At 41.3% G+C, this 72,089-nt stretch overlaps 1 protein-coding gene across 1 annotated transcript; it reads left to right on the top strand.

The window, feature by feature from the left end:
* The first annotated feature begins 28,267 nt into the window (after positions 1–28,267).
* LOC145403063 (solute carrier family 35 member G1-like) lies at positions 28,268–59,851 on the top strand. The gene is made up of 5 exons (XM_080274903.1): positions 28,268–28,381; positions 54,283–54,609; positions 56,086–56,271; positions 58,737–58,844; positions 58,997–59,851. The coding sequence occupies exons 1-5, from the start codon at positions 28,268–28,270 to the stop codon at positions 59,849–59,851; spliced, it is 1,590 nt and encodes a 529-aa protein (XP_080131029.1).
* The last annotated feature ends 12,238 nt before the right edge of the window (positions 59,852–72,089 follow it).

Genomic DNA, 72,089 nt, shown 5'->3' with positions numbered 1-72,089 from the left:
ATCGCCACACCAGATCGTAGAAAGAGCAAGCAACTATGTCACATCAACATGCTAAAGTTATATCACAGGCGGGACGAAAATAATCCAGTCTGCACTGTAGCTGTTCCACCCGAGTCTGCAAGTGAAGCTCTCCCATGCAGTATGAGCCTGAGTGATAGTTTGGGGAAGAATCCTGATATCATGAATGATCTCCAGACTAAGCTTTCTCATCTACCACCCAAGGAAAGGCAGGAGTTTTCGGCATTACTGCAGGAGTACCCGCAAGTGTTCCGTGCCACTCCAGGAAGAACCACTGTGTTGATGCATGATGTCGATGTTGGAGACGCAAAGCCAATTAAATTGCCTCCTTACCGTGTGAACCCAGTGAAAGTTCCTCTCATCCAGAAGGAGCTTGGCTACCTGTTGGACCACAAGATGATTGAGCCCTGTCAGAGCGAGTGGAGTTCTCCTGTCACTCTAGTCCCTAAGCCAGACCTACTGAAAAAGGGAGTTGAATTTGTCTGGACCGATAACTGTGAATCCTCTTTCAACAAACTTAGAGCTGTTCTATTGAGTCAGCCAGTGCTCGCTACTCCAAATTTTGCTAAGCCTTTTAAGATGGCTGTTGATGCAAGTGATACAGGAGCTGGGGCTGTTTTGCTGCAAGAGGATGATCAGGGTATTGAACATCCTGTATCTTATTACAGTAAGAAGTTCACTCCACCTCAAAAGAACTACTCCACTATTGAGAAAGAGCTTTTGGCCTTGATTTTGGGTTTACAGCAGTTTTCATTTTATTTGTGTTCTGGTTTTGACCCCATAGTCATTTATACCGATCACAACCCACTGAAATTCCTTAGTAAGTTTAAAGATAAAAATCAGAGATTGACAAGATGGAGTCTACTTCTTCAGGAGTATTCATTAGACATACAACATGTCAAGGGGAAAGAAAATGTTATTGCAGATTGCTTATCTAGACTTTAGACAGATTGTTTTAGAGTAATAAGAAATTTCCTTTGTAAATTTCTTTTTTCTTTGTGGGGAGGTGTTACATAGCCTATGATTTCATCATCCTTTGTGTAATTTTAACGCACAGTTGCTGCATGTTTGATCACGAGCGTGTTCTGCCTCAGTCCCCCCCTTCTACCGTTATAGTAGAGTAAGTCGTCCTTTCTGTTATTCAGTGCGGGATTGTCGACCGTTTGTCCCCATCGCTTCATTTGCGCGTCCTTATTACAAGTTGTATCAGGCTCTGCTGGCCCCTATATAATGAGCTCAATCTCTGCATCATGGCCACTTAGATCTGCTCCTCATTTTGTTCACATCTCTGTCCTCCCCTGTACAGATATTATTATTGTGAGTGCTCAAGAAGTCTCCAACCATCTAGCAGCTGTGTGTAATTTGAGTATAACTGTTGCATTTATTTCTTGTACTGTATAGCATAAGTTTAATTTGTAGGCTTAGTGAAGTTTTTGTAATTCATGTATGGATCTTTATGTCAGTCATTTTTGATAATAGTTTGTATCTGTAATTATTTATCTGGCATTCACTGAGTATTATCTGGTATCTCATTTTATCAGGGCTGACTTAGATAAATTTACTCTTGCTAATTTCGTGTTAATAGAGGCTATTGCAGTTAACCATATATTTAACCTGTTTTTGCCATTACATTATCCTTATGAGTCCTGAATGTTTTGTTGTTAATTTAAGCATTAAACTTTAACTTGTAATTTTACCTAACTCTTTTGTTTTGAACCTGGAACTTTACGGGACAGTAGTGACTCTTCGTATTCTCACTTAAAGTGTACATTATCTTTCTCTGTTTCGTAACAATATATATATATATGTATATATATATTGAACGTGTAAGACAGTGGTTACTATAAGACAGTGAGGAGTGGGGAATAAGAACTCACAGAAAAGCTCAGTGAGCGATACTCATGAAAATTCAAAATTATACCGCCTGACAGTAATGACATCTGTAATAATGTTCTCTCTCTCTCTAAAGTGCAGCCAGTTAACTGCCTCTCGTAGTTATTGCGAATATGACTGGAGTGTAATAATAATAATAATAATAATAATAATAATAATAATAATAATAATAACAATAATTATAAAGTTACAAAGAACACTGAACACATTAGGCCTGGTGTATGCCTCTGCCACCCACCAAACGATTTTGCGAAACACTTGCATACTCGTAGATGATAGTAACACAGGAAGGCAGTGGGTAATTTCTTCCATTAACACATTTCAGAATATAATGCCCAGTATACCATCCCTCAATCACTGCAAACTTGACATAATGTAAATAGTGTGTTAGAATGTCCTCAGAAATCACCTCCCGTGGTTACAACGTGAGGTCGCGGGACTCCCTGTGTGTAATTCACCGGGTCGGTCATGATCACCTGATGGTCGTGATCGTCAGCTTTTCCCTCCCGGAAGGGAGCTGAGAGCTCATATAGTCCGATCTAAGGGCAAGGCTGTGACCTTCACACACGCACATACACGTCCCCTTGCTCAAGGGGGACAGTAACCACCCACTTCGTCAGTGGAACTTTTTCGCAACCTGAGCGAGGCGCGAACTCTCGTCCACCAGTTGGCAAGCGAGAGCGTTACCACTGCACCAGCGAGCGGTGTGTGTGTGTGTGTGTGTGTGTGTGTGTGTGTGTGTGTGTGTATTAATTTCGTTTAGGTCAGGTTATTATAAAGCAGGCAGTGGCCAAGAACTCATTAAGCATTTTTCGTGATATGGTGAAATTTTTCCCCGGAACGAAATTTAAATTTTCTTGCGCTCAATGAACTAATTTGTTACTTGAACTTGTCATCTGTACTTCAGTAAGCTACTACTCTAATGCAGGCTAACTTGGTAGCACAATAGGCTGAGCTATCCATTGAAAGTTGCTGATTTATCAATCTACCTGTTAGAATTATCTCAATCTCTGACGTATTATACTTTTAATCAATCTCACGTACATAAGTTCTCTACATCTGATGCCTTATCAGCTATTGCTATAGCTTGGTCGTATCTTTCAGATCGTGTATGGTTCAGTGTAATGCAGAAAATAAATTTCCTCGTTAATACGCGTGAACCAATCACATACTCTGACAAAGTCTGTTTCTCACCTGTCCCCCTGTTAAGCCTGCAGTACAAACAGGGACAGATGTAACATCCCTTATCTTGGTGCAGAGAATCTCTCTCTCTCTCTCTCTCTCTCTCTCTCTCTCAGCATAATGTCAACTTTAAGTAACCGTAGTAGTTTACATCGTGGAACAGACCTTGTGTATGTATGTACAGTATTTATATATATATATATATATATATATATATATATATATATATAGATAGATAGATAGATAGATAGATAGATAGATAGATAGATACATACATACATACACACACACACACACACACACACACACACACACACACACACACACACACACACACACACACACACACACACACACACACAAGCTTCCACACAAACAAACGCGGGCGAGCAAGTTTTATGGTAATTTTACCCCCCTCCCCCAAAAAAACAATGTGCTCTATCACTTGTCTTTTGTTAATGTACATTCTACTTGACACTTATTGGTTCGGCTCAGGAGTATGCCGCGAATTTTCGAGAAAAACTACTTAGTATACGAATATACTTTTCCGTAATCATTCCGATGGTGTGTCTTGGCCCTGTGTAGCTCTAAGTTTCCGTGATAACACAGCTGTGTTTCGATTAGACTTTTTTTCTCCTCTTTCCAGCAACGTGCTGGTGAATTTTGGGAGAAAACGACGCATCGAGGAAACATATATTTTTTCATACACTTTCCAACGAGATTCACAGATCCGCAGCAGCTTTCACAGGCTCGGGAATAATCCAGTTTGGTGCTGTGGTCTACTACTACACTTCACTAGAGGGCGCCGTCCATAATGTGTAGACTGTTTCTAACCGGTTGCTGACCACTAACCACCCCACTACATCTGTTATAGTGTTCTCTCTCCAAACCACTACTTACTCCACATAAGACTCCGTAATAAGTTAGCATCATAGTTCTTTTATTTTTATAGCATCATAGTTCTTTTATTTTTATTTTTTTTCTCGTATTCCTTTACAGTAACAGTTACTCTAGTTTGCTTCTAAAGTGTATAATAATTGCATGAGTGAAGACAGATATACTTACTTTATTATACGCAGAGAGTTTAGTTATAAGACTACTGTGGCTGCTACGCCATAATTGGGGTCAAGCTCCTTTAACTTGGCTAACCGGTTCTACTTTGCATCATATCTCAATTTTTATGTTCTTTACCTGGTTCATACAACACACACACACACACACACACACACACACACACACACTCTAGACCTGTGCATGAAAGCAAAAAGAAAAGGAGGGGAGGAAAGTTTGGTAAGTTCACAATCAGTCGGAATGATTTGGCTGTAGAATAAAACATAGCGAAAAAAGAACCTAAGAAGGTATGCATTATTATCTGACCCACATAGAAAAGAGAAGAATATGCCCCTCAGTAACATGCACGCGTATCAGCAAAATAAAGTCTTTCCTACCGACTGTATTATTAAAGCCGAATGCGCGACGGGGTATGCAAGAATCCATGGTCGTATTCTCGTCGAAGCTCCCTAACACCTCTTCCTTTGCGATTTTTATTGGATGTGTTGGTTAATATCCTCTTGTACGTTATTTATGCAGGGTATGTCGATATTGGAAGGATTTATATAACGTGGAAGAGGAGAGTAAGGTTTAATAAAGAAAATAAATCGCTTAGGAAGAGATGTTAGGTGACTCAGCCAACGAGAACAAGGGCCCCAGTGTCTGACGGTTATTTCACCTTAACTTGGCACAGATTTTTGTCCTTTTGCAGTCTAGTTCATGCAGGTCAGTGGCAGAAAGAGACAATACTGCAGCTCTGCATCCTTTCCATGCCATTACTTCGTCTCTATCCTCATAGCATCATATGCTAACATCAATCTATTGTATCAACGCAGCATTTTAGATGGTGATACAGTAATTTTAGGTTAAGTTAGGGAGGGTATAGTAGAACCCATGATGAGAGCAATGTGTCTCTGGCTTTTTACCTCGCTGCTAAATTTGCTGTGTAACGTAGGGTGTTTATGAGCCACACCAAATGCTCACAAGTGTTCCGACAACCACAGTTAGTAGCTGGGGGCTTGCATACGCATTTCGTACTCTCATAAAGTTTTAATAATACGACCATAAGTTGCAAATCTTCGCACGTATGTATATTCTGCTCGTGGACCAGTTGGTGGGCTAGTCTTGTTACTTAATTTTCATTTGGTATCGCCTTTTACAACAAAAAGTATGCATAATGAGGTCGTTATTGGAGAGGTGTTATGGTTCTTCCACCTTAACTTTGCAGTGATTTTTTTTCCTTTTGTAGTTTGTTTTCAGTACCGCAGTGGCAATACGAAAAACTGTTAGGGACCTACCCGGTACGTCTTTTCAATAACTTCTTGACTAGCACCAAATTCTAATGTTGAGATCTTCTCTTGTTGAAGAGCCGCATTTAATATGAGGCGATGGCAATTTTAGGACAAGTTGAGGTGCGTGTACTATGGGCATCCTGTCGTAAGTTCCCCGGGGTACAAATGAATCTTCTCTTGGTGATGGTTAAAATAATGCCGAAGTCGACTAGTGAAAGTGCGAGAATGCTGTCTGGTGATCTCAAGGCAGAACTGCAGTGTGTATGAAGTCTACAGCTCCAGGAAACATGATTTAGGCACTTGCCCAGTTGAGAACATTTGTCCTTTGCTCATTGAACTAATGTACGTAGCTGAGAACAACAACCCTTTATGGGACACAGATGAAATCCATGTTTCCTGCATTGTTGATGTGCCTAGCTAACGTTCCTGCTTGATTCCTTTTCCCCTCTGCTCCCTACAAGACTGATCTCTGGTTGTCCTGTGCTTTCGGCCTTCCCTCAGCACCAAACATGGGTACACAAAGCAAGCGTGGTTTTTGTCTACATCCTGGTAACACACTTCATTTATGTAACGGAAACTTGTCCATTGAAGCATCAACATATTCATTTGCACCCAAAAATCTTTGTCCGCACATCCACATTCACTTAAACATCCACAAATGTAAAATATCGACATCCGACCCATCCCTAAACTTCATACACCACATTTCAAAATATTCTTCCTCCCATCTTTCATTACCAGATTGCATAGGCTATATCTCCGCAACGTTTGTTTGGGCCTCATTTAGAAGACTACAATTAAGGAATCTACATTATTTCTATCAGTCTATCTATTGGCAGACGCCTCAATCCCATAAGGGGTGGCCACAAACAAATCCCCTCCATGTCGCCCTGTCCAACACCATTTCAACCCTCCTCTCTCATATACCCCTCCACTCCATCCCTCCATCTCACACGCTCCCTTTTCCCCTCACTCACATATATTTACCTCGTTAGTGTCTCGCCCTCCATCCTCTCCACATGGCCAAACCACCTCAGTATATTAATTTTCTCCTAACGATTTCTATCACATCCACATCCACATCACAACGCTCCTTCACTTCCTCATTTGTCAGTCTGTCTTTCCATGTAACTCCACATGCTCCTCTAAAATAACTCATTTCCACTGCTCTCACTCTTGATTTGCGTCCTTCCAGCTAGGTCCAAGCTTCACTTCCCTACGTTAGGGTTGGTATCAAAATACTGTCATACAGCGACTTTTTTACTTTCATACTCACTTCCCTGTTCCGTATCACTGCTTTCAAAGAACCAGCAACCTTTCTTCCCTGTTGTACCCTTTCAAGAATTCACCCCCTAAACTTCCATTCTTACTTATCACACTACCCTAGTACTTAAACGCACTCTTCTTCCCTGTTGTACCCTTTCAAGCACATCACCCTCTAAACTTCCATTCTTACTTATCACACTACCCTAGTACTTAAACGCACTCACATTTTCCATTTCCTCCTCATCCAGTCTCATTGTACATTCAGTGGCTTCATTTCTCTCGAAGACCATAACTTTACTCTTCTCTATATTCACCCTTAGATTCCGTTTCTTACACACTCTCCCAAACACATTCATCAAGCCTTGCAGCTCCCCTTCGTCTTCACCTAACAATACATTACCATCCGCAAACAACAGAACAGGAAGTTTTCAGACACTGCCCTCTCTCAATAGGGTCGCTCATACATCCACTGCCCTACATTGTACCTCTTTTATAATCCCACCCATATACAGATTGAACACTATCATTTCATCATGCTAAATTTTCCAAGATACAGGCATGCATTTACTAACATGCAACTTTTTTAGTAGGCGCTAACATCGCATTGGCTAGATTGAGTTAGTTGACTCCAGTACGGCATTAGGGTCAAGTAGTTTGATTGAAATTCTAGTTAATACTACTTCCTTTTACTTAGTTTACATCTGAGGTTGCCCAACATGGGAGCAGTAGTAGCCAAGTGATCTTAAGATGAAAGTTTTATCCTTGAATACAATGGAAACATCTTACATTCTAATTCAGCTAAAGCCCTCTTAACTGACCTTTCACAAGCGCAATTACAACGTCTTAAAATCATCACAGCTAACGCCATCATACTAATTTTGCATGAGGTAGACCACCTAGCATGCCTCATTGTACTCGGTGTTGTTTTTTTTATATCCAAGTGATAAATTGTGGGGATATGTGGCGCTGTTCGTAGGTGCATAAAAAGCACTGGTTTTGATAAATTGTAGTGCGTAGTATCTGTTCAGAGTTATATACTCGTAGATGAAAGGAAACTAGTTCTGCTTCAGTAATATTCACTGTGTTGTACAAAATTTTGCTGTCTTATATACATGAGCTAAAACTGGCTTAACAAATAGCTGACTGTAAATGATCAGTTAGTGGATGAAACTTCTCAACTATACGCTGTCATGTTTTCTTTACCTCATGGCGTCTGTGTCCGGTGCTTTTTACCATCTTTTGCTTCGTAGCTGTGCATTTTATATTGCGTCCCTTTATAATTTGTGCCTTTCTCTCCATATTAAGGGACACTCCTACCTCATGTGTTTGTGGAATATAGGGTTATGATGGTAATGATGATGTTGATGGCTATTATTATCTGCAAAATCATAACTGTAACTATGTATTGGAGACCATGGAACCTGGTAACTACAGACCCAGAAATATGGAAGCAAAACATTGATGTATGTTGATGAAATTTTTAACCTCCTCTGTCAAATGACGTATTATATATGTTCTTGCTATCGACGTATTTTCGTTCAGTTAAGGATATATATATATATATGTATATATATATATATATATACAGCATTCATTAACTTCCATCAAACTAGAAATCCTTTCGAAAGTTAATGGAAGCTGTACATCGGTAGCAAGATTCACTTTGAAAGTACAATACGTTATCAGATTCAAGCGATGAACGATTTTTATGCATGAATATTTTCGGGGGAAAAAAAAAAAAGGAAACAGTGTCGAAGTTACAAAAATAAATCAATAAAATCATGGCTTCCCACCCATATAGTCGAACAAAAGCTTAACTGAACCACACTTTTCCCCTTGTCAGTTGCCTAACTAAAGCGTCATCTAACTGGAAAGGCTACCTAACGGAATGGTATTCTAACTGACGGGTCCCTCAAATGCAGTGTTACCAGAATGGAGAGTTATCCAACTCGAGGATTGCCTATCTTGAGGGCTATGTAACTGGGGGGTTACCTGTGAAGGGTTACCTTACTGGAGGTTTATCTAACGGGAGTGTTAATTATAAGGAGGATCACTTAACGGTGGATGAATTAAATGGGAGCTTATCTAACCAGAGGGTAACCTTTGGAAGGTTACTTTATTAAAAGGTTACCTAACAGATGGATTACCTGTAATGAGGGTCAACCACTTTTTTTTTTTTTTCATTGAAATATATGGTTAACTCTCCTGAAACCGAGTTTTTTTTTTTTTTTTTTTTTTTTTTGGTGGCGGTGGGAGTTCAAATATAACGTATTTATTTCTACATTTTTCAGTTCCATCCATACGAAATCAGATATGTGTCTGCATATCATCATTCAAATTCTTCACTATTATCCCAAAGAGGGTTTGGTTTAACAGGTAATTTTTTAGAAGGAAGCTACTCGTAATGGTATTGTTTAAAACTGCTAAAGCGGCGCCCTCGGGAAAGGGTGTGTGTGTGTTTGTCTGTCCCAAAATATATACTTTTTCTGTCTGACGAAAGAAAACTCCATCAGTATAAGGACGAGGAAAGAATTGATGTTGTGGCAGTAATGAGCGAACAAGGTGTTGGAATGTCTTTGAGTTCAGGAAAGAGTTCATGAAACCTATTTGATACCTAACAAGGAATGCCATGCTGCCCCTATACAAAAATAAAGTTAAGGTCATGTTGGAAACTCAGTCTTATTATGAGTAAGCTTCTGTATTATCTTTCAGCCGAAGAAAGTCCTCTGCCGCTGACTGGAGTATAGAGTACTGGAACTTATCCCATCGCCACACCGTTGGAAAGTACCCCTGCATAATACGCCTAATGTTAGCTGGAACAAGTGCCTCGCTCTCGAATCTCAGTTATTTGCAGCTACACGGGTTCGGTATCAATCATCTAGTAACTACAAGAGAATGTCAGAATGAATGGGGAATCTGTTTACACAACCGAATGCACAACATAGCATCGGTGCCAACAGTGCCAAATTATATTCTTGCATCTCAGTATCAAGTCGTAATTGTGTGTTGATGATGACCAATATTCAGAGATTCATGTTCTCACCACTCGCCAGGTGTAGTTTTATTATTATTTTTTTTTTATGTGTCCGACTCTGGGCATAGGCTTCACAGCCTGCTCTCAAAGCCCAGTAGTCCTCCTACATACCATACACCTCTACATGTCACCACTTCGGCGCTAACACCCACCGTCCTTACTGAATACATGCTAGGGCTGTCTCATATAGGACTGGTGTATTGGTATTAGCGGGGGTATTTTTACGACATGTCGGCGGGTCTTCTGGTAGATCAGTAATGTCTGATTTCATGAAATTCAAATCCTTAAACTGTTCCCTGCCCCAGCGGGGATTTGAACCTGGGTCCGCTAGGACTGCAGGCTGCCTCTCTACCGAGTCTAATTTTTTAATCCAGTTAGTTCACTATGAAGTTAGAATTTTTATTTTTGTTTGTACTGTACGATGTCTGATGGTGTAACTCATAATATATTTATCTTCCACAGTCAGTGCCATGTGAAAGTCAGTCATGCATTGTATTAAAAAAAAAAAAATCTTTAGTAAAATTCTTACAACTAACAACTCATTTGTGGAATATCACATTTGTGCAGTTTTTGAATACCATTACTGGGAAAACATACGAACTGCAAGCAAGTTCTTGCCACTGTGAGGCAACACGGAACCTGTGGGGCACGGGACACGGATAGGCTGGAACACAACTGTAACTCTCTGTAGAAGGTGCTGATACGCAAATGACTCAGTGCATCACAGTTCCTTTACACTTAGCCACCTAGTCATAAAGTTTGACATCTAGACTCAACACAGAGCAGCAGTCTCCATAAATCAAGACTTACCAGAGATCACTGAATGGGGAAAAAATAACACTGTCCCATTTAATGCTACGAAAACCAATATTCTGTATATTCAGTAGACAGATATCATCTGATTTCTATATTTGCTTCAATGCAGCCAACTTCCTATCCCAAAATGTATTAAAATTCTTGAAGTTTCACTTAACAATAACCTCAGTTACACCTCTCACGTCAGATCACTTGCAAAAACCACCTCAAAAAGCTTAGTGTATTGTACAGGATCTGAAATGTCGTCATCGACGAGCAGTAAGCCATTATTCACAAGAATCATATGCGCCTTCACCTCGAATATTGCTCACTCTTGTGGAGTAGATGTGGAGAGGTTGCACTGAAACAACTGTACAAATTCAGAACAAAGCCTTAAGAATAATTAATATCTTAGCAATTACAAATGGACTACCTCCCCTATAGGAAAGACGAAATGTTACATCCCTTGTAGTATTTTACAAATACTTTCATGGTAAATGCTCAGTCGAAGTTGCATCCATTGTGCCACCTCTCCACGCCTTCCCCCATGCCACACGGACATCTGGTAGCGCTCATTACCTGACTTACACATCCATACTGCAGAAATTCTGCCTATCAGAATTCCTTTGTTCCACGAACTGCATCACTTGGAACTCGCTTCCTCTGATTAGTAATCCCCAAACTTCAAACTACAGCAGGTCAAATCCAACTGCAATAGATTTTTTTATACGAATGAGGGACACCTGTAATCTCGTGTATTGAATTTCTGAACTTATTTTGTTTTCCATTCTCTGTTGATCATCTGTAAAAAAAAAAAAAAAGACAGTAAACAGATGCATAAAGTAAAAATATTCAGAAGTGATATTCATTACTAAACACCAGCAAAAACACTTATAATCAACTAAGCTCCCAGTATATGAAATAATAACAAGACATCAGAATAAGTATTGTCGGTGATGCTCCAGCCTGGTAATACATAGTGGTGACTTCTCACTGACTTCCCTGGTTCCCAGCCGTCATTGGCTTGGGCTGGTATGACTGACATCTACTCCATACTTGGTTCAGTTCTTTATCAGCGAGGACCAGCACTGCTGATTCCGGCTTGACACCTTTCTACCAGTTCTCCACAACCCCCTAGTTATAATGGCCGCTACTTCCACTTGACTGGATCTGTATATGTTGAATGTATAATCCAGTGTTTTATCCAGCCCTATAACAGCTGCAACACTCAGAGTATTCATTTCAGGGACAGAACAGCGACTAAGGCTGGTCAGTCGGGCCTCTCAGCACTTCACCTGCAATGAGAAACGCCAGACAAAACAGCTGTGTCTAACTACAACGGAGATATGAGAGTGATGACGCCTAGCAATAGTCCCGAACCCACGTCTTAGAGAAGAAACATTTCCATATTCAGGCGTAATGCAAAAGCATGATCAGGCTCTCTCTCTCTCTCTCTCTCTCCCTCTCTCTCTTTCTTTCTCGCTCTCTGTTTGTTCTGTAAAGAAAACAATAACTGTTGTTAATTTCCCTTTGCTAAATAAGATCTTTTTGGAGGAAGAACAAGAGACATGGAAAATGGTCTTGATTCTCCTTGTCCATCCCACAAAAGCAATTAAGACTACAGTATAACGGTAAATAATGGCCTACTTATTCCACGCTAGAGATAAAAAAAAAAATAAAACAAAACTTGGGCAACGCTATGCTATTGCAACCCTCCATCTGATCAAGCACATACCCCCCCACCTCCCAGCTCACCTAACCAATCGCATAACGGCCCTCACCCCCACCCCCACCCCCTCTGTATAACAGAGACATTAAAACTTAAGAATTTCAGCAGTTTATCCATGGTAATATTGAACTTATTAAAAGATTTAGTGAAATTATGACTCTTGCTTTTTTTTCATTTAGGCAGACATTTTTTTATTATTACATAATAGGTAGTCATGAAACTTCATGCATAGTTAGATGTTCACATAATGAGGAAGTATTAACCCACTGAGTCCGATTACTTTTGTTTTTCTTGTTTTTCTTACTTTCAGATTTTTTTTTTTTTTTTTTTTTGTCAAAGAAACCATTTGTTTTGACGAAGTTAGAAACTATCTCTACGAACCCCTTCACAATCTCGATTTTTCTCCATATTTTGAGTTTATTTATATGATAGCAACAAAAATAAAGACTAAAACAGGCCATCGTATTAGGAGGCACTGCATATGGCGAGTTTGAAGGAAAGATTTATAAAAGCATGAGGGATGAGTACAAACTATAATTGCTTAGAAAAATATTGCAGGCTGAAACAAAACATCAGAGCACTCTACCGCCTATTTTAATTTGTCCTAAAATTGCCTCATCATCATCTTGAATGCTGAGATTTAACAGAAGATACTAGAATACAATGTTAGTCACAAAGAGGTTCTATGGAAAAGATGTAGAGTTGTCTATCTATCTATCTATTGCCAGACGCCTCAATCCCGTTTGGGGTGGCCACAAACAAATCGCCTCCAAGTCGCCTGTCCCCCGCCATTTCACTGCCCTGCTCCCAACTCACACACCCCTCTCTCATATACCTCTCCACCCCATCCCTCCATCTCATCCTCGGCCTCCCCCTCCCTCTTCCCCCCTCCACCTCACTCACATACACTCTCTTCGTCAGTCTTTCACCCTCCATCCTCTCCACATGGCCAAACCACCTCAGTGTGTTCCTCATAACGCTTCCTGTCACATCCACATCCACACCGCATGGCCAAACCACCTCAGTGTGTTCCTCATAACGCTTCCTGTCACATCCACATCCACACCGCAACGCTCCTTTATATCCACATTCGTCAGCCTGTCTCTCCATGTGACTCCACAGGCTCCTCTTAAATAACTCATTTCCACTGCTCTCACTCTTGACTTGTGTCCTTCCAACAACGTCCAAGCTTCACTTCCATACGTTAGAGTTGGTATCACAATACTGTCATGTAGTAACTTTTTCACTTCCATGTTCACTTCCCTGTTTCTTATCACTGCTTTCAAAGAACCAGCAACCTTTCTTCCCTGCTGTACGCTTTCAAGCACTTCACCCTCCAAACCTCCATCCTTACTCATCACACTACCCAAGTACTTAAACGTACTCACATTTTCCAATTCCTCACCATCCAACCTCGCTGTACATTCACTGACTTCACCTCTCTCAAAGACCATCACTTTACTCTTCCCTACATTCACCTTTAGATTCAGTTTCTTACACACTCTCCCAAACTCATCCACCAAGCCTTGCAGCTCCCCCTCGTCTTCACTCAACAACACAGTATCATCTGCAAACAACAGTACAGGGAGTTTCCAAACACTAGCCTCTCTCACCAGAGCCACTCCAACATCCACTACCCTACCTTGTACCTCTTTTATTACCCCATCCATGTACAGATTGAACAACCACGGAGACTTGACACATCCCTGTTTCAACTCAACTTTCAGAGAAAAAAATTCACTTAGTTCACCGTCCACACGCACTGCAGCCTTCGCACCATCGTCCATACTCTTCACAGCATTCAACAACTTCCCATCTACTCCATATATTCTTAACACTTTCCACAATCCTTGTCTGTCTACCCTGTCATGTGCTTTCTCCAAATCCATGAAAGCCGCATACAACTTCTTTCCCTTCTCTAGAAACTTTTCCACTAAAGATCTAAGAATGAATATCTGATCTACACAACCTCTTCCCTTCCTAAAGCCTCCCTGTTCTTCTCCAACTAATTTCTCTATTCTTTCTCTAACTCTGTCAGTAAGTATCCTACCATACACTTTTCCTATTATACTAAGAAGACAAATGCCCCTGTGATTACCACACACTTCTTTTTCCCCTTTTCCTTTGTACAAGGGAATAATTATACCTGACTTCCAATCTTCCGGGACTCTACCTTCCTCCCAGGCCAATCTGCACATCATCCACATCAATTTTACTACTATCTTCCCCCATGCTTCAGCATTTCACCACACACACCATCAATTCCTGGGGCTTTCCCCGATTTAACTTTCTTCATTGCTTCCACAACTTCTATCCTACTGATTTCTTCCTGTCTTCTCACCTCCCTCCTTCTCCCAGCCATTCCCCAGCCACTTATACTCGCATTACTTCCATCCTCTATGTTCAACAATTCCTTAAAGTGTTCTCTCCATCTGCTCACTTTTTCTCCCTTCTCCACTAGTAATCTACCATTTTTATCTTTCACTCCCCTGCTAACTTCACTTCCACCCTGTCTTACTCTTTTCACCTCTTTCCAGAACATTTTCTTACAGTCCCTCCACTTTACACTCAAATTCCTTCCAAATTCCTCATCCACTCTCTTCTTACTCTCTCTTACTAATCTTTTCACCTCCCTCTTTCTTTCTACATGTAACTCTCTCTTCCGCCTCTCAACTTCTTCCACGCCCCTATTTCTCATCTATTCATTGTGTGCTTTCTTCTTTTGTGCCACAGCCTGTCTCACCTCTTCAGTCCACCACGCTGTTCCTTGCACCCCCCTCCGTCTTCTCTTCCTTCCACACACCACATCACACGCTGCACATATTTCTTCTGTAAATATCCTACACACACCTTCCACGTCTCCCATCTGCTCCATTTCATATTTGCCCAATCGTTCCTCCACTTCTCTCTTATACTCTGCCTTTTTCTCATCCTCTTGTAACCTTTCCATTCTCCTTGCAACTACTCCTTCCACTCGTCTTTCCGTTCTTCTATTCCTCCATCTTGAATTCTAATTCTGGCCACCACCAAGTAGTGGTCAGAAAGTCCACTCCCCCAACCTCTATAAGCTCTTGCATCCATTACACATCTTCGCATCCTTTCATCCACACACACATAATCAATCATTGCCTTCCTTTCATTCAGTTCACGACCCACCCTTCTCATCACCCGCCATGTATACCTGTGGATCATTTTATGCCTGAAGAGGGTATTGGCTATCACCAACCCCCTCCCAGCACAAATGTCCACTAACACACTCCCATTCTCATCTATCCCAGCAGGCACACCCCACTCACCAACTATTCCATCCACCTTCACATTCCCAACTTTACCATTCATATCACCGATCAAAAACAGTCATTCCTTCCAAACTTTTCCATGCACACCTCTACATTTGTCCAGAACTCTTCTCTCACTCTTCTAGCACGATCTTGCGTTGGCGCATACACACACACAATCGCCCACATTTGTATTCCAACTTTCAACTTTACCCACACAATCCTTGACCCAACTGATCCATACTGTCTTATGCTCTTCTCCCATCTTTTACTCACAACTATACATACTCCTTGCTTTGCCCTCTCTTTCTCACCTACTCCTGCACATATACCCCATCCATACTCCCATTCTCTCACACTTTCTCCTCTCCATTTTGTTTCAGTTATTCCACATACATCCACTTTCGCACCCTCAAGCACCTGGACAATCTCTCTCTCTTTCACCTCATCATTCGCTCCCCTTACATTCCACGTTCCGATAACCATGTCCTTTGTCCGGTACTTGGTCGTCATCGTTTGGTCAGTCCTTGTCCGAGGCTTATTGTTTGTTTTTTTAGTTAGTTGTTTTCCGGGGAGGGGCACTAACCCTCCGCCAACCCTTTTAGTCGCCTTTTACGACAAGCAGGGATACTGGGGGAGTATTCTTGAAAAACTCCCCTACCCCCAGGGTAGGAGTTACTATATTCTGCTTCTCCGCTATGATGGGACTAACACTAGAATACAGTGCTCGTCACGAAGAAGTGAAGTGTGATGTAAAGGATGTAGAGCCGTAGTATGGCTGTGGTTTACTATTGAATATATACTGCACAAACATGCTGCAAAAGGAAGAAATCTTCGTCAAGTTAAGGTGGACGAACTCTAATTTTGGCCACGAATAGTGGATAAAAACGTTATTATTATTATTATTATTATTATTAGTAGTAGTAGTAGTAGTAGTAGTAGTAGTAGTAGTAGTAGTAGGAGTAGTGGTGGTTGTGGTGGCGGTGGTGGTGGTGGCAGTGGTGGCGACGGTGGTGGTGGTGATGGTACTGATATTAAAAGAAGTAGTAGCAGTAGCAGTAGTAGTAGTAGTGGTAGTGGTAATGGTGGCGGTGGTGACGGTGGTGGTGTATGAGAAAAAATGGGTATGCAGATGAAAAACAAAAGCCCAAGTGCGACGATTAGTGGCTATGTGGAGACGGGAAAAAAAAAAGTTACTGTTGTGAGAGTAAGTAGGCCAAGAGAGAAGGGACCTAACAAAACTGGACAGCTAGAGGAAAAGTGCAAGCGAATGTTGATCATGCAAAAAGTCAGTGTTACCTTTTGACTAGTTGTAAAGATTAACCTTAAAGGGTCGCGACAGCTCTAGTGTTCTACTGTAGCCAACACCAGACACTTGTATTCAGCTGAGAGGGAGTTCTGGGAAACGTACAGTATTTATTCTGGGATCATTAATCCTCACGTGGACAAAATAACTCTATTTTCCTAGTCCAGACATCGACATAATTATGATTAAGCTGATGGTGAGCCTGGGAGGGTTAATTTTGATACCGTTATCTCACACATGGTTGGTATAATTGAAGTATTATAATCTGCGAACGCCAGAAGTTTACATTCAGCCAAGAGTGTCGTAGATGCATGAATGAGTTAATACTGGTATAAAGCTTCTTACAGTTCCAACAGCCTCAGTAGTTTACTCCAGTTAATGTCCTATTATTATTTTAGCTAAGAGAGTGTTAGCGGCATGAAAGAAATGTCACACTTAACCCCCTCATAATTGCAAGAAATATGCAGTGGTGTTCTCTTCTACATAACGCCAGACGAATATACTCTGGTGAGAGCGTGTCACTGGAGCCTGAAAAGGTTTATAGCATCATTAACCCTTCCAAGATCGGTAGAACTCTAGTGTTCTGTTTCACTTAACGCCAGACGAATATATAACTGAGAATGAGTCACTACAGCCAGTGGATCAAGACAAAAATATTTCTAGGATACAGTTTCATTAAAAAGTTTTGGATGACGTACCGGGTAGTGCTTATGCGAACAGCTTACCATCACCAGCGACTCAGTCTTGGGGCCTTATTCTAAGTGGTGGTGGAGGCTTAGTGGTAAATTCTCCTAATATCTATCTATCTATCTATCTATCTATCTATATCTATGTAGATATAGATATCGATATAGATATATATTATTGCACCTTAACTTTCATGTTATTGATATCGTTATAATGTCAGCATGTTTACATGAATAATACACAACACGAATGTGAGGTGTAATGCGCAGAATAATCGCTAAGGAACAAGTGAACTAAAATCTCCAAAGCCACATGCATTACAATCCTAAGGCATACTTACGGGTTTTGTTCTTGCTATTAGCAGATGATATTCAACGAGATATGGACGTACAGTAATGGTGGTGAAAATAAAGGCTTCAACTCTGAAAATAGCTCCAGAGTTGAAATGAATGAGCTAATCGTGGCAGTGCCTATTCACCTATCCGTCTGTCTTGACTGTCTGTCTGTCTTCTATGATTCGGAAGCTGAATGAAATCGGCTGGCTTTAGTCAGGATAATATACACGTGTGGGACATTGAGTCTTTTTGTGATTATAGGAATTATAATTTATTTCTGTATGTTAATTATATATTGCCCCCCTATACCTAGGCAATTTTGTTGAGCTTGTAAAACAGCTTTAGAACTGTAGAAGGTAAATATAAGACACGATGAACCCCATTATTGCCAGAGGTCTAAAGTAAGGCAGAATCTGGAGAGCTTTAAAGCTTTATAAATGGAGAAGGTAAAAATAAGTCATGATTAACTCCATTGCTGCCACTGGTCTAATGTAAGTCCGAATTAATTCATTTGAAGATAGAACATAGTGAAAATTACGACCTCGAACTGAAGGGATTAATGGAGAATAAGAAAAGGATATTAAAACTCAAACGAATACAAAGAACCTGAATGGGTTAATGCAGAATAAAGGAAAATACAGCTCAAACGAAAACAAGACACCAGTACTCCTGAGACTGCAACCAGCTCAGAAACCAGTGCATAGTAAATAATATCAGGAAGGAAAAACCATGCCAACCTGAACGCTGTCACACTCAACCTGAACGCGGCCACAACGATAGAGGCATTGCATAAAGCCTCATACCCCGTCTTAACTACAAATAAGTCTCCCTTACTCACGTCAAATACAACTGTTTGACTTCTAGCCTAACCCTCAAGCCTTCAACCAGGTTTGTTTAAATCAGGATCAGTATTGTTTGACTTATCTTGTTAAGTACATGCATGGGTCACAGTTTGGCCTTGTCCTCTGACCTTGACTTCTGACTGATTGATCTGAAAACTGAGTCACTTACTTCTGCTTCTCATAAACTTTTTCTCTTTTGTTATAAACTGACTAAAACTGATTCTGCTTGGTCAGTGTTAGACCTACCCATGTGACCTTGACCTTTGTCCTTTTGTTAAATATATACAAGGTATATATATATATATATATATATATATATATATATATATATATATATATATATATATATATATATATAGCTCGACGCCCTAATCCCGCAAAGGGTTGCCGCAGACAAAACGCCTCCAAGTCCCTCTGTCACCCACCATTTGACTACCCTCCCCCCAGCTCACTCCCCCCTCCCTCATATACCTCTCAACTCCATCCCTCCACCTCATCCTCGGTCTACCTCTCCCTCTTCCTCCCTCCACCTCACCTACATACACCCTCTTAGTCAGTCTTTCATTCTCCATTCTCTTCACATGTCCAAACCACCTCAGTGTATTTCTCCTAATCTTCTCAACCACATCCACATCCATCCCACAGCGTTCCTTCACTTCTTCATTCGTCAACCTGTCCCTCCACGTCACTCCACATGCTCCTCTCAAGTAACTCATTTCCACTGCTCTCTCTTGACTTGTTCCCCTCTTGCAAGGTCCATGCCTCGCTTCCATACGTCAGGGTAGGGATCACAATACTATCATACAGTGACTTCTTAACTTCCATACTCACCTCCCTATTTCTCATCACTGCTTTCAGTGTACCAACAACCTTCCTTCCCTGCTGTACCCTTTCACGCACTTCATCCACCAAAGTTCCATCCTTACTCATCACACTACCCAAGTGCTTGAATGCACTCACATTCTCCACATCCTCACCATCCAACCTCACTGCACACTCTGTGACTTCATATATATATATATATATATATATATATATATATATATATATATATATATATATATATATATATATATATATATACACTGTATGATTATACACTTACTAGCTTGCCCATAACTTTTCCACCAAATCTGGTTGTCGGAAATGCCTCAGTTATTTTGTTCACACACACACACACACACACACACACACACACACACACACACACACACACACACACACACACACACCGCTCAATACATAATATCCGCTATTGCTTCGCGAGTCACGGGAGGAAAAAAATATGACATCGGGAGAGGAGATTAATTTTTGCTGCCTCATGATGATTTTAAGCTTAGGAGAGTCTTTCGATCAGATTTTTTTTTTTTAATCACTGTCCCCTTCAAGGAATTAGGTTTTCCCTAATATGACTAAATTCGCCTTGAGGTAGCAAGAATAAATTAAGTGTCACTGGATGCAGGTGGTGAAGCCTTGAAGTGTTTATAAGTCCGAGGAGGTCGTTATAGTGCGTAATAATGCTTCATGAACTCTTTAATGAACCATGCATTCAGTGGACGTATAGAAACAGACACGATAAGCGATGAAATGAGGTATGGTAAGTAGAAAATGATGCAGGATAGACGAGCTGATACTGTGTAAAATGAAAATATGTATGGACAGTAAGGTATGATGCAAGGTAGACGCAGGGAATGCCGTATAGAATCAGACACGATAAAAGATGAAAAGAGGTATGTGAAGTAGATAATGATGCAGGGTAGACAAGCTGATACGGTATAAAATGAAAAGATATGTGGACAGTAAAGTACGATGCACGGTAGCTACAGGTAATGATGACACAGCCGCCTCTGCAACACGCGAGAGCTAAGATGCATAACATAATGGCCATCCTGTACTTGCCAAGGCCAGGCGACGATGGCTGAGTGAGAGGTGACAGGCCGGCTGATCACAGAGACAAGTTTTTATATGACTTCACACCCGTCCTCACCCTCCATACGCAGGTTTCGTTTGAGAATGAGATCATTTGGGTTCAGGTTCTGGGTATGTTGTTTTGGACATGAGTGAGAACGGTGTGAAATGGAGGGAGGATTGCCTGATAGAGGAAGACAGAGCTAAATGGAGGCATTTTATCTGTGGCAACACCCTCTGGAATTAAGGAGTCTGTCTATAGCTTGATGGGACACAGAAAGACAGAGTTTATCTACCTCAGTTTACAAGGGTTCAAATACAGAAAACTGTGTAAAACAGCAAATATATACATCCCTTAACAATTTAGGATCATAATCTGTAGTCCATAAAATTAACATTTATAAAACATGCATCAGCAGGAAATACTAAAACTTAAACCAACAGAACAAAATAGAGTGAATTTTACATCTATAATTTAAGAATATCTTATCAAAGTTCGAATACAGAGAACAATATGAAACAACAAAAATACGTCTCTTAACATTTCAAGATCTCTCTCTCTCTCTCTCTCTCTCTCTCTCTCTCTCTCTCTCTCTCTCTCTCTCTCTCCTTGTGTGTGTGTGTGTGTGTGTGTGTGTGTGTGTGTGTGTGTGTGTGTGTGTGTGCAATCACATTTCAGAATGTTTCTATGTATATGATGTATCTTCAAGCCTATCAACGTGCATCTCCAATCCAGTCCTGAATTGTCCTTACACTGCTTCATTAATTTTGGGTACCGTTATGTGTCATTTTTAAATTTTCGTTTTTGTTCTTATTTTCAGTGTTCAGCAGCGTTGTTGATACATGCTAATCACTCCTTATGCCTTTTTATTTTATTTATGCAAGCTGGTGCTGTAAATTACATAGTGTTTTCTCGCAGTTTAACGTTTTGGTCTCGAGATGTTCGTAGCTGCGAGTAAAGCTGTTTGTCAATACTATAATAAAATAGGTAAATACAGGAGTCAGCTGATGTGTATGATTTATGTGTGAGGAGTGCTAACATTATAATTTGAGAGGGTATCCCAGTGACAAGTGAAACTGCCTGGCATTAGCTGAAATAAAATGGATATATCGTCCCCCTAGGGGTAAAGGTTAACTTAAATCCACAAATGGGTTAGTCTGTAATTTTCAGTGGCCTTTTGCATGTGTAGCAGTGCTTCTTCTGTCATGTATTTATGATTCATTTTGTTTTCAACTTAGCCAGTTGACCAACAGTGGCCTTCCATAGTTACATATACTTGTCTGGAATTATCTTGATGAAAAATCCAAGCTCAGTCGTGGCAGTTAAGGAGTTTGCGTCAGTGTTAGCATCAGCAGTGCACAAGCGGGAAATTAGGTAACTGAGCGAGTTATAGTCCAGCAAGCGATATGCAAACTAATCACCGGGCATGTTCCCTCCAGTGCAACATGATCTAATTAGCAAGTGTCGAGACTAATTGTGCTTAGGATGGTTATGGTTCTGCAATCCTAATTTTACCCAGAGTTTTCGACCCATGCAGTTTGTTTCATGTAGCTTAGTGTCAGAAATAAGTGCAATTCTGAGGCTTTGCATCCTTTCCGTAGCACTCCTTCGTGACCAGCATCATACTGTAGTTTTATTTAGCCCAAGTTAAAATGAAAAGAGTTTAGTCATGGTATTAAATTGTCCACGATGGGGATAGTGGTTGACGGTAGAGTAACTGCAGGTCCCGAGTTCGATTCCCAGGGCAGCCATGAAACCTCTGAGCAGGGTCTCTTTCTCCCAGTCTGTTTGAACCTAAAACTGAAGTAGGGACCTGGGCTGTAAATTGGATGGTTACGTGTCATAGTCGAGGGGAATGTTTGTGTGGCTTCTTTGTTAATCACGCTGTGGGAACGAATCACTCCACTAGGAAGAAATACACCTCGCCACGGTGATGGAGGTCAGGTGGGTAATGGGTCTGTGATCGTACAGGAAATGAGTAAAATATTCAAGTTCATAATGCCCGCCAAAAACTCGAACACTGAAGTTATGATCTTTAGATGGGAGATTTGCCATGCTACCACACACACACACACACACACACACACACACACACACACACACACACACACACACACACACACACACACACACACACAATATCTCCCCACCATCAACCTTCTACTGTCTCTAGCACCATTTCTTATCATCATATAATTTTTTACCACCTACCTGTTCTCTTACCTTGTGTTCTATTTCAACTTTCAACATTCTTCGCAGAACTGCAATTGCTCCGTTCTTCATCTTCTGTTATTATTATTATTATTATTATTATTATTATTATATTTTTTCATTTACAAGCAGTCTTTTTCCATTTACTCCTCTTTGTTTTTCTTTTTCCTTATACAACTTTTCCTCCTGCCCCAAACCGCGTCTCTCTCTCTCTCTCTCTCTCTCTCTCTCTCTCTCTCTCTCTCTCTCTCTCTCTCTCTCTCTCTCTCTCTCTCCTGCTTTACGTCAATTTGTCTATATTCGTTTTGGTTTTCCTTTTCTTTTCCTCCCCTCCACTCCTCTGTCTCCTACTTTTTCTGTTTCCTTAAATATTCTCTCATCTCTACCAATTCTCCTTCTTTCTCTGCTTCTACTGCTTCCCTTCCTACAAACATTTTCATTTCCTAATTCAGTACAGTTACTGTGATGTGATTCTTTGATAAATATAATCATCTGGCGTAAGTTGGACTAGAATTCGCGAGTTTTCCTGAGCATGAGAGGGCTAAATCTCGCATCTTCACATTTTACATCTCTATGCATACGTTGTCCTGTCCATTTGGATGTCGTCGTAATCATTATCATCATCATCATCATTATCATCCTGAGTCAGACCCATTCATCTTTTTTTCACTCTGACCTGTTGGCTGTTAACCTGTTCTGTTTTATCTCCGCAATTATCCGAATATAACAAAAACGAGACAGACCTATTAACTACTGTAATATTAATTTGCATATAGTGATACTGTAAGATGCTGTTTTTTTATCATTGGCAAGAGTTATTCGAATGACAGAAGTAACTTATGTTCTTACAATCATATTGTAGTTTTTATAGACCTTCGACAATTTGGGCCCTACTGCTCAAAAATGATGAAAGGATGATTTTGAAACCTTCTTACAGTACACACAGTTCATTACTGTGCATATAGTTTTTTTCAAAATGATGCAGTTTTCCTGCATCATTAACCACCTCTTAGTTGGGACAACTCTATTGTGACACTGTATTTTAATCAGTACCCTCATTTTTTTTTTTTTTCTGAGGGTGGGTCACATGAGTCAGTGTTTACTGCATCCTGTGAGAGTTGTGTGTATCATATCTTGACATTAAATGGTTATTAATGTTACTAAAATTGAACGTTCATGTGTGATAGTTAGTTCGTATTTAACTGGATAATAAAAAAAATAGCTTAGAAACATATCTGTGCAATCTAACTGGAGTACAAACCTGGTGCGCCGAACTGGTTGTGGAGGTGGTTGCAGGGGCGACAGCGGAGAAAAAGTTGCTCATATTTTAACGTAGTGGAGTGGACGAAGGAGATCATGCTTGTAGTATGTAGCTGATAAAGTCTTTCATAGCTGCGTTTTCTGAAATATTTCATTTCACTTAGCACCACATTCTTTCTTTAACTAAAGCTGAATCATAGGAGCTAGAATATTAAGTCTATAAGCATCACTCTTTCATGGTCGGGATAGCATTTTATTCGCACTAACCCCAGACGATTCTGATCAGTCGAGAGTAAATCATAAGAGCTTGATTGTTAAGTGTTTAGTATGAAAATGAGCAGGAAAGAGTATTTTTTTTTTTTAATGTGACGAAGAAGGAACAACAGGCCACGAGCCCGCAATAACTGTTCCCTCCAAGAGAAAAGCAAAATATAAGAGAGAGCCAAATTCAAGATCCGATCATTTCGAGATGCCTGGACACACTGCGTTTGAAAGACTGGAGATCATAGGAAGCAGGAAATACAGACAAAAGGAGACAGTTCCAGAGTTGACCTGTTGCATAAATGAAGGACTGGGAGTAACGGTTAACTCTTGCATTAGAGAGTTGGACAGAAAAGGTATGAGAGTTTCCTGCTAGACGGGTGCTATGCACCCGTCGTAGAGGTAGAGGAATGCATGCAGACAGTTCAGAGGAGAAGTGACCATTGAAGTAGCGATAGAAAAGAGATAAAGATGCAACAGTGCGGCAAAGAGACAGAGGTTGAAGGGAGTCAGTGAGAGGAGGAGAGTTAATGAGACGAAAAGCTTTTGACTCCACTCTGTTGAGAAGAGCTGTATTTGGGGAGCCTCCCCACACATGAGAGTTGTACTCCACACAAGGGCGGATAAAACCCCTGTATAGAGTCAACAACTGTGCAGGGGTAAAGAAAGAATGGAGTCGGCTTAGCACACCTAATCTCTTAGAAGCAGATTTTACATGAGATGTAATATGATCTTTCCAAGTTAAGTCCCGAGTAAATGAAACCTCAAGCATGTTCAAGGATGATGCAGGATTAAGCTGAATATTATTAAACATTAGTGTGTGTGAGAGATTTGTTAATAACATGTGTGAGAGAGTTGTTAATATTTCCAAGACAAATAAAAATAGTCCCATACTCTTCTTTATCTCTCCTGTCATTGCATGACAAATGGGAACCAAGATTATCAACCTACAAACAACTCAAGTATAACAACCGCTCGTCCACAAGTCTAATATATATAACTTCTCTACAAGTAACTACAAAGTCTTTTTCATGACAGGTACAGCTGTGGAAGATTCTGTCGGGTTGATAGGTGTAAGAACTGAGTCTTTGGTGCATTAAAAACAAGATTATTTTTACCCCAGTCAGAGATACGAGCCAAGTCAGACATTAGGTGTGCCATAGCCTCATCCTTTGTTTGTTGAAGTAACTGCTGAGATGGACGTTGCGGGAACCGAATGGAAAGGTGAAGGGTGGAGTCATCAGCATATGAGTGGATAGGGTTAGATGTACGGCTTAGAAGGTCACTGATGAGTAAAAGGAAGAGAGTTGGTGATAGGACAGAGCCCTGAGGAACAACACTGTTAATCGATCTAGGAGAAGAACGATGGCCGTCTACAACAGCGGCTAGAGAACGACCAGAAAGGAAGCTATTGATGAATGCACAGATAGAAGGAGAGAAACCGTAAGAGGGCAGTTTTGAAATCAAAGATTTATGCCAGACTAGATCGAAAGCCTTTGAGATATGAAGTGCAATGGCAAAGCTTTCGCCAAAGTCCCGAAAGGAGGATGACCAGGAGTCTGAAAGGTAGGTGAGAAGATCGCCAGTGGAGCGTCCCTGACGGAACCCGTACTGACGATCAGAAAGAAGGTTGTAATAGGAAAGATGCTTTAAAATTTTTCAATTAAGAATTGTCTCGAAAACTTTTGAGATACAGGATGTTAAAGCAACTGGACGATAGTTAGAGGGTTGGCAACGGTCACCCTTCTTTGAGACTGGCTGAATGAGGGCTGACTTCCAGCAAGAAGGAAAGGTATAAGTTGATAAACAAAGACAAAAGAGTTTGTCAAGGCAGGGTGTAAGCACAGAAGCACAGATCCTGAGAACAACAGGAGGGACTCCATCAGACCCATATGCCTTATTAGTACTGAGGCCAGTGATGGCAGAAAATACATCAGTTGAAGACATTTTAATGTCAGCCATGAGGAAGTCTGGAGGGGGGAAGTGATGGAGGAACAGCACTGGAATCGTGTAAGGTGGAATTGGAGGAGAAAGTCTGAGTGAAGAGATCTGCTTTATCAGTAGAAGAAATAGCTACAGAGCCATAAGAATAGAAAGGAGGGAAGGATGATGAGGTAAAGTTGTTAGAAAGGTTTTTGGCAAGGTGCCAGAAGGAGCGGGAAGAATTCGAGTTTGAGAATTGAGAACAATTAGTACGGATGAAATTATTTTTAGTAGAGCGAAGAACAGACTTAGCACGATTCCGGGCAGAGATGTAAAAAAGATGTGATTCAGGGGTGGGTTGGCTCCTGTACCTTTTATAGGCCCTCTCCTTGTTGTGGACACCATTAGAACAAGCGTGATTAAACTAAGGCTTTCTTGCATTAGTCAGAGGATATGAGAAAGGAATGTATGTTTCCATGCCCGAGAGAATAACCTCCGTAATGCACAAGGCACACTCAGATGGCTCCCGGCCATGGAAGCAATAATCACTTCATGGAAAATAAAAGAAGTACTGCCTGAGGGCCTCCAAGTCCGCAGCTGCAAAGTGCCACAGACAATGTTTCTTTGGAGGGTCCACAGGCCATACCAGAGAGATAGGACAGGTTAAGATGATAAGGTTGTGATCGGAGGAGCCCAACGGAGAGAAAAGATTAACAGTGTAAGCAGAAGGATTAGTTGTTAGGAAGAGGTCAAATATGTTGGAGCTCTCTCCAAGGCGGTCAGGGATACGGGTAGGTTTCTGTACAAGCTGCTCTAGGTCATTAAGGATAGAAAAGATGTAGGCTTTTTCACCAGGTGGATCAGTGAAAGGAGAGGAGAGCCAAAGGGTGGTGAACATTGAAATCTCCTAGAATGGAGATTTCAGAGAAGGGAGAAATGAATAGAATGTGTTCCATCGTAGAAGTAAGATAATCGAAGAATTTTTGATGGTGGAATTAATGGATAAGTAAACAGCGCAGATATATTTAGTTAGACAGCGACAGGACAGCCGAAGCCAGAGAGTAGGGAATTCAGAAGAATCAAGTTCAGGAACACGAGAGCAAGATTAATCGTTACGTACATATACACAATATCCACCTTTGGCTTTGAAATGAGTATAGAAAAAGTAGGAGGAAACAGAAAAGGGTTTGCTGTCAGTTGCCTCAGACAGCTGAGTCTCTGTCAAGAAGAGAAGGTGAGGTTTAGTGGAGGAGAGGTGGTGTTCAACAGAGTGAATGTTAGAGGAAAGGCCGCGAATGTTGCAGAAATGAAGAAGAAGTGAGTCAGACAGTGGTTCCAGGCATCTCTCTGAGTCGTCACCGGGAGAGGGGCTGAAGTTGGTGATATCAGCCTTATTTTTTAGTTACCATGAGGGTGGTTTCGGTAAAAAAAAAAAGAAAAAGAAAAAAAAAAAACATGGGCTAGATGCCTATTAAGATTTAACAGTATCATTGTTTACTGACACCGATATTTTCGAATATAGTTATATATTTATAATCCACGTAATAACAATAAACAAAAGATATTTGAGCATTGTATTGGAAACCCAGTAACGAGATATTGGCAACTTTACAAACTTTTGAGAACAGTATGTAAAAGTATCTTAATTATTTACATATAAACTGAAGCTATACTTTTATCCCGGGGGCATCATCCACAAGTGTAAGCTTGTAACAAATAACCAGCAAATTGACATAGTGTGTGCTAGTTACAGACATTGAGAGTACGTGTACTTTACAAGTCCAAGTGTTCAGAAGGTCGATGATTGAGAATCGATACCTAAACCGCTGCTTATTCAGCACACGTGGACACTTGTGCGCTCACCAGCACTCATCACTGTCAGTAATGAGAGTGTGCACCCTAGTAATGGGGGAGATATATGAAGAATATTACGTTGCGTGGAGATGTGAGGCTGTAGTGGCGGGGCAGTAGGAGAGTGAGAGCACGTAACGGCATGATGCCTCACATCCACCTCCACCCTAACACACCCACACAATCTGAGGTAGAGCTGGAACCTTTAATGGACTCCACACGGTTCCCTTTACCAGGACCATTCTCTTCAGACTCTCAGGTCAGTACTCGGTAAACGGTGATACGGCTAAAACTGCGGATAATTTGTCCTGATATCACAGAGCTGTGAACTGACCACAAGGAAAAAGTTATACCTACAGTACATATGGAAGAGCTGTTTATTAAGGAGATATTATTAGCTTAAGTTACAATTGATTATATACGAGTGTACACCCACGTTTCATCACCTGTTGTGACATTTCTCAGAAGGTAAATTTTTCCAAATTTGAAACTGAATTTCACGCAAACACGTTGCTTTTCGACATATTATATTGATCAACTTGCAACAATTTACCATGTTTACTAAACACATGTTCATTCAAGAGAGGCTTCACCAAATCTCTTTCAGCGTTCAGCCACCAGGTGGTCTAGCGTTGCCCAGCCTCGATTAAATATTTTTGCTGGGTTTTAAAGACCTGTGAAGTTGTACCTAATACCAAATTTATAATAATACTGCTATTTATAGGAATATTTTTTTCTATTCAATCAAGCGCATATATATATACCTGTAAAGAAAGAATAACCAGGCTTTCAAAGAATCTTAGCTTGGGGACTAAAATAGTGTGCTGTCTATTTACGTATACTTGAATAAATCGTATGCATTTAGTAAAGGAGATTACCTTCAGGACTTCTAATGTGCGTGTCTTAGCATGCTTTAAAGTAGTAAGCAGTTCCACTGAAAATAATGTACTGAACGATTGCTTAGTTGGTGAGTCAGCCATATTAATCCAAACAAGCGGCAGTGCGGAACGACACTATAATTATAAAACAGTACGAGGAGTTGAAGTTTAAATTTACTAAACTGTGCAGTGGAGCCAGGGAAACATTTAAAAGAATTATTTGTGTTAGACTTTGGTTACTAAGATGATCAAGACATCCAAAAGGTCCGTATTGTTAGGAAAAGTCATACATCAGGCAGGGCGGCATATCGAAAGGTGTTGCTAAAGATGCGGCTACACATCTATTTTCTTTCGTGGATACTAACGAATGACAATTATTTTAATCACTGTTATCTTGCTTTATGGATGGTTCTAGTAAAATTGCCTAGGTTTTGTCTCTGTGTTATGCTTACAGAGATAAGTAAAGTAACAAAAGCGGAGTTTACAAAATGACATAATACATTATATATAATCAAAGGGCTCCCATATTGTAATTTCTTTGTAGCATATCATGCCATCTCGGTAATTTGATGAGTAAAATATGTTTTGAGGTGTTTTACTTTGTGTCAAAATTAAAAAGAAATTAAGCACTGGCTACTTTTTCAATGCCTACCCCGCATCACAGTTGGGCGACTGAAGCGAACCTAGTGGCAGATTTCTGAAACAGGATCTGGTGAAGTCTCTAATTACGGAGTGACATGGCGTGATGTGGCTACTTTAGACTACACTATAGCTCAAAGCCACCGTTACACAGTGCTCCCGTCGCGATCGTGCCACGGCGGCTAGCTGGTGCAGTTTAAAAAATTCAGTTTATTTTTGGACAGACTCACTATATATATATATATAGATTGATTGATAGATAGATAGATATATTAAGTACAAGGTGTTCAGTAAATACGTACCGTAAATCAGGGACTGTATTCTTGAGACACAATTGAATATAAATTACTAAATAACCATATTACCAAAGCTCAGTAGTTCAGGAGTTACAGCACTTGACAGGCCTGCTAGTAATGTGTTGGATTCAGGGGATTATAAATGAAACGTCTGCCATTAACAGTGACAGTTATTGACAAAGTGCAACATGATTTTTACTGGCATGACATTAACATTTACGGTATATGTTCGAAATTCGACCTCCTTGTTCAATGCACACTACAGCCAGTCGCAGAAGTGACTGTCGCACACGTTCCAAAACCCGGGAGTTTGATCCACATGGTCAGTTTTAACCTCTGTTGTACAGGTGTAGGGGAGTAAGAGAGCATCCACTTTTTACTAGCGTCCTACATCACCTTGGTATGTTGTTCTCCCTCAACCTTCCCTCCCTCATACAACCATTCCTTATTCAACCACCTAACAACGTCCCTGTCGTTTATGGCATCTTACCTTGTGAAAGGTGATATGATTATCTGATACTACATACATAACCTTATCGTTACCATTGTTATGTAACATTACCAACTTATGCACAGTGTGTTTCAGTCTGTCACATACACTCCGCAACTTTCAGCACTGAAGTGCTGTAATTCCTGAACTAATGAGTTTTGGCAATATGGTCATTTAGTAATTTACATTCAACTGTGTCTTAGGAAGGAAAGAAGGATGGAGGAGAGGAAAGGGCAGACACCCGAGAGCAGCCCTACATCGAGTGAATGGATATATATATATATATATATATATATATATATATATATATATATATATATATATATATATATATATATATATATATATCATCACCCGTTGAGATCCACTGCAGGACTGGCCTATCCCTACCGAAGCTGGGACGATGCAGCCAATATATCTCTACCAAGTGGCTTAGGCTGTCTGGTAGAGACTGTATGTAGGGTGAGAAGTGCTTGTAAGTGTAATTGTAGTGGTGGAGTGGCTTTGGATGAGTATGTAGTCTGTGAACCAAGTGTAATCGGCCCGCCTTAAGCCAATTGGGTGCATGCATACTAGTATACGAAACTGGTTCAACCACAGCACCCCTTGTGTCCGCCAAAGTAGCAAGTGGTTCGGTGAACGATTCCCAAAGTTTTTACAACTCTGACGGGAAGCTAACCCGCGCTCACCAGCGTGCGAAACACACACTGTACCACTGTACTACAGAGGCTCTCTCTCTCTCTCTCTCTCTCTCTCTCTCTCTCTCTCTCTCTCTATATATATATATATATATATATATATATATATATATATATATATATATATATATATATATCCCATCGGAGGCCAGTGTCCCCGGTATTGGACAGAACTGGGAATTTTTAAATCTTAATAAAGTAGGGAACCCCCGGGTAGGGACCTATTAGCTTCTCGACCATGTGCCGATAGGCGGAGGGCAGTACGCTTAGGACCCTCCCGGAACGGTGCCTCGCCCAGCAACTCCGGGATCCAATGGGATATATATATATATATATATATATCTATATATATATATATATATATATATATATATATATATATATATATATATATATATATATATATATAGATAGATATATAAGATAGATAGATAGATAGATAGATAATCCTAGTTTCGCAATTGTCTGTCTGTAATGCTAAATTTGTGCGGAACATCAAGCACAGTCGTTAAGAACTAAAAAAAAAAAAAAAAAGTTGTAAGGAGGCTTTAGAGTGTGGTACAGGAAAAATATGTATCCCGCAAATGTTACCCGCGTACCTCTGTCGTGTAAGAATACCGATTGCACAGAGCTTCATGCGCAGTCGGTAAGAGAAATCAGTTAACTCCGGAAGGAAAAGTTGCTAAGGACCCGTTGCAGTATCCTTTAGGAAAAAAAAAAAATGTCGACAGAGTACCTACGTCGTGCTAGAATGGCCGGTGATATGACACTGAGGTGCAGGGCAATACATTATATACATCAGCACATACTTTAATGTAAATGTATAATTCCTAGTTCGTGCCTGTTTGTTTGTCTGTCTGTCTGCAGTGCTAACATTTGCGCAAAGCAAGAGTTGTTAAGTAGTTCCCAAGCATTTGGAGTTTGCCTTAGCCTCCCTCCCAAAAGAAAAAAAAAAAGTATAAGAAGGAAAAAAGAAAAAAAAAAGAAGAAAAAAAAAAGGAATATCAGAAAACTCGACCGCATACTTGCACTGTTCCAGAATATCCATAAATATGGCACAGAGGAGCTGGGTAAAGTATTACATACACCCCTACTCGTATTAACATTTAATTATTTAGCACTAACTCTACCACAGTCTGTCAGTCCATGTATCTTCATGCCAATATTACTTACGTTTTTGCAGAGCAGCACACCAAAACGGTAAGAGATCTCAACAAGCTTCAGTAGTAAAAGTTGTTCAGGGTCCCTTGTCGTGTCTATCCATCTATCTATAGCCCGACGCCCTAAGCCCGCAAAGGGTGGCCGCAGACAAAACGCCTCTAAGTCTCTCTGTCACCCACCGTTTGACTGCCTTCTCTCCAACTCACTCTCCCCTCCCTCATATACCTCTCAACTCCATCCCTCCACCTCATCCTTGGTCTTCCCCTCCCTCTCCCTCCTTCCACTTCACCTACATACACCCTCTTAGTCTTTCATTCTGCATTCTCTCCACATGTCCAAATCACCTCAGTGTATTTCTCCTAATTTTCTCAACCACATCCACATCCACACCACAACGTTCCGTCACTTCTTCATTCGTCAACCTGTCCTTCCATGTCACTCTACATGCTCCTCTCAAGTAACTCATTTCCACTGCTCTCACTCTTGACTCGTTCCCCTCTAGCATACGCACGTCAGGGTAGAGATCACAATACTGTCATGCAGTGACTTCTTAACTTCCATACTCACCTCCCTATTTCCCATCACTGCCTTCAGTGACCCAACAACCTTCCTTCCCTGCTGTACCCTTTCAAGCACTTCATCCCCCAACGTTCCATCCTTACTCATCACACTACCCAAGTACTTGAATGCACTCACATTCTCCATATCCTCACCGTCCAACCTCACTGTGCATTCTGTGACTTCATTCCTCTCAAAAACCATAACTTTACTCTTGTTTACATTAACTTTCAGATTCCTCTCTTTACACACTGTCCCAAATTCATTCACCAAACCTTGCAGCTCCCATTCATCTTCACTCAACAATACTGTATCATCAGCAAACAGCAACACCGGAATCTTCCACATCTCACCCTCATTTATTAGGGCCACCCCCACATCCACTGCCCTACCTTGCACCTCCTTTACAACCCCATCCATGTACATATTAAACAGCCATGGAGACATCACACATCCCTGTTTCAGTCCCACATTTAGATCAAAGAACTCACTCAGCTCACCATCCACTCGCACCGCAGCCCTAGCTCCCTCGTACATAAACCTCACAGCGCTCAACAGTTTCCCATCCACTCCATATATTCTTAATACCTTCCACATACCTTCCCTATCTATTCTGTCATAAGCTTTCTCCAAGTCCATGAAGGCAACATACACTGTCTTTCCCTTCTCTAGATACTTCTTCACTAAAAATCTTAGAACAAATATAATTATGATCTACACACTCTTTTCCCTTCCTAAATCCCCCTTGTTCTTCTCCAATTAGCTCCTCTGTTATATGCTTAACTCTGTCAATGAGTATTCTACCATATATTTTTCCAGTCACACTAAGAAGGCAAATACCCCTATGGTTACCACATACTTCTCTCTCCCCTTTACCTTTGTATAAAGGAACAATTAAACCTGATTTCCAGTCCCCTGGAACCCTTCTCAAGCCAGTCTACACAGCTTCCATATCCACTCCACTACAATCTCATCTCCATACGTCAGCATTTCACCACACACTACATCAATTCCTGGGGCCTTGTCGTATACTTTAGATAAAAAGAAAAAAAAAGAATGATAAAAGACAGAAAGAAACGGAAACCGAATGTCCGTTGTGGCTTGTGTCATTCGTGAATACGTAAATATGAAACAGAGGGACGAGGCAAAATACTGTCTATCCAATACTTAAACCTAATCCTCCAATCCTGTGTTTATGTCTACCTGCCTGATTGCAATGCTAACTTTGTGCAGAGCATCACACAAAACCCGTAAGGCATATCAACAAACTACCAAAGTTAAAAACTTGTTAAAAGCTTTTTGGAGGTTCCCTTTATCCAGAAATTTCCCGGAAAGTATCTCAGTTAGCCCTCTAGCTCTGAATTAAGGAAAAAAAAAAAAACTCATTGCCACAAGGTAGGAAATAGTAGTGATCATGGCAAAGCCTAAGAGAGATGGTAACCGTTTTATTTTTATTTATTTTTTCTGCAAACCTCAACCGAGGTGAAAAAGTTCCCAGGGACACTTTGGAGTGGGCCTTAAAAATGGAAAGTAAATAATAATGACGTCTCTGTAGAGTCACGAAAAAAAGAAAAAGTGCTCCTACTGAAATTGTACTGATCCATGGCGAAGCAAAAGAAATGCCTTTAACCTCTCCTGTGTGTGTGTGTGTGTGTGTGTGTGTGTGTGTGTGTGTGTGTGTGTGTGTGTGTGTTTGCTCGCGCGCGCGCGCAATTTATTTGGTGATTAATGTTAACAAATAGGTATGTAATAATAACCAAATATGTTTCGTTGCTTCCATGGGCATGTTACAGTCAAGCCTCCTTCCTACACATCATAGCATCCTTGTAAGCGAGACCTTTACAATATGTGCTACTTGCGCATCGTTTGTTTCTGTAACTGTTCTTTCAATGCAACTTACCCATCTTCTGTTCACTTCCAAGATTAGTATTATTATTATTATTATTACTATTATTATTATTATTATTATTATTATTATTATTATTTGTGCTGTGCTTCAGTCGCTCCTCGTCTTCAGCTCCTTCTCAATACCAATGCCTTATTTGGACTCGTAACGTGAGTTTTTAGGGATTTAAAGCCGATTTGATGCACTGGTGGCATAGATTTTACTTGTTCCTTCCTTCAATTATCATCCTAGTTTATTTTCTTCTTACTTTTTGCTCCCTCCTTTCCTTCCCTTCTAGTATGTTTAACTGGAATATTTTAGGCATTCCTGTTTTTGCCTGGTTTTCTTTGTCCTTAGTTTTTTTCTTTCTGCCATTATTTTTGTGTGATATATTCTGTGTGCTTTAATGCCATGTCTTTTATGATCTTATATTCATATGGCTGCTCTTCCTTGGGGCAGGGGAAGATGGAGGGCCATTCAAGGGTGTCTGCCCACCTCCTCGGATCTCCTTCCATGACGCTGCTTCCTCTCATCGTGACGAACGCTGGGCTGAACCCTGCTGGATGTTTGATCCCTAGCATAGCTCAGGATACGGGGTTAGTTTTGCAATTAGGCGCCCTATGCCTTGTACCTCGAACCGTGCTGATTTTGTCCTTTGGTGTTAGTCCTGACACGTCGTCATTTTGGTGCTGCCACAAAAACAAGCCTTCTCTGTCTAGCATTGTTGAGAAGGCGTGACGGTGGACGAGATCCTCTTTCTAGGAGATTAAGTTTGATCCCAAAACATATACGATGCTTCACTGCTGGGACACCTCACCAGTTGGACGCAACTCCACTACAAAAGGCCGCTTGTGCTGGAGCTCCCAAAGCAAACTTTAAATTCTGTTATTGGGACTTACCTAAACAAAACTTGCAGCGTTAATGATCCCATTGTTCACAGAATGAATCCTTTGCGATCATATTGACGACGTTATGGGGACGCCATTACCCGTTAAAGTCAGATGCCAGAGAATGAGTTGTAGCAAGTAATTCGTGGCCTGCACATTCCAGGTATACATTCCGCATTCAGTACGTCATGATAAAGGCTCCTTCATCCTCAAGAGATATCCGATCTTCCGACTCCTCTTGCCTCTAACATGTAGCGTGAGAATGATAAAACTTCATCCCATCTTTTGGCTACACAGTCTAGTTAAGTCAGTGTTACTTTCTTCCGTCTCAGTGTTATTAGGAACTGATTCCTTCATGTCCAGCTGCTCCCCTCAAGTTTGTACACGTGGTGCACAGTAACACTACACTGATTTTTGTGGCGAGAGCGTCGGTGAAAACTCTGTAAGTACTACTGCACCAGAAAAGGTCAACCTATAGCCTGGATTGAAGGAAGGACTAATTTCATTTGGGTCTTCTCGACCTGTGGTGACTCACAACTTCACGGTTATCCTCACTAGCCCAGGTCTTGGATCCAGTGACTTCCATTGTTGTTTCTTTCTCCACCACTTCATTCTCTAATTGGGGTGCGGTCGATTGCTCCTTGATCTCTTCTTCATTTACTCATACATTTTTCTTTCTCAGTCCAGTTCCCAGAATTACATTCCTCTCTATTCCATCTGCATCTACTCAACCGATTCATCTACGGCCCCTTCACTTCCGGCCTTTCCCTCTATAGAAAGGCCTTTTAACCTTGTTTTCCCTCTCTACTCGTCTCATCTCCCCTCTTCCTCTCCTCAGGCGAGTACATTGAATGTAGAAGGTACAGAGGTAGACACGGCTGTCTCTGGTCTAGATCTGAATATGTCTCGAACGACTCAGCCAACTACCCTGACTGATCGCACCTCTTCACACAGAGATTCTCCAGCTCCTCTTGGATTCATATTAGGAGAGGATGCTCGATGTCCATTCACCCCACTGTACCAGGGAACATACTGTATATGAATTTCAGAGCAGGAAAGGGCAGGTTATTGGGAAGCATGTATGTATGGTTAAGGACAAATGAACCAGCTACACGCCAAGTGACTGGCTGGTGGTACCCAACAACCCTGTCGAAGTAACATGTGGGAACCTGTGAATGAGCTTCTTCATTTGTAACCATAACTGTGATGGGCTCACCTAGTACTGGCTCTTATTAGAAAGGAATGCAGGATTTGGTAACGACAAAATACTAAATGCATTTCTATTAGTCAGATATGTCCACTGGAGATCCTAACGATCTATATTTCTTGAAGATGTGATCGAATTTTTAAAGAATAATGAATTAGAGTACTGGCAACTTGCTGCTGCCAGAGTTGCCTCTAATATAAGAAGCCAAATGTGTATAGAATGTATTGACACTAGAAGTAATGTTTTATGACGAACTAAGTATCTTTCGTGTTGTATAAAGAATATTTTCCTACACTGGATTGCAAGGTCTTTACGAGTAATAATCAGAGTAATTCATTTATGTGAGATAAAGAGAAAGATAATCTCCATGCTTCACCACCTCACCGTCAATGAAAGGGGTAGACCAACAGAGTAGAACTCCAAAACTCAGTAATCATGATTATACACATTGCATCACAGTTGAAAATTTATTTATTTATTTTTTCCTAGACCCCATGGGACCTTCGCAATACGGACTGGATTTTGTGAGGTCCAAAAGAAAATCAGATACTACTTGAGCCTCATTTGAACTCCATGAAGGGCAATTAAACACAGAGTATTTACATCATAACTTATTTGATGTGCTATTTCACGTGAAACTGTAACCCTAATGAAACTGCCAAGGTAAAATTTATGAAAATGATTTCAGGACTTGTATGTGTTCGATGACTTGGGTGAATAGCCAGCAGTTAACGCCAAAGAGTTGTTCGTATGGCCCTCGAATGAAAATATTATGTAACACAACTTCGCCGAAATAAATTCAGGCTTTACAGTGGATAAAACATAGCATCCTTTGAATATTACTTACTAATAAATCCATATACTTTAACATTATTCTGATATAAATAGTGTTTCATTATCATTGTCATTTTTATTAATCACAATCATCGGTCGGTGGGGACGCCCATCATAAACTCAGTGTAGTGTTACTCTATTTTGGGTAACTCTTCATTGAGTGGCACGCCAAATGATTAACTGTAAACAAAGAAATCATTTAATACGCTGAGTGGTAACCTTATAACCAGCTAGCACGTGTTCCCGTATGTGTCAACAAGTGGGTTGGCGGAGGGTTAGTGCCTCTACCCGGAAAACAACTAACTAAAAATAAGAACAAGAAGTCTCGGATCAGGGCGGATCAATGGATGACGACCAAGGACCGGAGACATGGTACGGATTGCAACGTGGAATGTAAGGGGTGTGAATGATGAGGTGAGAGAGAGAGAGAGAGAGAGATTATCCAGGTGCATGGGGGTGCAAAAGTGGACATACGTGTATTAACTGAGACTAAATGGTGAGGGAAGAGTATGAGAGAGTGGGAGTATGGATGGGGTATATGCGCAGAAGTAGGTGAGAATGAAAGGGTAAAAGAGGTGTATGTAGTGTCGTGTGCAAGAGATGGAAGTGGAATGTATGAGTATGGATCAGTTTGTTCAAGGATTGTGTGTGTAAGATTGAAAGTGGAAATACAAACTTGGGCGATTGTGTGTGTGTGTGTGTGTGTGTGTGTGTGTGTGTGTGTGTGTGTGTGTGTGTGTGTGTGTGTGTGTGTGTGTGTGTTTGCGCCAACGCAAGATCATGCAAGAAGAGTGAAAGAAGAATTCTAGGCAAATGTGGATGCATGCATGAAAAAGTTTAAGAGGAATGAGAGAGTGTTTTTGACTGGAGGTATGGATGGAGGAGTAGGGAATGTGAAGGTGGATTGAGTAGTTGGTGTGTGAGGTGTGCCTGCAGAAGATGATGAGAATGGCAGTGCTCTAGTGGACATTTGTGCGGGGAGGGATTTGGTGATAGCCATTACCCTCCTTAGGCACTAAATGATCCACATGTATACATGACGAGTGATGAAAAGGGTGGGTGGTGAACTGAATGAATGGAAGGCAATGATTGATTATGTGAGTGTGGCTGACAGAATGAGAGGGTACGTAATGGATGCAAGAGCGTACAGAGGTTAGGGGAGTGGACTTTCTGACCACCACTTGGTGGTGGTGAGAGTCAAGTTCAAGTGCAATGGAGAAAGAGAAGAAGGGAAGGACAGGAGGAAGTAGTCCATGCATGGAGGGTAGAAATGTTGCAAGAGGATGGAAAAAGGCAGAATGTAAGAAGGAAAAGGAGGAGAGACTGGGAATATATGATTTAAAGCAGATGAGGGACGTGTAAGATATGTGCAAGATGTTCACAGAAGTGTGTGCATCATGTGAGGTGGGGTGCAAGGAACAGCATGGTGGAATGAAGAGGTGAAGCAAGTTGTGGCACAAAAGAAGTAAGAATATAGTAAGTGGATAGAAAACAGAGGCATGGAGGAAGTTCAGAGACGGAAGAGAGAGAGTTCTAGTAACGAGGAAGAGAGAAGTGAAAAGATTAGCAAGAGAGAGTAAAAAGAAAGTGGATGAGGAATTTGGAAGAAATTTGAGTGTAAAGTGGAGGGAATGTAAAAAAATGTTCTGGAAGGAGGTAAACAGAGTTAAACAGGGTGATAATGAGGTTAGTAGGGGAGTGAAAGATAAAAATGGTAGATTGATAGTGGAGAAAGGCGAAAAGTAACCAGATGGAGAGAACATTTTACGGAACTATTAAACATAGAGAGTGAAAGTAATGCGAGTATAAGCGGCTGGAAATGGCTGAGAGAAAGAGGGTTATGAGAAAGGAGAAAGAGATCAGTAGCATGGAAGTAGTGGTTGCAATGAAGAAAGTCAAAATGGGGAAGGCCCCAAGAATTGATGGAGTGTTTGGTGAAACGAGAAAGCATAGGGGAGAGATAGTTGTAGAATCTATATGGAAAATGTGCAGATTGGCCTGGGAGGATGACAAGGTCCCGGAGGATTGGAAGTCAGGAATAATTGTTCCCCTGCACAAAGGGAAAGAGGAAAAAGAAGTGTGTGGTAAACATAGGGGCATTTGCCTTCTTAGTGTAACCGGCAAAGTATATAGTAGGATACTTACTGACAGAGTTAGGGAAACAACAGGAAACAGTTGGAAAAGAACAGGGAGGCTTTAGGAAGGGAATTGGTTGTGTAGATTAGATATTCATCCGTAGGTTTTCAGTGGAAAAGTTTCTAGACGAGGGAAAGAAGTTGTATGTGGTCTTCATGGATTTGGAGAAAGCATACGACAGAGTGGATAGACAAGGAATGTGGAAAATACTAAGAATATATGGAGTGAATGGGATGTTGCTGAATGCCGTGAAGAGTATGTTTGAGGGTGCTAAGGCTGTAGTGCGTGTGGATAGTGAAATGAGTGAATTTTTCTATCTGAATGTTGGATTGAACAAGGATGTGTCATGTCTCCATGGTTATTCAGTCTGTGTATGGATGGGGTTATAAAAGAGATAAAAGGTAGATCAATGGATGTTGGAGCAGCTCTAATGAGAAAGGGCAGCGTTTGGAAACTTTCTGTAATATTGTTTGAAGATAATACAGTATTGTTAAGTGAAGACGAAGGGGAACTGCAAGGCTTAGTGGGTGAGTTTCGGAGAGTGTGTGAAAAACGGACTCTAAAGGTAAATGTAGAGAAGAGTAAAGTTATTTTCTTCGAGAGAAATGAAGTCACTGAATGTACAGTGTGGATAGATGATGAGGAAATGGAAAATGTGAGTGCATTTAAGTACTTGGGTAATATGATGAGTAAGGACTGAAGTTTAGAGAGCGAAGTGCTTGAATGGGCACAAGAAGGAAGAAAGATGGATGGTTCTTTGAAAGCAGTGATAAGAAATAGGAAAGTGAGCATGGAAGTAAAAAACTAGCTGCATGACAGTATTATGATACCAACTCTAACGTATGGATGTGAAGCTTGGACCCTGTTGGAAGGACAGAAGTCAGGAGTGAGAGCAGTGGAAATTAGTTATTTGAGAGGAGCATGCGGAGTTGCATGGAGAGACAGATTGACAAATGAGGAAGTGAAGGAGCGTTGTGGTGTGGATGCGGAAGTGATAGAATGCGTTAAGAGAAAATACTGAGTGGTTTGGACATGTGGAGAGGATGGATCGAGAGACAAACGAGGAGTGTGTATGTGAGTTAGGTGGAGGGGGGAAGAGGGAGGAAGAGCCCGAGGATGAGATGGAGTGATGGAGTGGAGAGGTATAAGAGAAAGGGAGGTGTGAGCTGGGGGTAGGGCAGTGAAATGGTTGGGGACATGGCGACATGGAGGCGATTTGTTCGCGGCCACCCCTTACGAGATTAAAGCGTCTGACAATAGATAGATAGATAGATAGACCACCATCATCTTTACCACCTGCTTATGTTGGTAGACTTATGACGAAAGCCTCTCCCATCTATTTATCCACTCCCCTATAATTTTAGTTGTCCTAACGTCAGACGACTTTATTTACCTTTGGAAAGACTTCCTTAACCTGGAGGGGGTTTGATACAATGTTCCTTAATCGCTTCAGTGGCAGAAATCATTACCAAGTTGAATACAGTCATATGAGGGTTGCACGATTAAAATGAAATACTGAGTCATTATGTTGAAGGTTAAGGTAAATAAGCAACTGCACAGCTGTTTCTTCTAAAGAAACCCTACATATATATAATTATCCTCCCTCCATCTGCTTCTCTACTTGCCTCCCTTAGTCGCTTATGTCTGAGTTGCCACTCACCCATTGTGAATTTCCATCTTTTTCTCGAAACAGCTGTGCGATATCTATCTGTCTATCTATCTATAGCCCGACGCCCTAATCCCGCAAAGGGTGGCCGCAGACAAAACGCCTCCAAGTCACTCTGTCACCCACCATTTGACTACCCTCCCCCCAACTAACCCCCCCCTCCCTCATATACCTCTCAACTCCATCCCTCCACCTCATCCTCGGTCTATCCCTCCCTCTCCCTCCCTCCACCTCACCTACATACATCCTCTTAGTCAGTCTTTCATTCTCCATTCTCTCCACATGTCCAAACCACCTCAGTGCGATATGATATATATATATATATATATATATATTACCAGTAGTTCTCGCATGACCTTTTTGACAACCAAACAAACAAACCGAATGAAAACAATACCTTTCCCCGTGCCCCTTCGGGGCGGGGATGGGTAAAAAAGGAAAAAGTCTGAAACAGGTTCGAAGTAAAATGGCTCTAGGAACACAATAAATTATATCTCTGAGACAAAAACGGTGAAGTCATTAAATGAAGAGATAGGATGGTGAAGAGAGTTGAAGAATTTTACAGAGAACTGAATGCATCTAAGACAATAGTGCCGATAGCTTACTTTTCAGCTGACACGAGTGAAATACCTGAGGTAACACAAGACGAAGTAAACATTTCTCTTAAACGTATGAAAAGAAGGAAGGTCCCAGGAGAAGACGGAATAGTAGCAGATTTACTGTTGGGTGCAGAAGTACAAAACAGGCTCGTCCATTTATATACTCACTGTGCAAAGAAGAAAATGCCCAAAACATGGTGTAATGTAGTAGTTATTTTGCTTTACAAGAAAGGCGACTCGAAAGATTTTATCAACTATCAATCTATTAGCTAATTATTAATTATTGACAAACTCTTAAGTCCTTACGAACAGAATAACAACATATTTGGAGGAAAATCCAACCTTGTGAGCAGGCAGGATTCCAAAGAGGGTATTCGGCCACTTATCATACACACAATTAATCAGCTAAAAATTACATAATTTAATGAACCACTGTGCTCAGGTTTTGCTGATTAAGAAACGGCTTTCGATTTAGCGGAGGAAACAGAAATTATACATTCATTGCTGATACAAAGAGTAAATGAAATCACTGTAAAACTGCTCGAAAACATATAGATGGAGAATATAGAGGGAACTGGTACAGTTAAATAAAGAAAAGAAAAAAAAAGAAAAAGAAAAAGATTTAGAAGGGCTAGTGTCAGTGACATAATTTCACCAAAATTATTTACAGCATCCCAACGAAGCATTTTCAGATAGGTAGACTGGAACAAAGAAGTAAACATAGGTGGAGAAAAGCAAAAGCATTCAAGATTTGCAGATGACACTGCCCTAATCTCAGAAACAACGACATTGCAAAAACTGTTAAAGGACCTAAATTGAGAAAGTCTAGAAAGTCTCAAAGTAGGGCTAAAGATGAACCGGAGTAATCTAAAGCAATGTTTAATCCAACTACGCCAAAGAGCGTCAGCAGCATAAGCAAATAAATTCCTGAAAAAGTGGAGGAGTACAATTATTTGGGGCAAATACTAATGCTAATGAAAGACCATGATAGCGAATTAAAACGATGCACTACAGTGGGAGCATTCACAAACTGACGAGTTGCCAGTGCTCATTGGGTAATTCAAATAGGAACTTCGTCAACACTTTCCGGCTCACACAGTCACATATTCTCTAAAACCCCTTCCTTGATATTAAGTGATGAACAGTATTTAAAGTCTTCAATAGTGTAATCATTGGTTATTATACCGGTTTTCTATGTATGATTTACTAAGTAAGTTATTGTTGAACAGCTATCAGAATGCATAAAACAACTGGTCCTTTAGCGTTCATCACATAGTATTAGCTGTCTCACTGCATATCTTATTTGAAATGTTTATAATTTAGTTATCAAATATATTTAATGTTTCATCTAGCAAGTGCTGAAGACAATGTACTGTCTATCAGTTATAACAAACATTATCAATGGAGCCGAAATCATGCGAAGTTGAAGTCACTAACCGAAATCCCAAGTACCAATGTTTCCAGGAAGGGAACAAAGAAAGCCTTATGCGGCCATGCATACATGTATAAGCATAGATGCCGCACGGGAAGGCAGAACGTGCTTCAGCTTGGCCACCACGTTGGAAACGTCGAGTGCACGTCGTCTGCTATGGTCTGCACTACAACTGTACCGCATTTAATTTTTCTGCAAGGCCACAGTGTTACACTAACAAGCGAACAATTGGCACCAGAGAACAGGGAATAACTTTCCATGGATAAGTATATACAATTTGTACCATATAATAATACAAAATTCATATAGCCCTGCACTGCACAGACTGATGCATGCAGACGTGCAGTGCTTCCACACAGAGTTTAGTTGTAATATAAACAAACTAGTCAACGTGAATGACAGCTGAACTTGTAACGTTTGACAATACCACAGTACCACAGTGTATATGGTAATCAGCGTACTGTAATCAGATTCTCATGTACTGAGCCAATTGTTAGGTAAAGGTAGAGAAAGCCCTCGCCACCTCACCTTCGTGTTTTCTTGCAATTTTTTTGTTGGGATGGCACTGTGTGCACATTGGCATTTTCAACATAGATATATATATATCTATGGGTAGACACACGACACCATAGATATAGCCTATCTATGCATAACACAATGATAAAGCTGGAGTTCATATCCTTGTCTTATGGCAATAGCTCATAAGCAACTTATTCCAGCAAGATGTAATTCATATAATTTAATATATATATTATGCTGAAGCCCAGAGCTTCTTTTTATATAGTGTAAAAATAGATGGTCAGTACAGTATACTTTTATGCGTGAATCTGTTACAGTGCTTCAAATATGTGGTAGGAGAAAAAATCGATATAAATGTAGGTCTACAGTATATTAAGTATTTATTTCATTATACTGTACATATATATTTGGTATTTTACATAAATAAAAGGTATACCGGTAACCAATATTTTTACTATGGTGGCATGTAATTTACATATGGTCATAGTCATTCTTTTATTTCTTAATCAAACTCCATTTCAGTTATCATATCACTTCATATATTTTAAACGATGCTAAAAACAGTTCAGCTTCACGCACATGTTAGGTTTGTCATGAGTCATATTATACTGCATCCGATAAGATTTCAGCAATCAATTCACTGCAGTTGGCTCAGAAGCACGTGTTGCATGTTATTGTTAATATGGATTTTTTGAAGATGTACTTCTGACAAACATGGACCAAGTAAGAATAGATGAAGTTAATATTACTTTAGAATATTTTAGGAGCCTTAAATTAAGCCGTCACATGAGGAAATCCATGCAATATTAAGAAAGTTATGGCCGGAAAACGACAGCATCTGCACCTTGTGCCAATAGATTATCACTGCTTATTTTCAGTCAGACTACCTTGCCAATATGCCGGCGCTTTTGACGTATACATTGGCCCTATGTGGCAAAGCGAGACGCGGCATCTACAGTATATATATATATATATATATATATATATATATATATATATATATATATATATATATATATATATATATAATCTTCATCTGACCATATATATATATATATATATATATATATATATATATATATATATAATCTTCATCTGACCATATATATATATATATATATATATATATATATATATATATATATATATATATATATATATATAATCTTAATCTGACCCCCATTATTATTTTGCAGCCAAACGACTTTAAATTAGTATTAGATATAGACATATGTATCTGACGGTTATATTTGAATAAAATTATTTTAAAAGACGGGACTGCGATGGCGAATAATTGCTTTTCAGCAACGAACAATATTTGTCCCAATTTATCATACTGAACTTTCTTTTCTTCACTGTTCAGTACATATGTTCATAAAATTATACTTATTAACAAAGTGATGAAGGGAACACAAACAAAACGATAGATTAGTTGATCATGTTTTTATTTTTGAAATTATCTGGTGAAACTTAGCAAGTTTTGGGAGTTTGTGAATGCTCCTATTTGACTGAAAACTGTTGGAACACACACACACACACACACATATATATACACAGTGTATATAATAATCTATCTATCTATCTATCTATATACCTAGGCTGCTTCCCCCAAGGAAAGGGAGGTAGCCGAGACAGGACGACACACTCTCCATTTACTCATCCATTCAAACACATTCATTCACATCTTAGCCCCAAAGGGGAGAACGGACAGATCCTCACCGCACCACACCGCACAAGGGTCAACTGCGCAATGCAATCAGTGACATCCGCAGCAGGGCCCGACAGCAGAACTGGTTTACCCCTGCCACATCATAACAGACCCATCCCCTTACCCGCACCTGACCTGACTAGCTGATCAGGCCAAATGCGGGAGAATATCCCCTCAGGGCTGCGTCATCACTTATTCATTCACAACTTCTCTCCATTTATTTCTGTCACGCACAGCCACTCTTCCTTGCTCAACAGACATCCCTCTCGCATCCAGCGCTCTCTTCACACTGTCCATCCATCCTATTCGTGGTCTTCCTCTCAGCCTTACAACTCTCACATCAGATCTAGTTATCTTTTTCACCAATCGCTCATTATCCATTCTCTCCATATGCCCAAACCATCGCAACACCCTCTGCTCAACTCTACCAGCCATCTCCTGAACAACTGCAGTTCTCCTTCGCACTTCATCATTTCGCACCCGATCCATACGTGTCACTCCACACATACTCCTCAGACACCTCATCTCCATTACATTCAAACTTTTCCTCTCTGCTACACCCATATTCCATGTTTCAGCCCCATATAATGCAGTTGGTACCACAACACCCTCATACAGCCTTCTCTTTACATCCATTCTAAGCGAACGACATTTAAACACTTTTTTCATTCCTCCCAGCACCTTTCCTACTTCATTTATTCTAAACTTCACTTCTGCATCTATTCTTCCATCTACAGCAACATGTGACCCTAGATACTTAAAACAATCTACCTCCTCAAGCAACTCACCATTCAAAACTATATTCATCCCCCTACCATCTATCAACCTCGTACACTTCATCACTTTACTCTTATTCTCATTTACTTTCAATTTCCTCCTTTCACACACCCTTCCAAACTCCTCTACCAACTGTCTCAATCTCTCCTCTGAATCAGTCACCAGTGCAGTATCATATGCAAACAGCAGCTGCTTCAGATTCCACTCTCCACCATCAACATTTACCAGACTCAGACCACCTAAAACTCTTGCATTCACCTCCCTTACAACACCATCCATGTAAATATTAAACATCCAAGGCGACATCACACATCCATGTCGCAGCCCCACTTTCACGGGAAACCAAGCACTCACAGCATTTCCCACTCTTACACACGCTCTACTATTTACATAAAAACTTTTCATCCCTTTTAGTAACCTACCATCAAGTCCATACAATCTTAAAATAGTCCACAAAGCCTCCCTATCAATTCTATCATACGCTTTCACTAAATCCATAAATGCCCAAAACATATATATATATATATATATATATATATATATATATATATATATATATATATATATATATATATATATCATCTGCACCTCCTTCCCCACCGTAGGGCAGGGTGAGGAGTAGCAACGTCCAGACAGCCCAAACTTGCCCTGTCCAATGGGTCATGCTTCCATTCACTCACCATTCAAGCCCCCAGAATCGTGGCTCTAGTTGATACGCCAAAAACATTCACCACGGTCTATAGCTTTACATAAACGTATCCGATAGAGTCAATCCGGATGCTGCCACGTTAAAAAGGGGTGCCAAATCCCTGGTCATGCGCTTCTCACAATACTCATCCAGTAAGCTCGATCTCTTGTCATCCCCTAGCCTCTTCGACTTCCAAATCCCTCTTTTTCACACACGCATCCACCATATCCCTCCACCTTCTCTTTGGCCCACCTCGCCTCCTGCCTCCTTAAAATTCGCTCAGATATATACAGTATATATATATATATATATATATATATATATATATATATATATATATATATATATATATATATATATATATATATATATATATATATATACTGTATATGGAGGCTCAGTGGTAAAGTGTGCGTTTCATACACTGAAGAACGAGGGTTCGCGCCTTTCCAGGGTAATAAACTTTGCGAGCGTCCTTCTGGCCACGTACTGCATTGGCGGACATCAGGGGTGCTGTGGTTGAACCAGTGTCGCATACTATAAAGTATGCTTGCACCCAGTCAGCTTGCGCAGGCCGATTACACTTGGTTCACAGACTACACACACATCCAAAGCCACTCCAACGCCTACAAGCACTTCTCACCTTACATATAATCTCTATCAGACAGCCTAAGCCACTAGGTAGAGATACATTGGCTGTATCGTCCCCGCTTCGGTTGGGATATGCTGGTCCTGCAGTGGACTCTCGCACGGCTGATGATATATATATATATATATATATATATATATATATATATACAGTATATATATATATAGTAAGAGCAGTAGGACTAGTAGCAGCCGGACCATGTAGCTGTTAGCCTATAAGCAGCAGTCTGACTAGAAGCACTCCTCCACTCCCCTTCTGGAGGTTGGGAAACTGACGTTGAGGTCACAGAGGAGAATGGTAAGGCCACTTCATTCCCCACCTCTCCTGAAGCCCTCTTGTGCAATAGCCCTAAATAACTGGAAAAGGTGGTGGGCCTTCAAGGGTAGGGACGAGGAGGGCTTAGAGGAGGATGAAAAAAATCACACAATCCTGCACCTTTCCCAGGACTCTCTTGAGCCAGTGCCTGGTCGATAAGATTGTCATGACTGAGGGTAGGGACGAGGAGGGTGAGGAGGTCGGCCTGGCCACCTCATCCCGCCATCTCGCCTTTGACCTCTAATGCCCCAGCCCTTGTCAGAAAGGATGGTGGTAACAGTTTATGGGTGAAGACGAGCCTGCTTGTGGAGTGCTACCTTACAGTGGTGAGCAGGCTTCAGTACTACTTCGACTTGTAACCATCTACTAGCAGCCAGTCCTAGTAGCAGTCAGACTAGTAGCAGTAGTTAGACTAAAAGCACTCCCCCCTCCTAAGTCAAAAACCAGTCAGGAAGGGTATTACTGGCTATTTTTCCTTAAAAAAAAATATATATATATATATTTAGTAGAGGCCTATGTCCAGCACTAGAGTGATATAGGTTGCAGAATATATATATATATATATATATATATATATATATATATATATATATATATGTGTGTGTGTGTGTGTGTGTGTGTGTGTGTGTGTGTGTGTGTGCGTATACAATGTATTTATGTTTTTTATCGTATATATTATGTGTGTATGCAGAGATGAGTAAGTGAAGTGGTGAGAGGGAGAGAGCGGAATGAAGTGCTTGTTGGAGATATGTAAGAAGGCATGGATGAGTGAAACTGTGCCAGCAGAGCGGAAAAAGGCTATGATTGTACCCCTGTACAATAATAAAGGTGAGCGAAGTGAGTCCAAGAATTACCATGGCATAAGTTTATTGAGTGTTGTAGGGATGATATATGGAAGAATTATTAGACAGAAAGTAAGAGAGATATCAGAAGTCGTAGTGAGTGATAAACAGGGTGGCTTTAGGAGTGGCAGAAGACGTGTGCATCAAATATTTGCAGCGAGACAGATAATGGAAAAGGCTTGTGAGAAGGACTATAAGGTGTTTATGATATTTATGGATCTGGAAAAAGCATACAACAAAGACAGGGAAGGATTGTGGAAAGTTTTGCGCATGTACGGTGTAGACTGTAAGCTGCTAGGTGCCGTCAAACGTTTTTTTATGATGGTAGTGAGGCATGTGTAAGGGTAAATGGGCATCTAAATGAATGGTTCAAGATAAATGTGGGCGTGCGACAAGGTTGTGTGATGTCCCCATGGTTGTTCAGTATATATATGGATGGGGTGATGAGAGAAATAAAAACACATGTAATGGAGTGAGGGATGGCGTTGGTAATAAATGGATGGATGGAATATCTCAAATTTGTCGTATACTGACGATGCAGTGTTATTTGCAAATACCGGACAAAAACTTGGTAGACTAGTGAAGAGTTTTGTTGATGTCTGTGAGCGTCGTGCCTTGAGAGTAAATGTAAAAATGGGTAAAGTGACGGTTATTGAGAGAGAAGGTGACTCCCGGTGTGATGTTACAGTGAATGGAGAGAGACCGGAATTGAGTTCAAATACCTGGGTACTGTGATATAAAAGAGACGAAAATGTGCAAAACAGGTGGACAGTAGAGTGACACAAGGAAGGAAAGTAGCTGGTGCTATGAAGGCCTTTATAAGAAACAGAGGCTTGAGTGTTGAGTTGCGCGAGGCTTACATGAAGGAGTGTTAGTGCCAACATTATTATGTGAAACTATGGTGTGGCATGAAAATGAAAAGTCAAGAGTGAGAGCTGTGGATATGAGACTACTAAGGAATGTATGTGGAGCACAGACAGTGGAGGGGATACGAAATAATGTGATTCATGAAATATGTGGAGTGAGGAAGTCTGTGGACACAAGAATCGAAGAGAGTGTTCTGAGATGGTATGGTCATGTGGAGAGAATGGATAACAATAGAGTGGTCAAAAAAGGTATATCTGAGCAAAATTGAAGGAGGGAGGAGGCGAGGTAGGCCAAACAGAAGGTGGAGGGATGTGGTGGATGAGTGTGTGAAGAAGAGAGGTATGGAAGTCGGTGAGGCTTGTGGACTGACGAGATCGAGCTGGCTGGATGAATTTTGTCAGAAGCATATGATTCAGGGATTTGGCACCCCTTTTTAACATGACAGCATTCGGACTGACTCTATGGGATTCGTTTATGTAAAGGTAGAGAATGTGGTGAAAGTTTTTGGCGTATCAGATAGAGCCAGGATTCTAGGGGCTTACATGATGAGTGAATGGAAGCGTGGCCCATGGAATTGGGCAAACTTGGGCTGTCTGGACGTTGCTGCTCCTCACCCTGCCCTATGGTGGGAAAGGAGGTCCGGATGATATATATATATATATATATATATATATATAAAGTCATGGCAGCACTACACGTGGCCTCGGAGTCCCCGGGGGGGTGGGGGCCATAAATGCCCCCACCTTCCGCCTTTCTCCCGGTGACGACTCGACTGCCTGGAACCACTGTCTGACTCTCTTCTTCTTCTTCATTTCTGCAACACTCGCGGCCTTTCCTCTAACTTTCGCTTTGTTGAGCACCACCTCTCCGTCTTTAACCCTCACCTTCTTTTTCTAACTGAGACTCAGCTGTCTGAGGCAACTGACAGCAAACCCTTTTCTGTATCCTCCTACTTTCTCTATACTCATTTCAAAGCCAAAGGTGGATGTTGCGTATATGTATGCAACGACCTATCTTGTTCTCGTGTTCCTGAACCCGATTCTTCTGAATTCTCTACACTCTGGCTTCGGCTCTCCTGTCATTCTCTGACTAAATATATCTGCACTGTTTACTTATCTCCTAATTCTACTGACTATCAAAAATTCTTTGACTATCTTACTTCTACGATGGAACACATTCTATCCGTTTGTCATTTCTCTGAAATCTCCATTCTAGGAGATTTCAATGTTCACCACCACCTTTGGCTCTCCTCTCCTTTCACTGATCCACGTGGTGAACTAGCCTACACCTTTTCTATCCTTAATGACCTAGAGTAGCTTGTACAGCACCCTACCCATATCCCTGACCACCTTGGAGAGAGCTCCAACATACTTGACCTCTTCCTTACTACTAAGCCTTCTGCTTACACTGTTAATCTTTTCTCTCCATTGGGCTTCTCCGATCACAGCCTTATTACCTTAACCTGTCCTATTGCTCCGTAAGGCCTGTGGACCCTCCAATGGACCCCTCCAAAGAAACGACGTCTGTGGCACTTTGGAGCTGCTGACTGGGAGGCCCTCAGGCAGTACTTCTTTGATTTTCCATGGAATGATTATTGCTTCATGGCTGGGAGCCATCTGGGTGTGCCTTGCGCATTACGGAGGTTATTCTCTCAGGCATGGAAGCATACATTCCTTTCTCATATCCTCTGACTAATGCAAGAAAGCCTTGGTTTAATCACGATTGTTTTAATGATGTCCGTAACAAGGAGAGGGCCTATAAAAGGAACCAGATGCAACCCACCCCTGAATCACATCTTTTATACGTTTCTGCCCGGAATCGTGCAAAGTCTGTTCTCCTCTCAGCTAAAAATAATTTCATCCGTACTAAATGCTCTCAACTCTGCAACTCGAATTCTTCCTGCTCCTTCTGGCACCTTGCCAAAAACCTTTCTAACAACTTTACCTCATCATCCTTCCCTCCTCTTTTCTATTCTGATGGCTCTGTAGCTATTTCTTCTACGGATAAAGCAGATCTCTTCACTCAGACTTTCTCCTCCAATTCCACCTTAGACAATTCCGGTGCTGTTCCTCCATCACTTCCCCCCTCTGACTTCCTCATGGCTGACATTAAAATTTCTTCAGCTGATGTATTTTCTGCCGTCACTGGCCTCAATACTAACAAGGCATATGGGTCTGATGGAGTCCCTCCTGTTGTTCTCAAGAACTGTGGTTCTGTGCTTATACCCTGCCTAGGCAAACTCTTTCGCCTTTGTCTATCAACTTATACCTTTCCTTCTTGCTGGAAGTTTGCTCTCATTCAGCCAATCCCGAAGAAGAGTGACCATTCCCAACCCTCTAACTATCGTCCAATTGCTTTAACATCCTGTATCTCAAAAGTTTTCGGGTCAATTCTTAAGAGAAAAATTTTAAAGCATCTTTCCTATCACAACCTTCTTTCTGATCGTCAGTATGGGTTCCGTCAGGGACGCTCCACTGGCGATCTTCTCACCTACCTTTCAGACTCCTGTTCATCCTCCTTTCGGGACTTTGGCGAAAGCTTTGCCATTGCACTTGACATCTCAAAGGCTTTTGATCGAGTCTGGCATAAATCTTTGATTTCCAAACTGCCCTCCTACGGTTTCTGTGCCTTCATCTCTAGCTTCCTTTCTGGTAGTTCTATAGCCGCTGTTGTAGACGGCCATCGTTCTTCTCCTAGATCTATCAACAGTGGTGTTCCTCAGGGCTCTGTCCTATCACCAACTCTCTTCCTTTTATTCATCAATGACCTTCTAAGCTGTACATCTAACCCTATCCACTCATATGCTGATGACTCCACCCTTCACCTACCCATTTGGTTCCCGCAACGTCCATCTCAGCAGTTACTTCAACAAACAAGGGACGAAGCTATGGCACACCTAATGTCTGACTTGGCTCGTATCTCTGACTGGGGTAAAAATAATCTGGTTGGTTTTAATGCATCAAAGACTCAGTTTTTACACCTATCAACCCGACAAAATATTCCACAGGTATGCCCGCTAATGTTTAATAATATTCAGCTTAATCCTGCATCATCCTTGAACATGCTTGGGGTTTCATTTACTCGGGACTTATCTTGGAAAGATCATATTACATCTCTTGTAAAATCTGCTTCCAAGAGATTAGGTGCGCTAAGCCGCCTCCGTTCCTTCTTTACCCCTGCACAATTGTTGACTCTATACAGGGGTTTTATCAGCCCCTGTGTGGAGTACAACTCTTATGTGTGGGGAGGCTCCCCACATACAGCTCTTCTCAATAGGGTGGAGTCAAAGTCTTTTCATCTCATTAACTCTCCTCCTCTTACTGACTCCCTTCAACCTCTGTCTCTTTGTCGCACTGTTGCTTCTTTATCTCTTTTCTATCTCTACTTCAATGGTCGCTGCTCCTCTGAACTGTCTGCGTGCATTCCTCCACCTCTACGACAGGCGCGTAGCACCCGTCTAGCAGCAAACTCTCATTCCTTTTCTGTCCAACTCTCTAATGCAAGAGTTAACAGTTACTCCCAGTCTTTCATTTATGCAACAGGTCAACTCTGGAACTGTCTCCCTCTGTCTGTATTTCCTGCTTCCTATGATCTCCAGTCTTTCAGTCGCAGTGTGTCCAGGCATCTTGAAACGATCGGATCTTGAATTTGGCTCTCTCTTGTATTTTGTTTTTCTCTTGGAAGGAACAATAATTGCTGGCTTGCTGCCTATGGTTCCTTCTTCCTCGCATAAAAATATATATATATATATATATATATATATATATATATATATATATATATATATATATATATATATATATATATATATACAGAGAGAGAGAGAGAGAGAGAGAGAGAGTTAGACAGATAGATAGATAGATATAGATAGATAGACAGATATAGATAAGTATATCTATCTCTATACCAATATATAATCTCTCTCTCTCTCTCTCTCTCTCTCTCTATGTATGTATTTGTGTGTGCGTGTAACGGTACAGTATACCTCTCCATATGATCCCCCTCTGTGCAATACCCAGCCTTAGCGATGTAAAAAAAATTAACACTCCTCTCTGTCTAACTATGGCCTGTCACTCGTTATCCAACAGGTTGTTGTTTTGAATTGCGCACGTCGGGTGTTCAGCTGTGCCCTGCAAGATGGCTGACTTTGTTCACATGTGTAGATCCGATTGCACATCATCTAGGTTATCTCATGACGTGTGGTCCCACAATCACCGTTGTTCTTTCTCCCAGCATCTGTTGCCGAGTGAAGACTTCTTTTACTCTTGCCATGCTGCATCATGTTAGACAGCCTTCATATTGCATTCAAACATTTCGTTGATGATCGTAACTGTGTTCCTGCAGTGCCAGTGCAGAGAGTGATGTACTGTTATTTTGAATGATTTTTAGCGTTATTTTTTGGCTAAATAAGGTGATCATTTCTGGTAAGGATAGTGCACGTAGTGGTGCTAATGGTGCTAAGCCTGGTTCAGTGCGTGTTTCAGAAGGTGCTGGTGGCGATGAAAAAGCTAAGCGGCAACGGAAAAGCATATTCATGGAAGTGAAGCTGGATATTCTGAGGCGTCATGATCAAAGGCAGGCCGCTTGTGGTATTGCCTCTACTCTCCACCTGCCGCAGTTGATGGTGTCCACCATCCTGAAGAAGGGTGATGCCATCAAGGCTGCTGCAGGAGAAGTGGCCACTCTAACAGCGTCTCGCCTCATCAGGACCCAGGAACCAGCAATGGAAGCGGTGGACAGGATGCAGAAAACCTGGGTAGAGGACCAGAACAGGAGGATGGCGCCCCTTGATATGTCTAGTATCTGCACCAAGGCATTCTCTCTGTAGGAAGAGATATAGGTGAAGCACAACTTGGAGGAAGTGGAAGTGTTCATAGACAGTTATGGCAGGTTTGACCGCTTTAACCCACAGATTACGCAATTACTTTTTTGTTTTATCCCTCCCCTTGGTGTGCAAAAAATGAAGAAAAAAGTGTTTTTTTAGTTTTTGTTTTTTATAAACTTGAAGATAAACATCCAGGGCATCATATAGTGAAAAAAAAAAAAAAAACTCCGGTTTTGTGTAGGGTCATGCGTACGTTTACTTAAGGAGTAGTGAAAAAATAAATTTAAAAAGGAACAAAAAAATTTTTGGTTTTGTTTCTCATAAACTCAGAGATAAACATCCAGGGCATCATCTGGTGAAAAGAAAAAAACTCTAAGTCTTTGCGTAGCGCCATGCGTAAGTTTGTGTAGTGGTGGAGTAGTTAGCGGTGATGCACGGCCAGCACAGCCTGAGAAGTGGCTCGCAATGCAGCGCTACCTAGCCTGAGCTGTGGCTTGCAACGCGGCACTACCCAGCCTGAGCTGTGGCTCACAACGTGGCCCTACCCAGCCTGAGCTGTGGCTCGCAATCCACGGGTTAAGAAGAGCAATGGCCTGTGTCACATGATTTTGTCTGGGGAGGTGGCAAGTGGCGACCACAAAGCTGCAGCGGCGATCCCAGCTACGCATTGAGGAGGAAGGCTACTGCGCGAAGCAGGTGTTAAACTTCAACGAGACAAGCCTGTTTTAGAAGAGGATGCAATTGAGGAAAAGTCTGCATCAGGGTTCGAGGCTGTCAAGGACCGACTCACACTTGTCCTGTGGGGCAATGCAGAGGGTGACTTGAAGCTGAAGCCGCTCCTTGTCTACCACTCCTAGAATCCCAGGGCACTGACTGGGTACATCAAGGAGGACTTAGGAGTGATCTGTAAGTCAAACAAGAAGGCCTGGCTCATCTCTGCCATCTGCTTGTCCTACTTTCACTCCTACCTCTCGCTTGCCTGCGCAACTATGCCTCCAAAAACAACCTATCCAACTGGTTTCTCCTAGTAGTAGACAACTGTCTGAGCCATCCACCTGCAGTGAATGATTGGGTCAGTAACACTGAGGTGGTCTTCCTGCCTCCAACACATCATCGCTGCTGCAACTGATGGACCGGGGTATTATCACAATGTTCAAAGTGTACTACCTCCGCCATATGATGCAGCAACTGGTTCGGGCATGTGATGCAGATGACAGGGCACCTGTGAAGAAGTTCTGGCAAGGTTAAAGTATCAGGAACGCCACTGAGAATATCACGGCTGCCTGAAAGGAGGTTGTACAGCAGATGATGAATGGTGTGTGGCAAAAGCTGTGGCCCAAGTGTGTGCACTTGTTCACAGGTTTCTTTGAGGAAATGTGAGTTCAGCCTGTCGAGTGGGTTCGGCAGGACATTGTCGAGCTTTCGCACGAGGCTGGCTTCAGTGACGTTGACATGAAGGACGTGGAAGAGGTATTAGAAAGTCACAGTGAGGAGCTTAGTAATGAGGAGCTGATGAATATGGAGATGCGTCTTGCCAACCAGGAGTCAGAGGACGGCACCATACAAGAGTTGCCAGTGCAACTGAAAGAGATGGTGTTCCATGTTTCATGTTGACCAAGCTATCGCCATCCTGTAAGATAAGGACCCTTTCCCAGGGAGGAGTGGAGATGCTGTGCGATGCATTGAGGAGGGCATGTGAATATACAAGGGGAAGTTAGACGAGAAGAAGAAGGCAGCCAGACAGACTACCATCACCACCTTCTTCAAGCATGTCCCTTCCTCTATCTCCACCTCATCGGATGAGCCCAGGCCATCCACCAGCCGAGCATCTCTGCAACCCTCCACCAGCCGAGGAATGTACACTACTCCACTGGTGATAGACGTTCCATCAAACCAACCCACGTCTCCATCCACCTTGCCGCTTCCCTCTCTGCTTTCTCATTCTCTCACTCTCTCACCACCTCGCTCTCCCGCTACCTCCACACCACGTAAGCCATCGTGTCAGTCTCCTGCAACCTCCACTCCATGTCAGTAATCACATCATTATCCTGCTACCTCCTCACCGCCTTGCCAGTCATCGCATCGTTCCCCTGCTACCCCTACACCACCTCACCAGCCATCACATCATTCTCCTGCTACCTGCACACCGCCTCGCAAGCCTTCCCCCCCATGCTGTCCCTCCCCCGATGCAAGTGAGTTTGGGGGGTTTAAGGAGGGTGAGTGTGTGCCCAGGGGCACCAGGTATCCCCCAGCCTTGGGGGAGATACTGTACTCAGGATGACGGCCAGGACCGAGCAAGGAGCTGAGTAAGTGTTTAGAGTTGTTTGTTGGTTTTAACTAATTTTCATTTTTTTTTTTTTTTCAGACTTTGATGATAGTTTTTGTGTTTAGGTTGACTTATAAACTGTTTTTAGATTTAGATTAACGTGTTTTAGTTATAGGTGGGGTGAGCACTGTCATTTTTGGGTACAGTTGACTAAGTTTGATTTTTTTCCCAGACTTATTTCTGATGATTTTCAGATTTTTGGGGGGTTTAGGTGTGTCATAAACTGCTTTTAGGCTTAGATTAACTCGTTCCGGAGCTATTTGGGGGTTTAGGTGAACTTGAAACATGTTTTTGGACTCTTTGGGTGGGTTTTGGATTTGGTTTGGGGGGGGGATTCCAAGGCTCCCAAATGCATTCCTATGCTTTCTGTGTTATAACGCCCCCGTTTAATGATACCCCGGCTCAACAATGGATTTTCCCAAATGCAACTAATCGTTTTAGCGGGAACGACCTGTATATATATATATATATATATATATATATATATATATATATATATATATATATATATATATATATATATATATATATATGTGTGTGTGTGTGTGTGTGTGTGTGTGTGTGTGTGTGTGAAATCTGGTATATGATGCATCAGTAATGATATATAATAATCCAAATGGAACTCGTTCAAGTGGGATGACACCTCTTATACAATCCTTAAATTTGGACCAATGAGTATTGCGACTAGTAGCAGGTAAAGAAAGGTCAGAACTTATGATCGAAATCCACATGAAAGCAGACAAATTACTTGGTTAATGCTAGGTACAGAAATTGAGATGCAGACATTCCTCCGATGATCATATACACTCACTTTTGTGGTCAGAATTTGTAGATAGTGTAAATCAACTGAAATTTGTATCAAAATCATGCATGTTCATGTGAAAACACTTCAGTCTTCCTGGCACACCTCGAACATTATTCATCATTTATGATATCTTCGGAATCCTTCTGCGTGACACGTTGGACCGTTTGGACGAGTACTGTGCTCCTGACCAGAACCTGGATGATGCATCAGATCTTTGTGGGAACTTTGTCCCCTGCAACCAAAGAAAGCATAACTAAGTAAGCGATTTCTCTTTAAATTTTCATGGGACAATAGAAAAACGGGGGAATGGACTGAAATGAATGATCAGAACAAATTTAGATATCATTAAATACTGGGGTAGATTTTAGGTATTACATCCTGTGAAGATGGATATTGTGATAGGAATGGTTGCGAGGACAGCTGGAAGAAAACTTGTCTGTAAAATGAAGGAAAGAAAAAAATAAAGCTATTACACAAGGCTCTGATATTCCTTGTTCAGGAATAAGTATTTTATGATTGCATGAACATTTTTGATCACCAGCCAGTTTTCTGTTTCCTACATAATTATAACCCAAGTTTCAATGTACAGCTAACAAAACTAACCACTACATATAAAGCCTGGGTGAGATTTTTTTTTTTTTTTTTTTGTGCATCTTTCCAAGATTAAAGATGATATTCTAGAGAGACTTGCAATACAGGTGCACCTGGCTGAAATTTCTGTTCTTTAAGTGAAGAAGGAAACATGTATCCACCCTGCCTCCTTCCCTTTTTCCATGAAAAGAGCAAAAAAAATGTGTGTGTGTGTGTGTGTGTGTGTGTGTGTGTGTGTGTGTGTGTGTGTGTTCCGTGAAATGTTTAGTATGCACAGTAACATGGAAAGGACAGTTTAGTTTCTGCTTATGATTATAATGTTGTGTATGTACGCAGGAGCAAGAGGTGAGGAAGGGAAGCAGATGCAGCACTGTACCTCATGTGGGTTTCTTCATGGCTGCCGTTTCCTCCTTCTTTTATTCCATCAATTCGGTGATTGTAAAGGTTAGTGTCATGTAAAATTATAATTTTCAGCAACCTTATCTTAACCTACCGAATGGTTTGTAATATCATATTAGGCTATCTTGTGTCGAGAAATTCAGTCCAAACTAGTTAGTATTATGCTGTGATTTACAACATATGTTTTATGCTTACAGATGCTGGTGGATGCGAGCCCCCTTGTGTTAGTGATAGCTCGGTTTGTAAGTGTTCTGCTACTAACACTGCCGCTGCTGGTCTCTTCTGTTAATCAACCCTTCCCAAAAGGTAACCGGTCCATATTGGTGCTTCGTGGGATGCTTGAAACAGTATCAATCATCCTACAGTTCTATGCCTTCAAACATATGCCACTGGCTGATGCCTCCGTCATCATATTCAGTGTCCCTGTGTTTGTGTCCGTGTTTGCACGAATTTTCCTTGGTGAGTCGTGTGGCCTCCTCCAAAGTGGAGTCATTGTCATCACGTTCATCGGTGTTGTAATCATCGCTCGACCTCCTCTGCTCTTTGGGTCATATTCAGAAGCATACACTGCAGAGAACTGGTGGGGCATGGCGGCTGCCATTGCTAGCACTTCATTAGCAGGCTTCTTGTATATAATAATGAGGAAACTTAAAGACATCCACTTTTCTGTTCAAATGTTTAGTTCATTTGTTGTACCATTCTTAATAACATTATCTCTGGCTTACGTAGGTGGTGACTTGTGTGTCCCTCACTGTGGCAAGAATCGCTACTTGGCTGTTGCTGTTGGTGTCTTTAGTTTTGCAGATCTAGTTACGTTTACAATGGCACTGCAACTGGAGCAGGCAGGGCCAGTGTCCATCATCAGAGCCGGGGACGTGCTGTTCGCCTTTGTATGGCAAGCAGTATTCTTCAACAAGTTGCCTGATCTACTGAGCCTGCTAGGTGCTCTGCTAATCACGGCCGGGGTTGTGATCATGGGTCTGCATAAATGGCTACTTTCTCTGCCTGAATCCTCAGCTTTGCATCGCAGGGTGCAGTGCCTCAACAAATAAAATCTTTCATGTTAAGTAATTGTCATTGTATAAAAATATTCAGTAAGCAAAGGTTTAATTTAAAACTGCACCTGTAGCAAGTCATAGTAAGTGGTCTGTTACAGGACACTACCTTCTCAGTGGAAGGATGATAGTCAGAATGAACTCTTCCCGTGCTGACAAAGAACGAATGAAGAAATGGTATCTATTGGAAAAGTTATACATGGGAAAGTAATAGTGTTGTAATGGCTATGTTTGTGTGGGTAAGAGTCTGTATAATCGGTAGTACTGAGAGGGCAAAAACATATGTAGGTATGTGTACGGGCATGCTTCCAAATCCTAAATTAAATCTAAGCCAGAGCAAAGGTTTCGAACCCTAGATGCAAGGCACACGTAAAATTCGATTGGAACATGGTACCACAACGCCACCGCCGCACAAAGTAATTATGTAACGGTAACTAATTCTGCACAAAAAGGAAGCTGGTACCATTATTCTAAATGTAAGGTAAAATTAGAACGCCGTAAAATTTTCCAAGGGCAGTTTTGAAAAAGAAAAAATTTCCACAGCCATTGCCTGATAAATGCCGAACTATAAAGAGATCTTGAGGTGAAGGTCAGTGATCTGCACGTAACCTTAGGTCATCTATTTATATAAGTCCACCAAGTTTGGTGGCTCTAGCTTTATTCTTTCATGTAAAATCTGGTGACTTCTTTGTCTTTCAGAGTAGTCAAAAATTTTGGGCCATATGCGACCTCAGAGAATAATGATCCGATCTGGACTATGTTAATACTGCATTCTGGTCATATCCTGGTATATGGCATTAAGATTTCAGCCCTCTTAAGTGGTTCTTGAACTGTACGGTCACTTTTTTTTCCGGATCCTGTCAGGGTTCCGATAGTCGTCGGATCACGATGATTTTTTTTTTTTTTTTTTATTCAGATGAACCGGTCAACCAGTACTATAATATGGCAAGGAATGAAGGTTGAAATAATTTTTAGCAGAGTGAAGAAAAGACAGCATGATTACAGGCAGAAACAAAGGAGATGAGATTCAGGGTGGGTTGGCTCTGGTGCCCTTTTTAAGTCTTAATGTTGTGGACAGCTATAGAACCACTTTGAGTCTACCGTTCACATTTACAATTTTCTGTAGAGCATGACTACCCATCATCTGAATCAGTGTTTACAAAGTGCACCGTGTGAGCCAGAGTTCTTTTTACTATTCATCGTTACATGGTTATATATTTTTTTTTTTTTTTGTACGTAAGTTATACCATTATTAATGTGTAGTAATGGTAGTTAATAATTTGTTTGAACAGCTATGCATTGTGATAGGCATATGAAAATATGGTGAAATAATTATCAGAGGTAAGAAAAAAAAATACAGGGTGTGGTTGAAGACAAAGTACAATAGCCTAGGCATCAACCGAGCCACATTGTGAGTTTTGTAACCTCCATTATTCAGAACGAATGGGACATTAAGGATGCTGGATAAGCGTTTTTTTTTTTTTTTTCTGGCAACATAGAAGTTGCTCTTGTGTGCGGACAAGATACTGGTTAGACTAATGTGAATGACGAATGACACTGAATGACGAAAGACACCGGTTAAAGTAAATAATAGGTGCTGCCTACTGTAGGAAATAAAATGACATGGGAAATCTCTCTCTCATATACCTCTCCACTCCAGTCCTCCATCTCATCATACACATACTGTACATATAATATTCCCTGGGCCGGTGTGTTCCTGATAGGGCGGAAGGGGATTGGATGATGGACTGATGAATGCTAAATACTGACATAAGTTGCAATCATGTTAATATTAAACAAGAGAGAACTGATGTGCCATATCCAGGGATATACGCTGGTAAAGAAGTGCTTAGGAGCCTCGTAAGCATCTTTATCTATAGCCAAGCGCCATAATCCCGTAAGAGGTCCGTTTGTCTTTGAGTTAGTTGTTTTATGGGGAGGGGCACTAACCCTCTACCAACCTACTTGTTGACACGGAGGGAACAAGTATGGGTTGGTTATATGGTTACCATCCAGCACTGTAAATGGTTTCCTGATTTACAGCAAACCATTAGACTTGTCACTCAATGTAAAGCCACCTGAGGAGGAAAGAGGAGTAATAAAAAGTGACAGGAAAGATGGGAGAAATAGGAGGAGAGGGGGGGCAGACGCAGAAAGAGAACGATAAAGGTGAAGGAATATCATCTAAAAATTCATCTGCTATTTAGTTCTGTCTCATTGTGCAAAACTGACCAACAAGCCATTTAGTAAACAGTATATTATGGATTAGGCTAAACTAGCTTCCCAGGCTTAGTTTCCATTGGCTTATCTTTGTTACTTTTTCATTACTGATTTTGTGAAGGGTCAGTGAAGAAAGGGAGCATTATAAGGACTAAATTGAGAGTATATGTATCCAGACAGTGGTGAAGGAAGTAGGCCAACTCTGTTGAAAGGAGTACTACCGTACGTTGAGAGAAGTACTATGATGAAGTACTGTACTATAAATGTTGCCTTAGTGTTTTGTGGGTGTTGTACTGGTTTTACTCTAACTTCGCCAAATCTTACCATCTCTCTCTCTTGAATTCTGAGTTGTAACAATAGAGGCGGTGGCTCAGTCGGTAGAGAGGTGGTCTGCAGTCCTACCGGACCCAGGTTCAAATCCCCGCTGGGGCAGGGAATAGTTTGAGGATCTGAATTTAATAAAACCAGACTTTACTGATCTACTAGAAGACCCGCCGACATATCGTAAAAACACCCCCGCTAATACCAATACACCAGTCCTGTATGAGACAGCCCTAGCTTGTATTCAATATGGACGGTAGGTGTTAGCGCCGAAATGGTGATATGTAGAGATGTATGGTATGTAGGAGGACTATTGGGCCTTGGGAGTAGGCTGTGAAGCTTATGCCCAGAGTCGGACACGTAAAAAAAAATATAAATAAAAAATAACATTGGAAAAAAATGCTAATCACGAAGAAGCACAGTGGAATGGATGCAGAGCCATAACAGTGTCTTCTTCTATCGTCTAGCTATGTGAAGTAAACTGCAAAAGAATGGAAATCTAGGCCAAGTTAGTGTACAAGAGCTATAGTTGGGATGATGGTCTTGTCTTTTTTTTTTCTTTTTTTTTTATATAAATAACAGAACGGAGGAGGGAAAAACAAATGGGTAAAAAAAAAAAAAATCATCATTGCATGCAGGTTTGAATCTCCAAGAGGTGACTGGAGGTTTTTCTACTGTAATGCTGTTAAGGGTGTAGGTTGGTCACTTTATTTTTCTTTGTTTAATTCAAGAAAGAAGGAACCCAAGGCCAGTCTGTTTTAGATTATGAAAGCCTTGGGTTCCCACACCTCGCAGGGGATAATATACTTGATACAAATGTTTTAAAAAGTCCAAATTTTGAGTTAGTAGAAAATTGCAAAGAAAAGAGAGAAGTTTGTACATATACTCTGTTCACTTCAACTAGGTGCAGAAATCCGATCGCCAGCTTAAATATGTGTACTGAGCTTAACACTAGAATATGGTGCTAGTCACAAAGAAGTGCTATGGAATGCATGTTGAGTCTTGGCATTCTATTATTCTGCCATTAAGCTACAGAAAAAAAGCTACAGACGGACAAAAATCATCGCCTAGTTAAAATGAAAGCACTACAGTTTTATTAAAAGTGTGGCTTAATTTTTGAAGGACTGAATGGTGAATGAATGTATGGCTCGTTTCACTGGCAACTTTGTTAGTAGTTCTGCTAGCTTTGTATTTTCCTATTTCCCTATGTGGATGATACCGAGCCCATTAAATGTAGTGGATGAAGTGGTTAGGATGATGATGATGACGACGACAATGATGATGATGATAGACTGTTATTAGGTGATTTTTATGATACTGTTAATGGTGATCGTAATGATGGCGATGATGATGATGATGATGATGATGATGATGATGATGATGATGATGATACTGATTAGATGATTATTAGGTGATTCTGATATTGTTGATGGTGATTGTAATAATGATGATGATGATGATGATAATAGCACAAATGATGATGATAACAATACTGATTTATTGCAGTAATGATGATAGATGACTATCATCTCCTTGATTATATTTTTAGTCAGTACCCTAATGTCTAAAATAAGTTAAAAGAAGCCATGATTGTTGTGATGATGATGATAATGACAATGCTGCTGCTGCTGATGATGATGATGATGATGACGATGATGATGATGACAATGATGATGAAGATGATCATCATCATCATCACCATCATCATGATCATGATGACAGGATGATGATGATGATGATGATTATGATGACGATGATGATGATGATGATGATGATAGCAATGACGATGATGTTGATGATGATGACAGTGACAATGATGATGATGATGATGATGATGATGATGTCTCCCCTTCCCTTTTAGCTCTTTCAGGCCAAGGTGTCTCCGTTAAGCTAAATAAACTCATCTGACATTAGTGGTAAAAATGTAGAGAGACACCTTTGAGAAGAGTGAGTTAATTTTGCTGTGTAAGGTTATAAGCAGTGTTAATGGTGTCATAATCTGAATCTCTGAATTTTAAGTCTCTACCCTTACTTACCCTAACCTATCATAGTTAACCCTGCCTTACCCTCTCCTGCCCTAGTCTAACCCATGCAAATCTACCCTACCCTACCCTACCCTTACTTACCCTAACCTATCATAGTTAACCCTGCCTTATCCTCTCCTGCCCTAGTCTAACCCAAGCAATACCCTACCTACCCTACCCTACCTCATCCCATCCCATCCTACCCTACCTTACCTTGTGCTGTCATACTCTGCCCTACGTAATCCTTCTCTACCTTACCCTGTGTTGCCAAATTCAGTCATACACTACTGCGTTGCCATACACTGCCCTACCTTACCCTTTGTTGCCATATTCTACGCTACAGTACTCTGCCCTGTCCCACCTTACCTAAACCTACCCAACAGTGCCCTACCCTGTCTTGCCTTACCCAAACCTACCCTACCCTGCCCTACCTCACCATATCATACCCAGTCTAAATCTAGCTTACCATACCGTCATCTAACCATATCCAAGAGTAGCTTGTACCATATCATACTTCCCCATACCATACCTTACCATACCCCACCCTGCCATACCAAACCGAGTCCTTGTTTCGTTTGAGTGCTGTATGTTACCATAAGGAGTGCCGGTAAACAAGTGATGCTGGTCATCTGTATTATTTGCTCACATACACCAGCCCCTCTTTGACTGTATACCAAAGCCGTGTTGGATCAAATAAACTCTACCCCATTGACTGGTGTTCTTACATTATTTTGCCCGAGTTTTTCTGTTATAAAAGCTACCTTGGGGTCTCAGTAGGTTATTTTATTTATTTATGTATTTTTTGAGGGGGGGGGGAATGTGTTCGGAATGGAGGATGACAGCTGGGTGAGGAGAGTGAGAGGTGTGAATTTTTAGGGTAGGGTTGCAAGAAGCAGACTGAAAATGACCTGGGACAGGATCATACAGTGTGGCTGAAGAGAGGCTGCTGGGGATCGAGTAATGTGGAGGGACGCCATTAGGTGACCAATGGCGACGTGTGCAAGTATGCAACAAACTAGACATCAGCCAAGCCACACTGTGAGTTTTGTAACCTCTATTATTCAGCATGAATGGGACATTAATGATGCTGGACTGGATAAGTGTTTTCTTCTGACAAACAGAAGTTGCTCTTGTATGCGCACAAGATACGGGCTAGACTAATTTGAATGACGAATGACACTGCATGACGAAAGACAACGGTAAAAGTAAATAATGGGTGCTCCCTATTGTGGGAAATAGAATGACATGGGAAATCGAATGACAAATATCACTTGCAATGTCAGAATGTGTCAAAATTCTGTTATCAGCGTGTGTCAGAATTATTCTCTCCCCTCAGACTCTTCCAAGAAATGGATATCAGGAAGTTATTCGCTCCTGGTTCATCATCGACATCAAAATCTGTACAGAAGTCTCAGGATGTACCAGAAAAAGATTCAAGTAATCATGAAGAAGCCCAGTGTTCACCAGAGGAAGCAAGAAATCAGGAAAAATCTCAGGATGAGAAGGATGGTGATGTAGGAGAGAAGATACCAGTCGGTGAATCTTCAGGTACCGTACCCAGCTTACTTTACCAGATAAGCCTTTTCAACCTGATGACATTAGTTGTATCCCTGTTCAGAGTTTATCTATTTATTTATCTATAGCCTGACGCCCTAATCCCGCAAAGGGTGGCCGCAGACAAAACGCCTCCAACTCGCCCTGTCACCCACCATTTGACTACGCTCCCCCCAACTCACTCCCCCCTCCCTCATATACCTCTCAACTCCATCCTTCCACCTCACCCTCGGTCTTCCCCTCCCTCTCCCTCCCTCCACCGCACTTATATACACTCTCTTAGTCAGTCTTTCATTCTCCATTCTCTCCACATGTCCAAACCACCTCAGTGTATTTCTCCTAATCTTCTCAACCAGATCCACATCCACCCCACAGCGTTCCTTCACTTCTTCATTCGTTAACCTGTCTCTCCATGTCACTCCACATGCTCCTCTCAAGTAACTCATTTCCACTGCTATCACTCTTGACTTGTTCCCCTCTAGCAAGGTCCATGCCTCCGCTTCCATACGTCAGGGTAGGGATCACAATACTATCATGCAGTGACTTCTTAACTTCCATACTCACCTCCCTATATCTCATCACTGATTTCAGTGAACCAATAACCTGCATTCCCTACTGTACCCTTTCAAGCACTTCATCCCCAAAAGTTCCATCCTTACTCATCACACTACCCACGTGCTTGAATGCACTAACATTCTCCATATCCTCACCATCCAGTCTCACTGTGCATTCTGTGACTTCATTCCTCTCAAACACCATAACATTACTCTTGTTTACATTAACTTTCAGATTCCTGTTCCTACACACTGTCTCAGATTCATTCACCAAACCCTGCAACTTCCATTCATCTTCACTCAACAATACTGTATCATCAGCAAACAGCAACACCGGAATCTTCCAAATCTCACCCTCATTCATTAGAGCCACCCACACATCCAGTGCCCTACCTTGCACCTCCTTTACAACCCCATCTATGTAGATGTTAAACAGCCATGGAGACATCATACAACCCTGTTTCAGTCCCACACTGAGATCAAAGAACTCACTCAGCACACCCTCCACTCGCACCGTAGTCCTAGCTCCTTCGTACATCCTGTACTCTTCACAGCACTCAACAATTTCCTCTCCACTCCATATATTCCCAAAACCTTCCACATACCTTGCTTATCTATTCTGTCATGAGCTTTCTCCAAGTCCATGAAGGCAGCATACACTGTCTTTCCCTTCTCTAAATAGTTCTCCACTAAACATCTTAGAACAAATATCTGATCTACACACCCTTTTCCTTTCCTAAATCCCCCTTGTTTTTCTCCAACCAGCTCCTCTGTTAAATGCCTAACCCTATCAATGAGTATGCTACCATATATTTTCCAGGCACACCAAAAAGGCAAATATCCCTATGGTTACCACATACTTTTCTCTCCCTTTTCCTTTGTATAAAGGAATAATTGTATCTGATTTCCAGTCCCCTGGAGCTATTCTACACAACTTCCATATCCACTCCACAACAATCTCACTACCATACTTCAGCAGTTCACCACACACTCCATCAATTCCTGGGGCCTTTCCCATTTTAATCTTCTTCATTGTTTCAATTACTTCCACCCTTCTGATCTCTCCCTTCCTCCTCTCATCTCTTCTTCTCCCAGCCATTCCCCAACCACTTATACTCGCCCTGTTCTCACTCTCTACTGTACATTCAATAAATCCTCAAAGTGCTCCTTCTCTCACTTCTCCACCAACACTCTATTATTCCTATCTTTCACTCCCCTGCTATTACCCTTTCACACTGCCTTACTTTCTTTACCTCCTTCCAAAACAATTTCTTACTCTCCCTCCATTTCACACTCAGATTCCTCCCAAACTCTTCATCCACTTTCTTCTTACTCTCCTTCACCAATCTCTTCACCTCTCTTCTCCTGCTCACATATACCTCTCTCTTCTCTCTCTCATCTTCTCCCCTACCTCTACTCGCTAGCCATTCACTATATGCCTTCTTCTTTTGTTCCACAGCTCGTTTCACCTCATCATTCCACCATGCTGTCCCTTGCACACCCCTGCATCTCCTCCTCACTCCACAAACCACCTCACACGCTGCGCCTATCTCTTCAGTGAATATCTTACATACGTCTTCCACCCCTTCCATCTGCTCTAACTCATACCTTCCCAATCTTTCTTCCACTATGCTCTTATACTCTACCATTTTCTCACTATCTTACAACTTCTCCACTCTTCTCACAGGAGCTGTTTCCTACTGTCTTCCTTTTCGTCTCTTCACCCATTTTCTTTGCAGCCTTACCTTGGCCATCACTTAGTGATGGTCCGAGATTCCATTCCACCACCCTCTCCACACTCTTGCATCCAACACTTGTCTTCTCATTCGCTCATCCACACACACGTAGTCTATCAATGCCTTTCGTTCAACGAGTTCACCACCCATCCTCCTCATGACTCTCCATGTATACCTTTGGATCATCTTATGCCGAAACTTGGTGTTGGCTACTGCCAACCCTTTATCAGCACAGATGTCCACCAAAGCACTACTATTCCCATCTTCTTCAGCTGGCACACCCCACTAACCAACCACTGCATCCACTCTTACATTTCTAACTTTGCCTTTCATGTCTCCAGTCAAAAACACTCTCTCGCTGCTCTCAAACTTGTCCACACATGCTTCTACACTTGCCCAAAACTCATCTTTCACTCTTGCCACTCGGTCCTCTGTCGGCGCATACGCACATACAGTCGCCCACGCTTGTATACCTACTTTCATCCTCACCCATATAATCCTTGCACCCACTGTTCCATACTCTCTTATATTCTCCTTCCACTTCCTGCTTATCATCAGACATACTCCCTCTCGTGCCCTCTCTTTCTCATTAACTCCTGCACATATTCCTAAACCGTATTCCCATTCTCTCACCCTTTCACCATTCCATTTAGTTTCAATCAATCCACATATATGCACTTTTGCATCCTCAAGCACCTGAACAATCTCTCTCTCTTTTGCTTTATCATTCACTCCTCTCACATTCCATGTCCCCACCCGCAGAAAGTCCTTTGTCCGTTCCTTAGTCGTCAACGTATGATCCGTCCTGGTCCGAGGCGCTTTATTTGCTTGTTTAGTTAGTTCTGTTTACGGGGTGGTGCACTAATCCACCACCAACTCTTTTAGTCGCCTCATACGACAAGCAGGGATACTGTGGGAGTATTCTTGAAATCCCCCTATCCCCAGGGGGAGTTTAACAGAACGAAAAATAAGGTTTACTCAACATTAGTTTAAAGACTTTCCATGGCTTTATTTTAATTGTAACATCAGTGGTGTAGTTTGCCACACATGTATGGTTGCTTCCCATGAAAAGCTTACCCAGCTTGCCCACTGTGCTGACGAAGCTTTTATCTCAAAAGGCTTTCCGAATTGGAGAAAGAGAAGAGAAAAATTTTGGCAGCACGAACAATCACACACACCCACACACAAATGCTTCAGCTAATCACAACCTGGAGTACATGTGCAATTTAGCAGCCAAAAGAGAGAAGAGCTGCCAGGTCAGCCATTGTGAAGACAATATCTTCACTAAAATACTTAGCTGAACAAGGTCTTTCAAGTCTTGGGAAGGATTACTGTGAAAAGAATTTTAAGAGGCTGTTATAGTTGCGGGATGAAGACGATGCAAATCTTAAGGCATGGTTATTACGGAAAGTGTCTTTTACAAGTGGAGACATTCAAAATGAAATCCTAGAGGTAACGAGTCATGATATCCTGAGAAAAATCTTTAGTGAGGTGAATGGAATGTTTGCTCAGTTTGGACTCATAGTTCATGGAACACAAGATATTCGAGGCAGTGAGCAAGAATCGGTGTGCGTGCGCTATGTGACAGATTCATTTGAAGTTGTGGAAGATTTCATTGGTCTTTATCAGGCGTCATCAACAACAGGAGAATCACTCTGCGAGATGGTGCAGGATGTTCTAAGTAGATGTCAGTTCCCTATTTCGAACCTCAGAGCGCAAATATATGGTGGAGCAAGTAATATGTTTGGTGAATAGCCTACATGGGTTGTCAAGCTGAAGTTAAAAAAAAAAAAAAAAATCCAACCATTGGCCAGCTGTGTTCATTGCAGAGCTCATGTCACCAAGCTTGTAACTCCCAAAGCAGCGCAAGCAGCACCATTCATTAGAGATGTCTTAGATCTTGTTCAGGAACGTAGCATCATTTATAACAACTCTGGAAAGTTCAAGCATCTATTCCTTAATATTCATGAGGACGATGACACACCAAACCCATCACGACTGATGCCAATTTGCCCAACACGCTGGGTAATTTGTTTTCCCCTCGATCAAGGCTACTTTGGACAACTATAAAGCAGCTCTGGAAACCCTTCAAAAAGCAGCGAATGACTCTGGTTCAACTACTTTATCACGAGCCAGTGGTATTCGCGGCTAATTGTCCACAGGAAAGTGTGTTCTCGGGCTCTTAGCTTCTCTGCCTATTCTACAAGTCCTGGAAAACATTAATAAGGTTCTCCAGGGTTCAGATGTGACAGTTTCTGGAATGCTTGCTGCTGCCAAGGTAGCTACACAAAATCTCCAGTCTCTTCGTATAAACCAAAAGTTTAAGAAGTATCTGAAGTAGCACAAGAAAAGATTGATGAGTGTCAGCTAGACGCAGTGCTTCTCCCAGTGGCGTACCTGAGGGGAGGCGGGGGGGGGGGCTGTATGAAACTGCCCCCCGGGCCTCTAATTGAGGGGGGCCCCCCAAAGCCTTAAAAATTTATAAGCGTTTTTATTAATATTTAAAAAAATATATATTTATCATCCCGACAATCCCGGCTAAGATATTAGATAAGTTTTGAGAATTAGAGGGGCTGGGTTCTTAGCAGGGCCCCTCCTCCAGGAGGGGGGCTCCGCAAAGAACCCAGCCCCCCGGGCCCCCAAATCTCTAGGTACGCCCCTGGCTTCTCCCTCACAAGCGCAAGCTTCCAAAGAGACTAGATGAGGGTTCTCAGGAGCATACTCCGAGTTCTGCAGAGGTGTGTTACAGAGTAGAATTCTTCTGGGTACTTATGATTACATCACATCGTCTGACCTCACTATGTACAGAGACTTAAGTGAAATCCTACTTTCTGGCTCATTCAAAGTGCAGATAGTAAGAAAATATCCTGAACTTTCTGATTTCTTAGAGCAGGAACTTGGATTCTTTCGTAACCAGTTCAGTGGTGCATCTGCTGAGAACCACAGAAAGGTATTTGTAAACATGGTACCAGAAGTTCGAAAAATGTTCCCACTGGTAGAGCGCTTGCTGAGAATTCTTTTGGTCTCTCCTGCGGTCGTTCAGTGCACCTAGGCGGATGAAAACTTGGCTGCGTTCCACCATGACCCCAAAACGCCTCAACCACCTTATGATATGTAATGTTCACCGAGAACGCCTAGCTGCACTTGATCCTCAAGACTTCTGCAAAATCTGTGAACGGGCAAATATTTTTGGTCGTTTTTTGAGGTACTCTGTGTCTGCATCCATAGGTAAATATTTTACCAAATGTGATAGCTTATGTAATTGTTAACCTAGTTATGCATACCAAGGCACAAGTGGTGGAGGAACTGGAGGACTACCTGTCATGTCCACACACTGAATGATTATGTTAAGCATCTGTTGTGTTTATCTCATGATCAATTTTGAGCTTGGTTTATATATATATATATATATATATATATATATATATATATATATATATATATATCAATAGAAAAAATTTCAATAGTTTCTTTACTTAATAATGATATTTTTCATGGCTATAGTCATCAAATGTAATGGTCACTGGTCAGAATTGAAAACACATATTTCTGATTTTCTCTCCTTTTCCCCATTACTGAATCAATATTTACTTATCTGTATATTCAGCCAAGTACGGTGATATAATTTTATAAATTTATAATCCTGGATTAGTCGTTAAAACAAGGAAATCTATTTAATGATTCTCTTTTGTTAAAAGTCTGTATGTACTGTGCTGTAAGGCCTGCAGTGTCTAGTTAATAATTAATGAAGCAAAATATAACTACTCTATGAGGATACTTCATACGGCTTGTTTATGAAGTGAGATGATTTTTTTCCCCTTAATGT

This window comes from Coenobita brevimanus, chromosome 60, assembly GCF_032717465.1.
Source record: "Coenobita brevimanus isolate Jiangsu-jjx chromosome 60, ASM3271746v2, whole genome shotgun sequence".
Taxonomy (NCBI): Eukaryota; Metazoa; Arthropoda; class Malacostraca; order Decapoda; family Coenobitidae; genus Coenobita; species Coenobita brevimanus.
The sequence above is the reverse complement of the archived record's forward strand: the minus strand, read 5'-3'. Positions and strand labels throughout refer to the sequence as shown.

What these genes read in the sequence shown, in the direction of transcription:
- LOC145403063 (XM_080274903.1), top strand. Translation starts at nt 28,268, where the DNA reads ATGCCTCACATCCACCTCCACCCTAACACACCCACACAATCTGAGGTA. An exon ending in CAGTGCAACTGAAAGAGATG is followed by an intron (nt 56,272 to 58,736) that starts GTGTTCCATGTT and finishes GTATGTACGCAG; the next exon opens with GAGCAAGAGGTGAGGAAGGG. An exon ending in TCAATTCGGTGATTGTAAAG is followed by an intron (nt 58,845 to 58,996) that starts GTTAGTGTCATG and finishes TTATGCTTACAG; the next exon opens with ATGCTGGTGGATGCGAGCCC.